We start from the raw sequence: 70,968 nt of genomic DNA, 5'->3' as shown, positions 1-70,968 counted from the left end.
TGAGAACTTCCGCCCTGGGGAGGTTTGCATCAGGGAGACCAACATCTCCACTGTTCTTTCGCCAAGGGTCAGCATCGTGCAGGCCTCATCCAGAGAGCGCGGGCACACGGGCTCCTCCTGCTGGTGGGCAGGGGGTGCAAGGTGGTCAGCAGGTTCCCCATGGAGCAGGTGCTGAGGGTTTGGAGCTCAGAACTGCGGGAAAACCAGCTCCTGGGGGTGGAAACAGGAGCTCCCACATGTGCGAGGAATCGGGCTGAGGACTGCCCTTCTGACCAGTGAAGTTTGCTGTTGTCAGTTGGGAGCATTCACAGGCCAGAGGACAAGCACGGCCCTGAGGATCTGAGCAGGTCCCTCCTCATTAGCAGAGAAGCTCCCGCAGCTATTCTCAGGACCTGCTTTCTCTTCAGTTTCTTCTGCCCCCATGAGGGGGCCGGGGATTCCCGTTGGGGGGCTTCAGAGCTGTGGCAGTTCCTCCCTAGTTCTCCCCCCATCCTCTGGGCCCTCCTGTGAGGTCCCCCTTTGCCCAGTTGCCAGTGTGTTCTAGTGTTTCCCCTAGTGGAGAGAGCTGGCATGTGCCACCGAATCTCCCCTCCAGGAGTCCCTGGGCCAGCCCACAGACTCTGTCCCTGGCCACTAGGAGGCGGGGCCTCTCCTGCCTTGGGCCTGTGCTGGGGAAGCCTCAGACCCAGACTGCAGCAAGCAGCCACAGGAGGGCCCTGCTCTGCTGCTGAGATGCTCAGGAGCTGATGCCAGCTGAGCTCTCCCTGCTGTGTGGGCTGAGTCCTGTCCCCACGTGTCCTGAGGGAGTGTAGGGACTCAGCCAACACAGCTCCTTTCTCTGGGCCTCCTTCCCCAGGGATGCATCCAAGGAATGGCAGTTTCAGGGAAACGGACACCGCAGTCCTCTGCTCATTCTCTCTCTAACCCCCAACCTGAACTGCTCCTGCCTGGAGAGTCAGCCAGACAGGGGAGCTGTCTGAGCCCCGTGTCCCTGGGGCAAGGTCACACAGCAGCAGTGCAGACACACAGTGTGACTGAGGGGAATGTGGGCGTGGCCCTCTGGGTCAGCTCCATGTTCTGAAGTGGGTGGGGATGGACTTTCAGTGACCCTGTGTCAGAGGAGCATTGGGGATTGGATCACTCTGAGATGGGCCGTGGACACCCCGAGGGGTCACCATGGAAGTGTCACAGGTGTCTTGGGTTGGGGCCTGGGCTCTGCACCCACCTCCCCATCTCAGACCCCGAGTGTGTAAACCCATGTCACCTGCTCACCTGTGCCAGGCACTGGCTATTACTGCAGACATGTGGTCCTGGGCTCGTGTCCTGGCAGGTAGAACAGCTGCTTCCCACCAGGGGCTCCACTGGGATGTCCCGAGCTGAGCTCTGCAACACAGAGTCCGTCACGCCCAGGAGGGACCTGACACGGGGGCCCCCTTGAAGAATCTGTTTGGTCCAACAGTTAAATATCATCTCACCACAGAGACTGCACACAGCGAAAGGAAGAAGAATGACCAGTGCTGGCACAGATGCAGGGAGAAAGGGGCTGTCATTCATTGTGGTGGGAAGACCGACTGGCAAAGCCCTTTTGGAAAACAATATGGCCATTCCGCCCTGCCCCCCACCTCGAATTAGTTTCCTTAGGACCCAGTAATGCCACTTCTGGGAATATACCCCAGACTAAATTAGCACAGAGCTGAAAAATCGTCTGCACTTCTATGTTCACTGCAGCACTATTCACAGTAGCCTGAATCTGGTAACAGCCTGAGTGTCGAGAACAGAGAACTGAATAAGGAAATTATGGTACATCTACACTATGGAATACTACACAGCCACCAGAATAAACATCATGAAATTCAATTAGTATGACACTAGTTCCCAAGGATATTGGAAACAGGGCCAGGAGGGCTGGTCCACAAACTTTTGGGAGAGACAGGGAAGGCAGTTAGGATAGAGAAGGGCCACTATGATAAAGGTAGTTAATCGTGAATGAAAACTGTGTGCTGAAAGTAGGTAACAGAACAAACATGATAACCTCTCAGTACCTGTATTGCAGTCCAGAATGCTCAAAAGGAGAGAGAGAGAAGAGAGAGGAGAGAGAAAAATAGAGAAAGAAATAGAGAGAGAAAGAGAAGAAAATTTCGTGCCATAGAGGTAGGTGTGGAGTGAGGGTGGTGGGAAGGAAACTGGAAATGTTGGTGGTGGGAAATATACACTGGTGAAGGAAAGGATGTTTGAACATATATGACTGAAAGCCAATCAAGAACAACTTTGAAACTGAGTATCTCATGGAGATTCCATTTTTTAAAAACTGTTTTGTCAAGAGTGTCCATGACACACACCAGCCTTCCCTCACGAGGCAGCAGCTCCTTCCGTAGGAACACGACTCACTCCCGTCAGACACCCTTGGACCATGACCCACAACTCAAACAATCAAATTTAATTCACACACAGACACACACACACACGCACACACACAGGAACAGGGGTGTGAGTCCACTGAAGTACATCACAACTCTGAACTATTGACCCAGTTGACCCCGATTACCCTTGAGTTCCTCCTCACCTGGGACAGGTGTTGTGGGTAGGGTGGAGCCCTCCTCCACAGTCTGCAGGGACAGCGATCACCCTCACTCTGGCCTCGCCTCAGCCCAGAGCCTCTGATCTTGGGCATACAACATGAAAACATGTCTATTGCTTCTCAGTGCAAGTGAACTAGACGGTCACTTTCTTGAGAATGAGCTCACAGGGGAACCAGGGTTCTATGGCAGTTGGGGATGGTCACCAGGGAAGTGAGGTCATTTTCCAGAGTTCTATGAGCTGATGAATTCCTTCCATCTGACCAAATGCCCTCCCCTGCTATGGCACCCACTGACTGAACCAGGGAGTTGAGAGTTTTCCCCGACTATCTGGAAATAGAATGTGGGTCCTAACTCTGAGGATTTAGTTCAACTGGATTTTCCATGTCTCCCCCGTCCAGGCTGACCAGACCCCTGGGCCCTGGACTCCAAAGTTGCGTCCTCCATCCCACAGGCCTGGGAATCCTCTCCCCTCTCTGGCTCCCTCCCCTCTGCAGAAGCAAATGTCACTGAGGGTTGGGACAGGATGTCAGGCTCAGGGAGGTAGGGCCTGTGCATGAGACAAGAGCTACTGGTGTCCCCCATAAGCACCAAAACTTGCCCCCCAGTCAGGTCATGACTTCCTCCCTCTCTACAGCTAGAGTGGAGGCAACTGTGTGTCAGAGTGTTCAGGATCCCGGTGTCCTACTCGTTTCTCCTCATTCTGCTCTAAAAGCATCGAACTAATTTCCTCAGCAAACTGCCATCCCTGTAAGTGCCCTTCCCCCCAAAAGAAGGCCATGAAGCTCAAGGAACTTGGCCCACTCAGTGGCCATGCACAGGGCCTCTGTCTGGGAAACACCTGCAGGGGCTGCATTCCCGGATGAGCTACAGGCACAAGAGTCTCCAGATGCCCACTCAGAGGGTGGGAGCAGAGGTCTGGCTGTCCCCTGTTGGGATATGACTCAGCCATTCCTCCTTCAGGGACACCAACCTCTCCTGCCCTCAAACACCCTCTGTCCCTGCATCTTGCTTGATCAGGAGCTTCTTCTTATGCTGAGACTCACCGAGCCAACAGAGATGGCCCTACAAGGGCGCCTGCTCGGAAGTTGCTGTGCAGTCTTGGGTGAGGGGCAGGTTTCCAGTGGAAGGCAGCGACTCTCCCTTGTTAACTGCATCCAAAATGGGAGCCATGTTCATTGCCATTGTAAGGGTGTCTGTGACAAGACCCATGATCTAGAGGCAAACATTGGCTGGTGCCCAAGTCAATGTGAAGCTGTGGTACATACACAGTCATACCTGTCAGCTCCTAAAGAAAGGTGACTATCTACCTATCTCTAACTCTACCCCTACCCACACTCCTACCCCACCCTTAACCCTATTAATAACCGTCTCCAAACCCTATCTGAAACCTAAACCTAGCCTAAACTTAACCAAACCCTATTCCTCAGCTTAACCCTAATGCCCTAACCCTAACCTAACTCCATCCTCAATTTCAACTCATCCTTAACTCTAACCACAACCACAAACCCTACCCTCGTCCTAACCCTTAACACTAAACACATTTCCAACCCTAACCTAACCAAACTGTAACCCTAACCAAATGCTAACCCACTCTACTCTAACCCAACCTTAACCTTAAACTGAAACCTAACCCTAGCCCTAACCCTATACCTAACTGTAACCCTAACCCTCTTCTTGCCCCTTACCTCTAACCTTATACTAAGCCCTACCCCTACCCTGACCTTGACTATGTCCCTACTAATACTCCTGTGACAACCCTAATCTACCCCAAACTAACCGGGACCCCAACCAATCCTAACCCTACCCCTATTTCTACCCCTTCTTCTCACCTTAACACCCTAAACTATACCAAATCTATCCCTAATCAACCCTAACCCAACCACAACCACAACCCCACTCTAATTCTAACCCTAAACAAACCCTAGCCCTAGCTCTAACCCTAACCCTAAACACTAACCCTAACCCTAACCAACTCTAACTTTAACCCTGATCCTGACCCTGACACTGACCCCTACCCCATCCTCCGACCCTACCTCCTGACCCTGACCTTCACCCTGACTCTAATCCTAACCCTAAACCTAAACCCAACCCAGCCCAACTCTAACCCTAACCCTACCCTAATACTAACTCTACCCCTACTCCTACCCCTAGCCCCAACCCTAACTTGAACCTTCTACAACTAACCCTTAGTCTCTTACCCTAACCTCACCCTCACCCTCACTCTTACCCCCACCTTCAGGACCCTAATGGAACAATACCAATCCTAACCCCAACCCCTAATCCTAACCCTAGTTCTAACCTAAATCCCTAACCCGAACTCTAAACCTAACCACCCATTCACCTCCCCGAAACTTACTGTTCAGAAACTGTGCACCAAGTGGTCACCTGTCATCAACCCATATCTATCGGATGCCATTGAGGCAGACTTACCTGGCAGCGCATGATATGCCAAATGCACATGGAACTGTATGCGGTAGGCATCAATACTGACAAGCAACTGCACGGCTTGAGGAAACACTGGCATGCTCTCTTTAGAAGGACGGCACTATAGAAGAAGATTATGAGCAATGTGACAAGCAAAACGATTGCAGTGTGGGGAAGAACCCTCACACTGAAGAAAATATGTCCCATAGTCCAGGGTAGGAATCATCCTCCATGCTGCGTAGGAAGGATGCTGGTTAATGTGATGATATCCATGCTTTGTCAGCCTCTGTGACACTAAGTGGCATGTTTTTGTTGTTGTTGAGGAAAGACATAAGCATGAATCAGTAGTTCAGAGATTTCAAGGGAAGCAAGTGATCTTAAAGAAAAAGAGGATGACACTGTGATATTCGAAATCAACCTACCAAGTCATAAACAACTTGTTATGGCATGAGAACGAGGCAGGAGAGAATGTCTGTAGAGGGAAATGCTTCCGTTAGCCATGAAAAAAGAGCCAAGTGGGCCTCTCTGGCTCCTGATCAAGCTGCTGCTTAACAGCCATGATCCCAGAGACTCAGAAACAGATCTCGGAACCCAGTGGCTTTTGGCAGAAAAGTGTCCAGACTCCGCATTAGGTTACCGGCCCCTGGTATTTCAGAATTTCAGAATTCCAACATCGCACAGCTACGCGACATCATAAGCTATTCCTATTCAGCAATAGAAAACCAATTGTCAGTGTTGCCTTTTCAGCAGACCTGAGTGCCGGGGTAAAATCCCAAATAATAATGGTGGGCCTGCTGTCAAAATATTGAATGTGATCAAAGTAGAGAGAGAGAGTAATGAGAAAATCATCTGCCACACAGTAAGGGGAGGGTGTGGGATGTGGGGCATACTGGAGTTTTTGGTGGTGGAAAATGTCCACTAGTGAAGGGATGGGTGTTTCATCATTGTATGACCAAACCTTAAAACCAAAAGCTTTGTAACTACTCTCACAGTGATTCAATAATCACTGTACCACTGTCATCCCATTGTTCATCAATTTACTCAAGCAGGCACCAGTAATGTCTGCATTCTGAGACTTATTGTTACTGATTTTGGCATATAGAATACACCACGGCTAGCTTGCCAGGCTCTGCCGTGAGGTTGGGACACTCTCGGTAGCTTGCCAGACTCTCTGAGCCCCATGCAAGGCAAATGCCCTACCTGCTGTGCTATCACTCCAGCCCAATTCAATTAACAAATTTATAAAAAATAAATATATCGATTAAGAAAAAAGAGCCAAGTAGTATTTCATGACAACAAAACATAAAATAAGACTCATTCAGTGCTTCAGACAAATGCAGCAAATGAGCAGAGAAGTAAATTTCAGATACTGCTTCAATAGAAATGAAAAGGTACGCAGAACCGTGATCACATGAATTTGAGGTACTCTGAATAACCTCTCATGAGCAGGCAACCAAAAGACTGTCTTTTCTTGAATGTTCCTGGGGTCATAGACGGGAATACTCAAGCAGGGTTTATTCCTAACTCTATGTTGTGACAAATCCTGGCAGTGTCGAAGATAAATCCTTCCATATAGAAGGCCACGTGTTAAATTCCAGCTGGCCAAGTGGGAGGAAGTGCTCTACATGCTGCATTAGCACTCCCGGTCCCAAAGGAGGGAATATAAATCAAAAGTTGTAGAATACTGTTAATAGCAATGTGCACCATCATGAGTATGAATGGGGACAAGTAGTATTAGTGCCACAGTGTTACAGGATAATTTTGCATGTGTGTGAGAGAATGACAGAGAGGGACAGTAGGTCAGGAAGCAAGAAGAAACTATGTGTGTGATGTCCAATCAAGCCATCAAAAGGACACAGCAAACAAACGTGCCAAGGGCTCAGAGCAAACAACCTAATGCATACTGGAAAAAGCAGAGATGTGAGAACGAGTATTGACCTGTTCTTGTGTTCAGCCTGCGAGAGAGTGATTTCAAAAGTGCATCTTACATTGTGAGGAATGAACTTTTGAAAGCATCTGTGTTCACCTGAATCCATGTACTCAGTCCATGAGGATGTTAGCCCCATAGCCCCATGATTTTTCTCTTATTTCTGTCTCTTTCCTTAATCCTGAGGTAATGACTGCTTCCTTCAAAGCCTGTTCGCCGTGCAGGTGCCTAGCAACTGCACTGTTACAGGGACCGGAACAGTAAGAACTGGCTGATATCAACTCCAAACAAAAAAACCTCAATAAACTAGGAGTACCCAGAACTGAGGCAGTGGATCCCTGCTGAAGCAGAGTAAGCAAAACCCCAAGGGTGAGTGTGTTCTTGAGATTTGGCAATCAGGGTAAGAATGGGGCAAAAAGAGCTTCTAAACATGGGGAGAATATTCAACTCCTACAAGCACTGATGCATATAATGCATATACCAGGATTAAAAATGAAAAGGAAGACTTTCTGAAATTATTTCAGGCTTTGGGTAGCATGATCCCTGGCCACCCTCCAAGGAACTTTACATTCCAAACAATGGAAGAAGATGATCTGAGAACTTGTTTGATCTTAGAACTGAGAGAGGCTCAAAGAAAAGGGGCATCCTACCTGATTCTGAGTGGTCCCTTTATTACTTGGTCCTATCAGCTTTAGAATCTTAAAATTAGAAGGGCACACTTTCCTCTCAGTTCAGGCACGAGACAAGGATGCCCACTCTCACCACTCCTCTTCAATATAGTACTGGAAGTACTTGAGATAGCTATTAGACAAGAAAAAGAGATTAAGGGCATCCAGATAGGAAAGGAAGAAATCAAACTCTCACTATTTGCAGACGATATGATACTATATCTAGAGAAGCCTAAAGCCTCTACTAAGAAACTCTTAGAAACAATAGATTTATACAGTAAAGTTGCAGGCTACAAAATCAATACCCAAAAATCCATGGCCTTCATATATGCAAACAATGAGGCAGAAGAAAGGGTCATGAAAAAAGCAATCCCATTCAAAATCGTGCCCCAGAAAATCAAGTACCTCAGAATCAGCTTAACCAAGGAAGTAAAAGACCTCTACAAAGAAAACTACAAAACGCTACTCCATGAAATCAAAGAAGACATGAGGAAATGGAAACATATACCCTGCTCATGGATAGGGAGAACCAATGTTGTCAAAATGGCAATACTCCCCAAAGCATTATATAGATTCAACGCGATCCCTATAAGGATACCCATGACATTCTTCAAAGAAATGGATCAAGCAATCTTAAAATTCATATGGAACAACAAACGTCCAAGGATAGCTAAAACAATTCTTGGGAAAAAGATGATGGGAGGCATCACCCTCCCCAACCTCAAACTTTACTACAAAGCAGTAACAATTAAAACAGCATGGCACTGGAACAGAGGCAGAGCCGTAGACCAATGGAACAGGGTGGAATATCCCTACACACAACCCCAAATGTATGATCATCTAATCTTCGATAAGGGAGCAAGAGATGTGAAGTGGAGCAAGGAAAGTCTCTTTAACAAATCGTGCTGGCACAACTGGACAACCACATGCAAAAAAATGGACTTAGACCTTGACCTGACACCATGCACAAAAGTCAGATCAAAATGGATTAAAGACCTCAACATTAGACCACAAACCATAAGGTACATTGAAGACAAGGTCGGCAAAACCCTCCATGATATTGAAGATAAAGTTATCTTCAAAGGTGACACGGAACTAAGCAATCTAGTAAAAACAGAGATCAACAAATGGGACTACATTAAACTAAAAAGCTTCTGCACCGCAAAAGATACAGTGACCAGAATACAAAGACTATCCACAGAATGGGAAAGGATATTTACACGATACCCATCAGATAAGGGGTTAATATCAATGGTATATAAAGCACTGGTTGAACTCTACAAGAAGAAAACATCCAACCCCATCAAAAAATGGGGCGAAGAAATGAACAGAAACTTTACCAAGGAAGAGATACGAATGGCCAAAAGGCACATGAAAAAGTGCTCTACAAGACTAATCATCAGAGAGATGCAGATCAAAACAACCGTGAGATGCCACCTCACACCACAGAGACTAGCACACATCCAAAAGAACAAAAGCAACCGCTGTTGGACAGGATGTGGGGAGAAAGGGACCCTTCTACACTGCTGGTGGGAATGCCGACTGGTTCGGCCCTTCTGGAAAACAATATGGACGATTCTCAAAAAATTAGATATGGAGCTCCCATTTGACCCAGAAAGACCACTTCTGGGAATATATCCCAGAGAATCAAAAAAGTATAACCAAAACGACATCTGCACATGTATGTTCATCGCAGCACTGTTTACAATAGCCAGAATCTGGAAAAAACCCGAATGCCCTAGAACGGATGACTGGTTGAAGAAACTCTGGTACATCTATACAATGGAATTCTATGCAGCTGTTAGAAAAAATGAGGTCATGACGTTTGCATATAAGTGGATCAACATGGAAAGTATCATGCTAAGTGAAATGAGTCAGAAAGAGAGAGACAGACATAGAAAGATTGCACTCATCTGCGGAATATAGAATAATAGACTATAAGACTAACGCCCAAGAATAGTAGAATTAAGTACCAGGAGATTGTTTCCATGGCTTGGAGGCTGGCCTCTCATTCTGGGTAACTCAGGGAAGGGACCACCAAGTAAAATGTGATCGGAGGTCATGTGGGGGAAGGGTGATGCAGGCTGAATACAGACTAGAGACTGAACACAATGGCCACTCAACACCTTTATTGCAAACCACAACACCTAATCAGAGAGAGAGAACAAAAGGGAATACCCTGCCATAGTGGCAGGGTGGGGGGGGGGAGACGGGACTGGGGAGGGGGGAGGGATGTTGGGTTTACTGGTGGTGGAGAATGGGCACTGGTGAAGGGATGGGTTATCGAACTTTGTATGGGGGAAACATGAGCACAAAGATGTATGGATCTGTAACTGTACCCTCACGATGACTCTGTAATTAAAAATAAGCTAATTTAAAAAAAACAGGCTTGTATGCAGTAAGAAGCTGACTCTCTTTATATTACAGGACTTCGTGGCTTAGCTGCAACAGAATGCGATGATTCCTCAGATTTGGAACAATTGCCTTGTACCTGGCTCTCCCATGCCAAAGTTTGGCAGTGGGGATATGAGCCTTGTATAGCCCCGTGGCAATTATAAATGCAAAAGCTAATCCCAAGATCAATATCTCTATGGATCAATTGACAAGAACTGACATTTGGGTAGATAGAGAACTACAATCTGCTTACGGCAGTAAGGTTAGTTCCCAAGTTAGTAGCTGTCCTCTAAAAGCTTGGGGGAAAAATCCACTCCAAGATTCACAGTTCAGGGGCTGGAATGATAGCACAGAGGTAGGGCGTTTGACTTGGGCGTTCGATTCCGAGCATCCCATATGGTCCACAGAGCACCGCCAGGTGTGATTTCTGAGTGCAGAGCCAGGAGTCAGCCCTGAGTATCGCCAGGTGTGACCCAAAAAGGCAAAAAAAATATAGATTCACAGTTCATCCCTTTGTTAATGGTAAACAAGGGCCTGAGTAACCTATGTGGATGTCAACGATCATTTGACTAAGATTGTTCCCATTTCATGGAGCTCAATATATACTGCTGCATATGTTGTCCTTTGACAAGGCTAAAATAGATTGCTATCGGGCTTTAGGACTGGTAAAACAAAAGGAAAATTCAATGATTATATTAAAGCTTGCAGTAACGTAGAGCTGATATGATGCTGTGCCTAGCAGAAATGCATGCAGCTAAAGCACAGGGCTATTATTTATTGAGCATGGTAATATAATCTTAAATGTGAGTAGTAAAATGAAGTTTACCATCAAAGTATCTGCAGTAGCTTTTTTATTTTGTTTTGTTCTGTTGTTTATTTATTTATTTATTGAATCACCATGAGATACCGTCACAAAGCTTTTGTGTTTGAATTATGGTCATACAATGATGAAATACCCATCCCTCCACCATTACACATTTTCCACCACCAAATCCCCAGTTTTCTCCCCTTGCCCCAGCCCAATGCTTTCCCTACCTGTGTGGTGACAATTTCTCTCTCTACTTTGATTACATTGAATATTTAGACACCAGTCTCCCATTATTATTTGGAATTTTCCCAACACCACTCAAACCTGACAAAAAAGCAATGCTAGACAATTTGTTTTGTATTGCTTATTATGAATAGCATATAGTGTCATGCAGCTTCTCTCCTGGAATTCTATACTTTTAATATGTAGGTTTTAGAGAGATCTCTGCAGTGAGCTGCTCAGTTCTGAGGTTTGTTTGTGTCTCTGGATCATGGTCCTTTAGGATCTTAATAAGTAGCCGGGGGCATTTCATGGGTGTCACCTCAGAGTCCCATTGGCGGCGGGAAGGAGAGGGACCAGCTCCTCCCCTGTCCCGTGAGGCCTTGTGTTTGCCGCTACTGCTCTCACATACCTGGGCTTTTCATTGAGTTCTGGAAGATGGCAGCCGCTGGATTTCCTAGGGGGCAGGCGGAGGGACAGAACTTGCTCCCATCTGGAGTACCCCGGTAAAAGTGGCCTACTGCAAATTCTGGAAGCATCTCTGCAGCTAGCTGATCAGTTCCAAGATTCCATTGTGCGTCTCTAGTATCTGCATAGTTAGAAAATTATAGGACTAGTATGTAACAGCAGACTGCCCATTCAGATAGATAGTTTTCTAAGTAAACATAGAATTCAGAGAGGCAATGAATGCTACAAAAGGATTGCAAGACTCAACCATAATCTCAGAAGAGCAACTTGACCATCAGACAATTTCAAAGTAAGTCAATGAATGACAAATATTGGTAACAGTGACTGTTTCGTTTCATTTCTTTGTGACACACCAGGCAGCACTCAGGGATTACTCCTGGCTCAGGGCTCAGGAACCACTATAGCATGGCTTAGGGGACCCTATGGAGTGCCAGGGATCAAGCTTATTATGGGCTTCTGAAAGGAAAGTGTCTTAGCTGCTATAACCTTGATCCAGGCCCTGATGGAAGCATACTTCAAGAATATGAAATGATGCACAGTTCTTCAAAAACTAGAAATTGAGTTTCCATATGCCCCTGCAATACCACTTCTGGGAATATATCCTGAGGATGCAAAAAAGCACAATAGAAATGACCTCTGTACCTATATATTCATTGCAGCACTGATTACCATAGCCAAAATCTGGAAACAAACTAAAACAGATGATTGGTTAATGAAACTTTGGTACATCTACACAATGGAATACCATGCAGCTGTTAGGAGAGATGAAGTCATGAAATTTGCTTGTAAATGGATAGACATGGACAGTATCATGCTAAGTGAAATGAGTGAGAAAGAGAGGGATAGACATAGAAGGACTAACTCATGTGCAGTATAGAATAACATCACATGAGACTGACACCCAAGGACAGTAGATACAAGGGCCAGGAGGATTGCCCCATAGCTGGAAGCCTGCTTCATAAATGGAGGGGAAAATACAGATGAAATAAGGAGGGGATCACTAAGAAAATAATGGCTGAAGGACTCAGTCGGGATGGGAGATGTGTGCCGAAAGTAGATAATGGACCAAACATGATGACCTCTCAGTGTCTGTGTTGCAAGCCATAATGCCCAAAAGTAGAGAGAGAGTATGGGGAATATTGTCTGCCATGGACACAGGCGGAGGGTGGGAAAGGGGGGGGTATACATGGGATATCGGTGGTGGGGAATTTGCACTGGTGGAGGGATGGGAGTTCGATCATTTTGAGATTGTAACCCAACCATGAAAGCTTTGAACTATCTCACAGTGATTTAATAACATTTTAAAAACAAAGAATATGAAATAAAATTAATATTTCCCTGTGCTCTGTAGAAACACTTGGCAGGCAAAGAGAACAGAAGGATGTGGCCGAGATGTGATCCTGGGGGCCGCACGTGTGTGGCCTCTCCGCAGCGGCACAAGCTTGACTCCAGAGGCCAGCTAAACTACTTTTGGTATGGGCAGCTCCTTGCAGATTGTCTCCAGACTGAGAACTGAGCCTCGACTCCTTGCCTGCCCAGGAGGGGAAAGGTATTTCTCTATCTCGCCTTTTACCTTCCCGGGAGTGACTGGCGTGGCGACCACCATATTATGAGGACCAAAGATGAGAGTTACAAGCTTGCAATGTTCCCATATCTGGATGAAATTTCCCTGGACTTAGTTGCTAAAATACAGAAGTCCAAAACCGCATGGCCGCTATTGTGGCTGCACGACCTCATATCTCTTCACAACAGGTGTGACTCTAGTGGGGAACTCCTAACAATAATAGTGAGGTTTTTGTTGAAATATTGAATGTAACCAAAGTAAAGAGAAAGTAAAGTGAAATTTATTAGTTCGGGGGGGGGGGATGGAAGGTGTACTGAGTTTTTGGTGGTTTTTTTTTTGAGGTGGAATATGCGCACTGGTGAAGGGATGGTTGTTTCAGCATTGTATAACTGAGACTCAAACCTGATAGCATTGTAATTTTCCACATGGTGATTCAATAAAATAAAAAATAAATAAAAAAGAGACCAGAAGGATGCATAAAGCAACAGATGTGCAAAGGAATGAAAACGGCCAAGAGTAACATCAGGTCATGCTCATTCAAGTGAGGCGTGTGACACTAAGTGAGAATAAAAACACATTCTAAAAACACAAGAATGGTTCCGTGGCTTATCATTCCAAGCAAGTGAAGTGAGTGTAGCACCTGACCAGTTAGTAGATCCAAAGAAATCTGCAGGGAATGATTAAAGATGCGCATACCTTTCTAGAGCAGGAACCCCAAAGACCCATTGCTGAATACCAATGTACATTCACACTTCCTACTAACCACAAACAGCACTTACTCCCCTCCCCACTCCACCCCCTAAACGGCCATCCTGAACCACAACTAAGGGGTCCTTGAACAATACATACGCTCTGAATCTAGTAGATTACATATGTTCCACCATATAAAAACTGAGAGTTCATTCATGAGTTACCCATTGTAAAAACTGAAAAGTCAGAACACAGTTGAAAGCAACAAACCTTTTCCACAAATTGTGAATAAATGTGCATAGGACATGATACACTTCTGAATACCAATGTACATACACACTTCCTCCTAAGTACAAACAGCACATACTCCCCTCCCCAGACCCCTGTGTGTGAGTAACTCACCTCTGCACAGCACCTCCCTCTCAGGCACCACCATCTCAGCGGGAAGCGAACAGTGTTGTCGCAGGAGTAGGAGCAGTCTCGGGGTTCTCTGTTGGATCACAGTGACACCAAGCCAGGCATGCTTGTCAGGGTTCTGGAGGTTGACAGGAAAACCTAGATAAGAGGCATGTAATGCTTGCCAAAACCCCACGCACATGGTCAGAGACATGACACAAGTTAAAGTGCTCAAGGGTTGACTGTAAGTGGTCACTGGCACGATGTCCAGCACAGTCCATTTCAATGGATTTCCCCTTTAGATCTTTCTGTGGGTGGTGTTCACCCAGTGCTCTCAGATCTGTATGCTCCTACTACTTCATCAATCGCTGTGCAGAGGCAAAGAGCTGTGTGAGGACACCATACCCTCCATCTGACGATGAGCACTAGTCATTACTTAATATAGTGGGAAGCAATATGTAAATCTACAATTCCCTAGGCTGTCACACAGGGCCTCAGACATGTTAAGTTTATAGCCTTTCCACTGCACGTGAACAACTGTGAATTCTTAGCTCACTCACACTACAAAATGAATGCAGTATTAGAAGTAGTGTTCCACTGAACACTTCATGATCTTTTAGAACTGCTCCCTTCAGACAGTCCCTAAGACAGGGCAGTCATGATCTTCTTATAGTAACACTCTATTATAGTAACTACCCTAAGTGTGTAGTGCACCCTGGGTGTATAGCTACCCTAAGTGTATAGGGTATAGTAACTACCCTAAGTGTAGCAGTAGCAAGGCAGGGGTCCTACCTCTAATTAGAGCTCAGATGTTCTGATCTGGTGCTCATCAGGTGCCCATCCATCACTCCAAAGAGAACCTAATGACAGAAAGAGTCAGGATGGCACATTTCTGGTGAACATAAGGGTGCCCGGCACTGAAAGCATCTGAACACTGCTAGGCATCACTGGCCTGCACACAAACGGGAACAGATGTTTCACACATATCGAAATCTATATTCAGTCCTTGCAGCTCAGTGCCCTACCCACACAAACGGATGAATCCTGCTGTCTCCAAGCATCACAGGACCTGAGGAGCATTTGAGCCACTGTCCCAACTGAGCACCACCACACCGTTCAACCATTCAGACAAACATCACGTGCAGCAGCCACCATGTCCCCAAAGATCACTGAAAAAAAACCAGAAAACCAAAGACATTAAAAAAAACTCTGACAGTGATAACAATTGGGACTATTAGACAAATCTCACCTGCATGCTTTGCGTATCACCACCAAATACGAAGAAGGAAAAACGGAAGTTGTGAATATTAAGACCTGGACAAGAAGCAAACCAACCACAGCATGACATCTGCCTGGTGCAGGCATCAGAATCTGATTCACTCACAGGACGAATCAAACCTCACCTCATTGAACAGGTGGGTATGCCCCATACCAGCTGGCCTAAAGAGCATGACATGAAGCACCAAGCCCAGTCACTGAGCTCCTCAGGCACTTGAATAATTAGAAATGACCAGCAAGTCCTGTGATCACCAGGTGGGAGACCACCCATCAAAAAGAACTTTCAAAGCGTCATTTGGGTGCCACCCCCAGCAATGCTCAGGAATCCAACAAACACCATATGGTTCCGGGATGAGAAGCACAAGGATCATTCTGGGAAATGATTTCTCAGAGCCCAAAACCAAAGGCAGAAACCGAGCACACAATGGGGTTCCCGAGAGCATTTTCAAGAGAAGCAGGGTGTCTCTCGCTCCCTCCCTCCCGCCCACATCTCCAAATCGCTCTCAGAAAATCCACTTTGCCTCAGAGAGGGGAAAAGCACAGCGTCTGTCGGGCCCCAACGGGTCCATCTGTGGGCCCAGCTGAGCACTGTGCGGGGAGGGCCAGCGCTCCTGGGGGCGTCACTGCAGGCTAAGCGGTCAGGAGAGGTGGTGAACAGGACTCAAAGCCCAGGGCCTGTGAGCATGCAGAGGCGTTAGGCGCCCTGGGCGGGACCTCGGCCTGTGGTGGCTGAGGGGATGCACTGCTAGATCTGGAGCCCTCCAGAGAAAATAGGGACCAAACCACACTAGGAGGTCGGCCTAGGACAGCAGCCCCTCAGTCACAGCCACCGCACCCCCACCCCCAGACACAGCTCTGTGAGGGGGTTCCTGCAGGAAGGAGCCCCCTCCCCTGAAAAGCATGAAAGTGCCCCAGAAGCTGGCCACAGCCTGAGGCCCTGCTGGAAAGGAGGCCACACCCCCAGGCGTTACACAGGCGGGGCCACACCCCCAGCGTTACAGAGGGGTGGCCACACCCCCAGGCTACAGGGAAGAAAAGCCAAATCCCCCTGAGACAGAGAAGTGTGGCCACACCTCTAGTCTTTACACAGGCGAGGCCACACCCTCAGGTATCACACAAGTTAGGACACCCTCCCAGTTGTCACACAGTCCAGCCTATCCCCTCAGCAGTCACACAGGGGAGGCCACACCCCCAGGCAACTGGAATGGGAGGCTACAGCCCTCAGTCCTCAGGTAAGTGGAAGAGAGCAGCTTCTCCATACAAATTGTCTGAATGAAGAAAAGAGAAAAAGAAGAGGCCATAGAGACAGTACAGAGGGTAGGGCGATTGCCTCATTCAGGGACGATCCAGGTTCAAACTCCAGTACACCAAGCACCACCAGGATGGATCCCTGAGTACTGAGTCAGGCATCAGCCCTGAGCATAGTCGGGTATGAAAAAAAAGTTTGCTATTTCTCCATTTCCCTGACACTGCATACTGTCCCCCACCAGGGTGAAAAAAGAGCAAGACCTAGTGATCTGCTGGAAACAGGAAAGATTGACAAAGCATGCCTTCCTTGTGTATAAGGAAGTGTGCGTCCATGTGAGCCTCATAGGCAGCTTGACCAGGACCTTGACAAAGAATCTTGGCCACGGGGGTATGATGCCAGAAACAGGTCAACCTGTAGCTGCAGGGTGAGAGCATCAGCAGCCTGATGGTGACTTCAGGCTTCCTGACACCTCAAAATTGCTGCTGTGCCTTTGGGCAGACCCCAGCACATTGGAACCAAGTTTCCTAAGAAATTAAACAGCCAAAAGCTAGGTGTGTGAATGCCATGCCCAAAAACCACATCTGGCTCCGCTAGACAAGCTCATTTATTGACCATATTTCAGAGACCCATAGATAAATCTCAAAAGAGATCAAAAGCCAGAGACACAGAGTGAGTCCCGGAAGACACCACAGAACTGGAGATCACTCCAGGCCCCAGACTGAGCCACTTTCACTGGTGCACGCCAGATGGAGCAGGTGCCGTCTCTCACCTACTCCAATGGAATCCTGGCGACTAAGAGCTTCCACAAGCAAGGCCCAGTGTTTGGTTTCCAGGACAAAATCTCCATGCCACAAGACAGCAGAGGTGCAGTTGTTAGAAAAGATGAAATCATGAAATTTGCAGCATCAACATGGAGAGTATCCTGCTAAGTGAAATGAGTCAAAAAGAGAGGAACAGACATAGAAGGACTGCACACATTTGTGGAATATAAAGTCACAGAATGGGAGATAACGCCCAGGATAGTAGAGATTAGGGCCAGGAGGATCACTCCACAGCTTGGAAGCCTATCTTATGTGCTGGGGGAAAAGGCAGGTGGGATGGAGAAGAGACCACTAAGAAAATGATGGTTGGAAAAATCGCTCAGGCTGGTAGATGCATGCTGAAAGTAGACTATGGACCAAACATAATAGCCGCTTAGTGCCTATACTGGAAACCATGACACCCAAAAGGAGAGAGATAGAGGGAATGTGTCTGCCACAGAGGCAAGGGTAGGAAAGGGTGAGGGTGGTGGAGGGACACTGAAAACATTAGAGGTGGAGAATGGGCACTGGTGGAGGGATGGGTACTCCAACATTGATTGAAGCGTAATCACAAATGCTTGTAAGTTTGTAACTGTACAGTTACAAAAGAAAAGGAACCGAAGAGATAGTACAGTGAGTGGGCACATTCCTTGCATGCAGCCAAGCCGAGTTCAACCCCCAGTACCCCACAGGGTTCCTGAGCCCACCAGGGGCGACCCGTGCATGAAGTGCAGTAAGCCCTGGGCTCCTGAATATGTGCCCCACCCCAAATTAATGAAAATAAATCTGCCCAACCTATTCAAGCCCGAACAGCGAGGAATCCTCACAGCACATCGGGGATCAGATTTTTGTGGGACAGAAGACAGCACCATCAAAGGTACATGACCACAGAACAGGGAGATAGCTCCACAAGCCAAAAACTGCATGTTCCCAGAGCAAAGCCTGGGGTGACCACTCACCCACCCCCCCACCTCCCTAACACCCCCCACACACTCCACACACCCACACCCACACAAACCACACCCCATACAGAGCCAGTTGTGAGTAATCCCTGAGAAGTGCTGTGTGTGACCCCCAACCAAAATAAATAAATCCAACAAAGTGAAACAAAACTGAAAGACTGCAGTGACTGACATTAGGGACTTCGTGTTAGTAATGGCTCTACATTGAAAGGCATAGTGAACAGGATATCCGGGTCTATCTTTAATCTAGCTGAGACCATCACTGACATAAGTCCTAGGAAGGCATGCAAAAGCAGAAGAATAAGCAACAGTCCAAGCCCATAAAAGGCAAAACACCCAACAGCAGAGGGCGAGGGGAAAGGAAGTCAGGTAGAGTTACCTGAGTTTTAGGGCCAGGGTATCAAGGAAGGAATAAGCCAATCAGGCAAAAACACCACCCTGAGTACTGGGAGGGAGCCAGTCCAAGGAAGGCAGGTGCAAACCCGAGAGAGGGCATAAAAGGGGATGCTTACAGCAAGGCAGTGTTGCCCTCTATGCAGGGGACCCTGGTCGACCTGTCACATATGCTTGGCTCACAATTTTTATTCTGTCTTGTTCCTAACAAAACAGAATAGGGTTCTGTCACGAACCCTAACAAAACAGAATAGGGTTCTGTCACGGACCCTAACAAAAACCAACAAAGAAAGCTCCATGAGACAGGTGGAGGGTAGTGGATGGTTCACAATGTTTTGCAGGCAGGGAAATCAGCTCCGGATTCTGGAACATCTAACAAAGCAGGTTCCTGGCTGACAGGGCAGACTTGGAATACCAAGTCAGAGCAGAGATATAAGTATAGAAACAATTCTTTAGATGTTCTGCTAAATTCTGAACCCGGAAGACAGAAGGGATTAGTTAAAGGATGGAGGTACTAAGCTGTGATGTTGTGGCAAGGATGTGTATGAGGCTGGGGAGAATCAAACCCAAAGGAAGAAGAGTCCAAATTCAGAGGAATGAGGAAAGGAGGGGAGGGAGAAGGAGAGAAAGGGGAGGGAGGGAGAGAGAGAACGGGAGAGACAGGAGGCAGGTGGGTTATGGAGGAGGATGAAGGGGAATGAAGGGAATGGAGGGAATGGAAGGAGAGGGAGAGGGAGGGGATGGAGGAGACTGTGACAGGAGGGGGCGGGTGGTACGAAGCCCTAAACACTGGTCTTTTTCTTATTAAATAAGTTATTTATCTTATTGAATCACCATATGGAAAGTTACAAAGCTTTCAGGCTTATGTCTCAGTTATACAATGCTGAGGTGGGAACAATGCACCCAGTATCTCCACCTATTGCCACTGCTCGAAGCCCAGCCAGGCGTGCAGCAGGACCAGTGCTCCCTGGGCAGCACGAGTCATGGGCTGAGTGACAAGAAATTAATCGTTTCTGTTTGCAGCTCCCACAGCCCCTCTCTGAGTCTCTAAGTCCCTTCTTCAGCTCCTCAGCTCCATTCAGCCAAGTGTCTCAGCACCACACCCATGTGCATGGCAGCTCTGCCGGCCCCTGTGAGGCCAAGACACACCCTGGATATAGGGCACAGGGGAGGAAGGGATCTGGAAGGCTGCTTGGAGGAGGGTAATGCTGTGAGTCCTGAAGACAAGTAGGTGGTCACAAGGTCTGTGTCCTCCAGGAAGACTGAGCATCTGGGACCACAGTTTACTTTAAAATTAGAAGGAGGAGTGGTCAGAGTGGTCATTCGAAGGCCAAGGTGATCGTCTTGTTCACAGCCGACCCATTCAATCCCTGTTACCCCAGATGATCCCCGGAACCAGGAGTGATCCTGTAGTGCAAAGCCTGGGGGAAGCCCTGATCACAGCCAGGTGTGTCCTAAAAAACAGAATGAATGAGATCAGAAGGCAAAAAGGATGGTAACTATTATTGAATCATAGATCAGATTGGCCTACACTCGTCATTATACCAGTATGGTGAAAACCGAATGTGAGGGCTAGAGAGATAGGACAGCAAGTCGGATGCTTGCCTTGCACGCGATTGAGCCCTGGCTCCACCGGTGATCCCTTATGTCCTGCCATGAGCACAGAGCACCGAATAGCCAGATGCTCGGTGTGTGCCATCCGGAGCAGGGCCTCTCTGTGGGCCAGCCCCGCATCCACAGCACAGACAAGATGACTCAAGGATGCCAGCAGCAGAAGGCAGAGGGGCAGAAGGAGTCCGCACAGTCGCCAGGCACCTTGGAGCAAACCGCACACCGCGCAGTATAACCTCTCACCCTCATGCACACAGGCCTGCAAAAGGACAGCGGTGGGTGGCCCCTGCCTCCCCGCGGAGGCGACCCAGTGCCAGACTTGAGCCAGCCCCACGTGGGGTTCGGGACTGGACCCAAATAGAGGCTCCCCTAATAGCAGTCCCGCACGCACATCCCACCGGGCTCGCTCACAGCAGCCCCTTCCAGCCACTCCTGCACTTGCCCCTTCGGACTGGGGCAGTGGTTGCTGCCCCCTCCCACACCCCTTTGGAGCCAGAGCCTGGGCCCTTTAAAGGCGCCAAATGACAGCAGTGGTGGGGGCTGGTGCGTGGGGCCCGGGCCCAGGCCAGGGCCAGGGATGGGCACAGGGCTTGAGACATCCTGGCCGCCCGATGGGGGGCCGAGCCCAGCTGGTGGGGCTCAGAACCCCAGGGCTGCGGCTCTAGGCTGGCAGGTAGGGGGTCAGTAACCGCGCGGCCACCGCGCCCCACCCTCCAAACCCAAGGGCAGCCCTGGCGGGACTGGATGCACGAGGCGACAGCTGGGCTGTAGGGCCGCTGGCCGCCCTGCCTGCGCTCTCCAGGAGCCGTCCTGCGGCCACGCGCTGGCCCCAGCTCTGGCCACCTTGCACCGAACCTGGCCGCACTGCCCTGCCCTGCCGCTCAGGAGCGCGCCTGAGGCCACGCACACTGCCCCCTGCCCGGGACCCGCCCGCCCTCGGGCGCTTCCGGACACTGGTCAGCCTTGGGCTTGGCGGGGCGGGCAGCCTGGACAACCACCATGCCAGAGGCCCATACGCGGTGCCTTCCAGCCCGTGGGTGGCCGCTGCCCCCGGGGGAGCCCCAAGGACACCCTCTCGGCGCGAGTCTGGAGAGCACCCAGGCCTGGGTCTGGGGGAAGTTTCTGGGACTGGAAAGGGCAGGCGGGAGACAGGTGCCCGGCCTGGGCGCCAGGGAGAGGAGGGGTTCGGGAGGGGACTTTGAGCCTATTTGAACACAGCTTGGGGGTCAGTGCTCAGCTTGGGCTACCCCAGAGAGAGGAGGCGCGGTGGGAGGGCGCTCCCGGTATCCGTGAAAGCGGGTGCTTGGCTGCGTGGGGCTGCGGATGGGGAAGTTGGAGGCTGTGGGTGCTCATGCAGCTGCCAGGACAGGTACCACCAGCCTTGCAGCGGCGGCTCCCTGAAGCGCGCCCGTCTGCACTGGTCTTGCGTGTGGCCCTGGGCCCTTCCCTGGTTCTGCTCCGTCTCCTCGCAGGGAAAAGTCTGAAGACGTTTATGCCCAGGGAGATTCTGCAGTGCACCCTCCCATCTGCGACTGAGCGGGCTGTCCAATATCTGTCCAGGTGGTGAGATGGGGGAGAAAAGTGGGAACTTTGGGCTTCTTTCTCCTCTGCAGAGCCTCTGCCTGTGTTTGCTCAACCCTGTTTGTGTGCAAGGGTTCCCCAAAGGGGAATCAAGGGAGATGCTTTGGGTGGGAACATCCGGTGCCTGGAGGGCCCTCTGCTATGGAAGCAGGGTCACTCTTGCCCATGTGGTCTTGGCAGCTGCAGTTACATAAACCGGGCACAGCCAGGTTTGTGTGTGTGGGGCGGGGTGGAGGGGGTGGAAGGTGGGGGACGCTGTCCATGAACAATGCCTCTCCCAGGGCACTGACCCACCCTGGAGGTGCCTGGACTGGGTGATACTTGCCCTGGGCTGTGACTGTGCTGGCTGACCTGGCTGAGAATGTGGGGTGCTGAAGCCTGGAAGGCTGCCTGTGGGCGAACACAGACCAGGTGGGGCAGGACCTGTGTCCTGTGACCTTTTGGTAGCAAAAGAACTAAGTTGGAAGCTGTATAGGGTGGCCACCCACCCTTGCGTCACTAGCCAAGTGGGACAGAAACAATTGTTGTGGGGGGGAGTGGGCTGTGCCTTCCTCAGAAGCGCTATCTTGCCTCCTGATATCTTCAGCAGCAAGGCTGAAGGATTGATTTTTTAAAAATTGATTTGTTTGAGAAGGACAGAGCCCAGGAAGACCCAGCTTCTAGAGCCAAAAGTGTGGCGTGAGAGGAAATAGGGCAGCCACCGTCCAAGGTGGGGACAGTACCCTGTGCTCCTGGCGAGGTAGCCAGCTGGGACTCCATGGACACAACTGTGGGGACAAATGTGAGGTCAGGGGAGGGTTCTGCAGCTTCATCTTACCTTTGTGCATGCCACACACAGCTGATAGTTACACACACACACACACTCACACACACAACACGCACACACACTCGCACACACACCACCTGCCACTCAACCAAACTTCACCAAAACGCCCAGCTCCTGCTCCAGCAGCTGGAGCCTCAAAGGGAGCTTCTGGGACCCAGCTAGGCCTGGGGCTTCTGTCAGGAGGCAGGAGCCTTGCCTCTCCCACGCTGCTGTTGAGGGGACACTTCCATCGAGAGGCTGCCCCAGGCCAGCACCGAGCCCTAGGTAAGACCAGGCTCAGAGGGAGAGGAGCGGGCCAAGCCCAGAGCTGCCTCGTGTGTGGCTCCCAGGTCCATGCTGTGCATGAGGGGAAGCTCAGACCTGGGCTTAGTTCCACCAGGCCAGCTCCTGAACTGTCCTGAACAGTCCCCTCTCTGGGGCCCTGCAATGAACCCCCATAGCCTGCAGACTCACTTCCTCACAAAGACTGTCTCTACCCCTCTCAACCTGGTGCACAGGTATGTGCACACCTCACAGCCACACACACAAACACAGACCAGCTGTGTGCTCATCTCAACCGCCAAACACACAGACTTGCCAGGTATGTGTACACCGCACAGTCACACACACACAGATATAAGTACACCTCACAACAAGCAGACACATACCAGGTATGTGCATGCCTAACAGCAATACACACCACGTATGTGCACACCTGAAAACTGAAAACCACACACACACACACACACACACACACACACAAACGCACACACACACACAACTCCTCAATCTTTTCACCAGGAATTGCCTCACCAGTCAAGTCTTGGTTTGCCTGTCAATTCCCAAGACATTCTTTTGGGCCACACCTTGGGAGACCCACGGTGGTGGCGGGAACTGAGGCGGGGCTTGCAAGGCAGCTGGCCCACCTGCTGTGCTGCTGCTCCAGCCCCTCCCCATACCCTCTTCCTGGCCTGCTAGGTCCAAATGCACCTGGGTTCTTGAAACGCTTCTCCCGGCCTGTTGGCGTAATGCCAGCGGTGGCCACTAGAGGGCAGTGGAGAAGCCGTGCGGGAGAAGGAGGCGCCTTCCCAGGGGTCCTGGCCGCGGGGGGCTGCTGCGGGCCTGAGCTCTCTCCGCAGGGTCGCCGGGGACTGCTCCGCTGAGCCGTCTCGGGTCTGGGGCTTTCCCAGGAGCCCAGGGGGAGTCGGGTGGTGCTCAGGAGACTCGGCGGTGTCTCCTGGCGGTACCTGGTGAGCGCAGAGAGGCGCGTCCTGCGGGGTCTGCAGGACTCGGCAGCAGCGGCCCGGCCTGGGGGGCCCAGGGGTCCAGGGCCACACACTGCGGCGCTTCGGCCCGAGCCTTTCTGGGCATGGACACCGGGCCCGCTGTGCGCCACCTCCCGCCCCGAGCCTCGGCCCGCGACCCGCGGGTCACCAACAGTCGAAGTTCCGAAGGCGCGACCAGGGCTCGGTCACATCAGATCAGGGACCGGAAGGTGCCCGGGTTCCTGGCGACCCCCAGGAGCTGCGTCCGTCTCTCCTGGAAAGGGCAGAGCCGGGAGGAGGGCTCAGTGCTCGGGCACATCCCGGCAAGCCCACCCCACCCGCCCCCAGCCCGGAGGCTTGGCCCCCCAGGCCACAGCTGCATCCCCCCAGCAGGCGGCCACAGCTCGGCCTGGGGGTCTTCCTTGGGGCCCTCCAGCTGGGCCTTCTCTGTAGCCGTTTCTACCTGCTGTGTCTGTCCTATTCCTGGTCTTTTATGTGTGTGATTTGGTTATTCCTTTTTTCTGCTTCACATCTACTTTTTTAAAACTATTTTTAAAATACGGGTCATTCTTTTTTTGCTTTTTTGCGTCAGACCCGGTGTTGCTCAGGGGTTAGTCCTGGCTCATGCAGTCGGGAATTACTCCTGGCAGTGCTCGGAGGACCATATGGGACCCTGCGAGTCGAACCTGGTTGGCTGCATGCACAGCCTTACTCTTTGTGCTATGGCTCCAGCCCCAATAGGGGTCATTCTTAAGACACTCAGGAGGGGTATCTTTATTAAGATATCTGGGTCCCCCTTATGCCCCCTTTGGGTCAGGGTGCTCAGTGGCCAGGCCTGGCATTGGGAGCCACCAAGGCTACATCCTGTGCTGCTAAGGCCCAAGCACAGAACACAGGTGCTATGGATGCTATGCATTCGCTCTAAGATGAATGATCCTGGTTTTATTGAAGAATTTCATTTATATGTATCATTTATAAACATAGCACATGTGTTGAGTGTTTGCCTTGCATGCAGACGACCTTCTTTTTATTCCTTCATCCCTCTCAGAGAGCCCGGCAAACAACCAAGAGTATCTTGCACAAACGGCACAGCCTAGCAAGCTACCTTTGGCCTATATGATTTGCCAGAAACACTAACAAGAAGTCTCACAGTGGAGACGTTACTGGTGCCCACTCGAGCAAATTGATGAGCAACGGGATGACCGTGACAGTGATATATTTACATAAACACACACACTGACGTTAGAGAGTGAAACTATCCGTTGATAACTACACACAAAAACAGGATTCTAAATTCTTAATATCAAGCAAAGTGTTTTTATTCCATGGGTCAAAGAGAGAAATTTTATTTTAAAAGTTATATATTCTGAGGCTGGGGCCATGCACAGTGGTTAGGGCACTTGCCTTCCACGCAGCCGATCCAGGTTTCATTCCCAGCATCCCATATGGTCCCCTGAGCAGTGCAAGGAGTAATTCCTGAGTGCAAAGCCAGGAATAAACTCTGTGCATTGCGGGTGTGACCCCAAAAGCAAACACAAACAAAGGGTCTCGAGCGATAGCACAGAGGGTAGGGCGTTTGCCTTGCACGCGGCCAACCCGGGTTCGAATCCCAGCATCCCATATGGTCCCCTGAGCACCGCCAGGGGTGATTCCTGAGTGCATGAGCCAGGAGTGACCCATGTGCATTGCCGGGTGTGACCCAAAAAGCAAAAAAAAAAAAAAAATCAAAAATTTTTTTTACTGAAATAATATCTATTTTATTTATTTTTGTTTGGGGACTACCTGTGGGACTCAGGGATCTCTTGGGGGTGGTCAGGGGACCCTAGAAGGTCTATGGATTCAACCCTGATTAGCCACTTTCAAGGCAAGCATCCTTCCCACTGCACTAACACTCTGGCACCCAGAAAGAAGATGAACTTTAAAAGAATAAGTATAACTTTTAGAACTGAGAAATATGTTATCTCAAATTTAAAATTAAGGGCCATGTGCAATAGTCCAGCAGGTAGGGCATTTGCCTTTCACGCAGCCAACCCAGATTTGGTCCCTGGCATCCCATATCATCCCCCCAGCACTGCCTGGAGTGATTCCTGAGTGCAGAGCCAGGAGTAACCCCTGAGCATTTCTGGATGTGACCCCCATAAAAAATAAATTATTATAATTTAAAATTGACTAAGTAGCATAAAGAATTAGCATAAGAACCATCAAACTTAAAAACAATGTGTCTGAGGCTGGAATGATAGCAGAGCAGGTAGGGTATTTGCCTTGCACACGGCAACCAGGCTTCAATTCCCAGCATCCCATGTGGTTCCCTGAGCATTGCCAGGAATAATTCCTGAGTGCAGAGCAAGGAGTGACCCCTGTACACCTCTGGGTGTGACCCAAAAAGCAAAAAACAAACCACCTAAACCAAAACAATGAGTCCTCATTATCAATCAACTTATCTCCTACTTTTTCTTTTCTTTTTTTCAAGGTTTTTCACTACTTCCAAATTAGGCTTCTTGGTTTTTTCATTAAATTGTCTTTAATATTACTTGGGTGGTCAGTTTACTGGTGATAAATTTTTAATTTGTTTTACACTACTTTACCTTTGAGTTCACTGATTTGGGTTATTTTTTCATTTTGCTGTTGAAGCTTTCTATTCTAAGTTTTAAATTGCAGCTGTTACATTCTTTAACTCTATTCTCTCTGCTTGGACTTTTCTCAAGCTTATATCAGAGTTCTGATTTTATTGTCATTACCTTCCATAGAAGTCCTCATTTCAGTGAGTATCAGTAAGACAGTTGTTTTGAAGTCTTCCTCAGGTAGCTTTCTGTTGGATAACAATGGAGTGTCCTTGCTGCTCCCCCAGGGAGCTTAGTTTATTGAGTTACTCCCACAAGAGTGCCCCTGAGACATACCCAATTCCATCAAGCACTAATAATCCTATATTGCTTTCTCTTTCCCTTATGTCATTTGCATACATTATGCAAATGTTCTTTTTGTATAGACTCAGGAAGACAATTCATGTTATGCTTTGTCACATGGGAGTTAATTGACTCCAAGATAATATTTACTCCTGGGCATCATATTGACCGGACTTAAATCTCACTTGCCCTTTCTTCCTAATACCCCAAAAGCAGGGTTCCAACAAATGGACCGGATGGACTCTGGGCAAACAATAAGCTACCCTGGCATCGAAAGGGGACAAGCTAAGCAGCAGAAGTATAATAAGTTAAGAGCAAGGTCATGGGACAAACTCTATTATGACCCAAAAAGTACTAACTGCATACAGACCCTGAAGGCATTAGGAATGACTCACCTGGCCTGAGGACTGTGGTCTGGAATATATAGCTAGATGTCCCCAGGAAGAGCCAACCTATAAGCTTAATATATCTCTTACTGTGTTCATACAAAATGACTAGAAGTATGATAAGAAGTACATTTACTCTCATTGTTTCAATGGATTACCAGCTGAGGAAAGGAGAAAGCAATTCACCCTGGATGGAATCCTGCCTTTGAGCAGATCTCCTAGTAATCTAGAGTGCTGAACCCTCCGATGAGATTTTGTCCTAGAGTTAATCTCCTAGAACTTCCCCTGAAGGGGTGGCTTTACCTCTGTTTGTTGTTATGACAATGTTCAATCCCACCTATGTGTACCCCACCCTTCATGATTTCTCTAGAACTATGCTGTAAGGAGTAAGAGGGGACTAGAAAGTCCGGGACTAGGAGGAGGACCAGATGAGGACGATGACTGGAAGGAGAGGACTATGAGACTAAGACGAGACTAGGAAGGAGATAAGAAAGGAGAGGACTTTGAGGTCTACGAGAAGACTAGAATAATGGAACTATGATGACTGGGACTATGGCCAAAACTATGACTATGATTGTGCCATAAGGGGAGAAATTGGACTACACAGGGAGGGAGAGAGAAATCAACTGTCTACCCATCAGCCTGGAGCCCGGACCCAGTTTCTCCGTCCACCGATCCTTCTTCTGTCAGTCTCCATTGTCTGTCCTGGGAAGGCCGCTCTCGGCCACCGATGGCTCTCGTCCCTGTTTGGGCATTCGTTTCTATTTTTGAAACTCGCATCTTTCATAGCTGGGTAACAGCAGGAGTACTTTCCAGTTGCTGTCTTTACCATCAATGTGTGCAAGTCTACCCATCTCCCCTTATTCTCGAATTCCACAAAGGCCTAAGCAGGGGCTGGTGATTCTGCTCCAGAGGCCTAGGGGGACGAACCAGCTCTCCCGCACGGATGCTCACCTGCCAGCCTTACTCACCGCTTGCCCTGGGTCCGTCTCGTCCCTCGTCGGGACCCTGCTTTTGGGGGTGCTAGGAAGTAAGGGCAGCTGAGGCTTAGGTCCTTAGAGGAAAATATCATGTAGAGTCAAATGACTCCCAGGTTACAAAAGCATAGCATTTGCTAAGTCTTCCTGTGTCCATACAAAAGGACATGGCCCTGAATAAACTATGCAAAGGACTCAAGGAGAAGAGAAAAACAATATTCACAAGTCAACAGAACACAAAGAAAGAAGTTACAAATTAACACAGAGGAATGGGAGTACTGTGATGGGAGTAACCCAATAAACCTAAACTGTCAGAGGCTATGTTATCCTACACTAGAACACCCAGTAAAAAAATTCTGAGTTCCCTGCATGATGTCTCCACCTCTACAATGCTGACAATCTTGCAATAGTACACCAGATTGGATGGGATGAAACATAGAATCAACCAATTTCAAAGAACAAAAATGGTATCACGGAAGGCTAAACGTGTAATAACATCTTAGTAATCCTTCAGACAAGGACTTAATGTCCCCATGGTGAGAATCAACAATATTCACTAATTTTCTTCTAAGGAAATCATTTTTTTAATTTTATTTTTTATTGAATCACTGAGATACAGTTACAAAGTTTTCATATTTGATCCACCACCAAACCCCCGCATACTCCCCTCCCACTCCCCCTCTACCTGTGTGGCAGACATTTTTCACTTTACTCTTTCCTTATTTTGATTACATTCAATTTTCAACAGGGATCTCACTATCATTATTTGGAGGTTTTCCTCCAGCAGACAGACATGTTGGATGGCAATAAAAGATTGTATGTTTTCAGTTTTCAGTTTTTAGAAAAGATTGCAGTTTGTGCCATGCTGTATTCCCGGGACAGCCGAGACATTTGTTTGGGGGCTGTGCACAGCCAGGTTAGCAGCTGACCCAGCCTCTGGCCATGAGAGTAGCCAATAGCCTTTGTCCGGGGCCCCTGGTGTGCACCAAACACAGACCCTGGCAGGTGTGCTATGTGGGGGTGACACCAGGGACCCCCGGCTAGAAGCCCCGGCTGTGTGAGGTTCCATGCGAGAAGAGGTGGGGATGGGGTGGGGAGGGAGATGGACGCTCAGAGCTGCTGAGCTCCTGACCCTTTCCAGAAGCCTAGGGAGAGGCACGTTCTGAGTCCCCCCACCTCTCCCATTTCTCAGCCCTGTCACCCAGGACAGCCCAGACATCACCCCTCAGAGCCTGCTGTGGTATAAGGAAGTCCACCTTGGGGTTCCTCCTCCGACCCAGGAGAGGACTATTCTGAGCCGTGGTCTGCCGCAGTGCTCGTCCAGGGCACTGGCGGCCTGAGAGCAGAAGCAGTTCACACGGGAGCGCAGTGGGCCAGGACGAGGGAGCGTTCTGGCGTCCTCCTTTCCACAGGGACACACGACACTCAGTGCACCTCCGAAATCTCCCGTGAAGGGTGCAGCAATTGTGCACGGAGCCACTTATTTTATAGCATAATTTGTCACCACATACTCATCTCACCCCAGAAACTATAAAACCAAGCTCCCGGAAGAGAGGGCACAGTCTCTTGCCACTGCACCTGGCTGTCTTCACCGGGCCCCCTCAGTGGGGATAGGTTTTGTTTTCCTCCCCCACCGCCCTGCAGAGTCTCAACTCGACAGTTGAAGACCTCTGGAACCCAGCCACGGCCATGCTCAGGGCAAATATCCACACGTTCAGGCGAGCTTCGAGCAAGGGGGAGCTATTGGAGGAACCCAGGTGTGCGGGACCATGGGCCGAGATCTCCAAGGCTGCTCGGATCAGGACTGGGCCTCTCCCACCCAGATCCCCCATTTTCCAGTAGCTAGGCAGTCACACCCAAAGACTGCCCCCAGAGCCATGTAATCCCATCAACGGCCAACATCCAGAGACTATAAAACCAAGCTCTGAGAAGCATGCAGCCGCAATGCAGCTGTACAACATCTAATAGCTTAGTTCTCCCTCTTGGAGAACCTGACAAGCTAACGAGAGTTTATTGCCTACTTGGAAGAGCCTGGCAAGCCCCCGTTGGCATATTCATATCCAAATTACAGTAACAGATATATACATACCTCTCGAAGAGCCTGGCAAGCTCCAGAGAGTATCCCGCTTGCACAGCAGAGCCTGGCAAGCTACCGATGGCATATTCGATATGCCAAAAACAGTAACAGTAGGTATCATTCCCCGGACCCTGAAAGAACCTCCAATCATCGGGAAGAACGAGTAAGGAGAGGCTGCTAAGTGTAATAGAGACGTTACTGTGCCCGCTTGAGTAAATCGACGGAGAACGGGATAACAGTGATGTGGAGAGCCTCCATGGAACCGTGCTTCGTGAACACCTGTTTCTTGTTGGTTGCACCGAGCTTCGTGAACAACAGCTGATGGGGAATCAGGATGTCTTGTCACGCTCACAAGTTATGGCTGGTTTATCAGCTGCAGACACTTGAGGGCAAACAGGCAGGGAGAAGTATATAAGGGGGGAAGTCACCTAGCTAGTCGGTTCTCCCTCATGCGTCCCCTTTTCCTCCTTACTCCACGTCCCCGTTCCTGATTTCTTCTCTAACGCATGAGAAAGTTCCTGAATAAATCGCAGCCAAAAGGATCTCCGAGTTGCGTGTTTCTTCGCTGGACGAAGCGGCGCGCGACAGCTGGTGGCCCGTATGGGGAACCCGACCTCCAGTACCCCCCCCCGGTGGATTCAGAACTTGCTGCGATTTATTCAGGACTAAGGTTCACGAGAAATGGTGACGATGAGGTTCCTGTGGTAAGTCAGGACTAAGGTTCACGAGAAGTCGTGACGATCAAGTTCCTGTGGTGAGTCAGGACAATAATATCCATGGATGTGTATGTTTTGTTTGTTGGTTGGATGTTTGTTTGTCTTTCCCTTTGTTTTTTCATTTTTGCTTTCTATGCTTACTCTAAGGATCAGAAGTGCGATAAGGCCATACAACCAGGACAAGTAGTGTTAGAAGAGACAAAGAAGGACAGAGGCAGCCGTCATGGCATTATAGCCTCTGAGCCAGAGGAGGGTTCGGACGTGGAAAGCGAGGCCTCTAGGGGAACCCCGCTGATGGAGGGACGCGCCCCAAAAAAGAAAGGAAGGCCCCAAGAACCATCCATGACCCGTCCGTCTCTTTATCCCTCGCTACGTCAATTTCAGCAGGGACGGGCTAACGGGGATTCTGACCCCCCTATTGAAGAGGAAGCTGCGATGTATGATAGTGACCGATACTTACCGCTAAAGAGGTCTGAGGATGATCCGCCCCTTTATAACAAAGCGGGAGGTGGACTTTCTTTTGCAAAACCCGGGCTCTGGGCAGAAATTAGGCGAGAGCTACAGTTAACTTATCCTGTTTTTGAAGATAATAATCAACAGCGATATCACGAGTCCCTAGATTTTAAAATAATCAAGTCCTTGGCAGAATCAGTAAAGATGTATGGAGCCAACGCAGCCTTTACTGTAACCCAAGTAGAAGGCTTATTCAGATATTGTATGACCCCAAATGATTGGCAACAGGTGGCTAGAGCGGTGTTGATGCCTGGACAATACTTGGACTGGCGCACCTTCTTAATGGGAATTGCAAGCTCTTACTGCTGCTGGGAATACACGCGTGCAGCCTGAGTTTCCTATTTTACTTTGTGTGCTTTCAACATATGGGCAACCTACTGCAGTCCTATGGCAGGAGGGACCCCTTCTGTGGATTCATCCTAGGGTCTCTCCGGCAAAAGCCGTGGAATTATACCCTGCAGCTGTAGCCCGTTTGGCTATGATTGGTATTCAGGACTGCTTGCAATACTTTGGAAAACTTCCAGATACTCTTATTACCCCCTATAATTCCACTCAAATAGTTTCTTTGTGTAACTTACATGATGATTGGGCGATTCTCCGATTTTCTTTTCCCAATGTTATTGATAATCATTATCCCAAACATCCACTAATGACCTTCTTTAAAACCCATCCGGTAATTTTCCCCAAAGTCACCTCTTATGTACCCCTTCGGGATGTTCCAAACATTTATACTGATGGTTCAAGTACAGGCTGGGGGGCTTATATGATAGAGGGTCAAGATCCTATTCGTATGCAATTTCCAACTACGTCTCCTCAAGTTGTGGAACTCCGCATTGTCTTGACAGTGTTTGAGCATTGCTCCTTTGCTTTCAATTTGATTTCTGATTCACGATATGTTGTAAATGCTCTTTGCTCACTTGAGGTGGCAGGACCCATAAAGGCCTCCAGCTCGATAGCCTCCTTGTTATCTGCTTTACAGCAAATTCTTTGGACCCGTGAAAAACCATTTTTTGTCACACATATCCGCTCTCATACAGGCCTTCCGGGTCCCTTAGCAGAAGGCAATGCTTGTGTTGATGCACTCTCTAGACCATCTTGTTTTGTTATTCAGTCTCCTTTACAATTAGCAAAAAATTTTCATGACCATTTCCATGTTTCTTCTCGGACCCTTCAACATAGATTTCAAATCCCTCGAGCCGAAGCTCGGGCAATTGTTTTACATTGTCCACACTGTGTCCCTTTTCTTCCTGCCCCCTCCATGGGCATAAACCCTCGTGGTCTTGTGCCTTTACGCATTTGGCAAATAGATGTTACACATTTCTCGGAATTTGGCAGGCTCAAATATCTCCATGTATCCGTGGACACGTGCTCCGGTATCATTCATGCCACTCCCCTTTCTGGAGAGCGGTCCACAAATGTTATCTCTCATTGCCTTGAAGCATGGGCAGCCTGGGGCATCCCAGCCCAACTGAAAACAGATAACGGTCCGGCATACACCTCTGCTAAATTCACCGCATTTTGTGCCCAGATGGGAGTCTCTTTATCTCATGGCCTCCCGTATAACCCACAAGGACAGGGCATCGTTGAGCGTGCCCATTCCACCCTTAAAGCATGCCTAATAAAACAAAAAGGGGGAGTTGGCCTGGGACGGCCCCCTCGAGAAAGAACCTCTATTGCACTTTTTACTCTAAATTTTTTGATCATTGATGATAAGGGCACCTCCTCTGCAGACAGGCATTCTTCAAAGATCCCTGTGTGCCAAGGATATGTTAAATGGAAAGATATCCTTTCTGGTGAATGGCACGGCCCGGACCCCGTGTTAACCTGGGCCAGGGGTTCTGTTTGTGCTTTTCCACAGGACAGGGCAGAACCAGTGTGGATTCCTGAGCGCCTGACACGGAAGACCGCGCCTCAAGTAGACCAAGAGGTGGAAACTGGTGCTTCTGTTCAGCCTGGTTTCTGTGATGATACGAGCTGAAGAAGCAGCTTTTTGGGCCATTGCTACAACTTGGCCTGCTTTAATCCCTTCGGTACCCACCTTAATAAGACCAGAGTAGAAGTCCCCTCTATTTTATCAAAGAGTGGGTGGAGGTGGGAGTACTACTATCCTTATTGCTTCTCGCTGCTTTGGTTTTTTGCCTGGTGTCTATACAAAATGTAGCAAGAACAACTATTTACAAAGGCGTGATATTTACAGGCATTCGTGGCCCTGGAGGCGCAGCAATCCCTGCAGCTTTGGCTTGCAATTTTGAAACAATAATCTCGCTTGGAACAATCAGGTCTAGCTGGATGTAGCAAAGGTATTGTGCAGCTGAGAGCCCTTAACTGCAGGGGACCTCCTGTAGTTGAGTTTGAAAGGGTGCACTATACCCCACCTGACCCTTGGACCAACCTAAGACAGGGACCTACAAGCGAGAGGGCTCCCAATGACGGGTAAGGCCAAGGGGGCCGAGGTCGCTACACAGACTTGTTGTTCTAAAACAAAAAGGGGGAACTGTGGAGAGCCTCCATGGAACCGTGCTTCGTGAACACCTGTTTCTTGTTGGTTGCACCATGCTTCGTGAACAACAGCTGATGGGGAATCAGGATGTCTTGTCACGCTCACAAGTTATGGCTGGTTTATCAGCTGCAGACACTTAGGGCAAACAGGCAGGGAGAAGTATATAAGGGGGGAAGTCACCTAGCTAGTCGGTTCTCCCTCATGCGTCCCCTTTTCCTCCTTACTCCACGTCCCCGTTCCTGATTTCTTCTCTAACGCATGAGAAAGTTCCTGAATAAATCGCAGCCAAAAGGATCTCCGAGTTGCGTGTTTCTTCGCTGGACGAAGCAGCGAGCGACACAGTGATACAGTGATACTCATCTCACTATTGAAAGTCAGAAGGGCATGATTTTTCAAAAGAATGAATCAACACTTACATAATGGTTCCATCCCACACAGTTGCAGAACCACCTTAAACATTAGTATCTAATCTGTGGTTGTGCCGTGAGTCCTGACCCTTCCAGGACTAGCAACCCACTGTGGGGAAAAATGGGTTATGGGAGGAAGTGATCGAGGAGGACCAAGAGGGCCGGGCTGAGTCCCAGAAAATAAGACAAAGGACTTGGGAAGGGGAGGAGGAGGAGCACACGTCACATCCCCATCCCCAAGCAAGAGAAGGACGCGAGCCTGAGCCAGGGACAAGGGACAGGGCTCAGAGCACCGAGACATCCCAGGGCTGCCTCTGGCCAGCTCAGCAGGACTCTCCCAACAGCTGGGCTGGGGGAGGGACTCCTGGCAGGAGGCTGGGCCGTGCACCCGTGCTCCTCACCTGGCTGTTGCTCCCTCCACAGAAGCTCCTGCTCCCGCTCTCCATCTCAGTGGCTGCATTTCTGTGCATGGGCACCGCCCTCCTCCTCACCCTGGGCTGCAGGAAAGCCTGGGGCAGCACCAGCCACGGGGAGCCTGTGCCCGGCTCAGAACAGACTCCCAGGAATCAGCACCAACAGGCTTACCCCAATTGAAGGCTCAAGGATTATCACCCCCACTCTACCAACAAGAGCACAGAGGTCCTGAGGTGAACTGACCAGGATTCCCCAAGCTCCTGACGTGATGTGGTTGATAAGAAGTATCTCTCAGGGCCAGAGAGATTAGGCAGCGGGTCAGGCGCTTGCCTTGAGCAACTGAACCAGATTCCATCTCTGGCATCACATAGGATCCCCTGAGCCCACTAGAAGGGATTGATCCCTTAGTGGGGAGCCAGGAGGAAGCCATGAGCATTTCTGGCCGTGGGCCACAAAGAAAAACTCAAAAATAATTTTTTGTTGTTTTTTTGCTATTTGGGTCACAGTCAGCGATGCTCAGGGGTCACTCCTGACTCTGCACTCAGGGATCACCCTTGGTGGTGCTTTGGGGACCATACGGGATGCTGGGAATCGAATCGAACCCGGGTCGGCCACGTGCAAGGCAAACGCCCTACCTGCTGGGCTATCGCTCCAGCCCCTCAAAATCAAAATAAAACCAAACAAAGAAGGAAAGAGAAATGAATCCTAGGACCACTCAAATGATCTCAAAGCCAAAAACTATATTTCCCTTTTACTTGGCTTTCTTCCATGATTTCCGGCTCACAGATTTCAAGTGAGACTTTGAACCTTTGGGATTTCCATAAGGATCAGAGCAACAGAAACCTCTGCTGTTCTCTTTTCTTGTTCTCTGATTTTCTCGGCTCTTTGAAACAGTCACACAGCCATCCGAGTGCAGTGACTGCCAGGGTTTCCCTAAGGGCCCTGAGGCCACAACCCTGGGCAGAGGCATCTTGAAATAGAGAGTTACAGCTTCTGCTTCCAGCCCTACCAGGGCATGGCAGAAGCCCAGGAAGTTGAGTCTCTCTTAAATGTGGGTGAGTTCATAGGTCACGCCTTGTGGCCCCAAAAGAAAGTATTTTGAGGCTGTTTAGATTTGGGAGCCAGAATACTTCCAATTTTGGGGGGTGATGGGGTGGCTCTGGGTGTGTGTATCATACCCAGCTGTTTCAGGGCTTCATCCTGGCTCTATGCTCAGGGCTCACTCCTGGCAGAGCTCTGGGGACCATGTGGGGATCAGATCTGGGTCAGCGGCATGCAAAGCAAGTGCCCTTTCTGCTGTACTAAGGTTCTGCCCTGAACCCTTCCACTTCTTTCTCTGCTGAGCCCCAAACTCTGTGAAGACCAGTGCTACTATAACCGCAATCTCACCATCTCTCTCTCTTCATCTGGCTGTCGCTCCCTATGCTTTAGCAGCCTTGGTAGCCATCTGATTGGCTTCCTGAATCCCGGGAGCAAATTGAGTCAATTATCGTGTCCATCAAGGCAGCGGTCAGGGGACCCCCATGTTAGGGACCTGCAGGTCCAAAGCAACAATCAAAGTCCCAAAGGGATGATGGTTTGGGGGTCCTGGACCTTTTTCTGGGGAGCCTGAGGCTGGTTCTGAGGAGATGGTCTCAGCGTTGACTCCCTGGAGGCTGTGCCAGTGCCTGAGGACTGTGTGTTGTGAGGAGAAGCCTCCACACCTACCCGAGGCTCTGGCTCCAGGAACCTCCTTAGCACACATGCCTCTCCCCTGAGTTTGCCAGACTAGCAGGCTTAGGGGTTCGTACAACCCTCAACAATTAGTTCTCTTTAGAGCCTGAGGTCAGGTGCCTTGAAACAATTCAACTGTGCTGCTTAAAATTGGGCTTTCTGGGACCCAAGAGCCAGTACCAGAGTCAAGGGTCTTGTTTTGCATATGACTGACCACTGTTTCACCCCTGCACTTTCCATACATGTGAATGACCACTAATTGACTCTGCCACCTTTCATGCCCCATGCTCTGCCAGGAGTGACTCCTGAGAACAGTCAGATAAGCCCTGAACACTGTTCAATGTGGCAACAGAATAATTTTTATTTATTTACTTTATTGTTTTGCTTTTTGAGTCACACCATACACCAAAAACACCAAAATCCACTGCTCAGGGGTTACTCCTGGCTCTTCATTCAGGAATTACTCCTGGCGTGCTCAGGGAACAATATGGGATGCTGGGAATCGAACTCTGGTTGGCCCTGTGAAAGGCAAACACCCTACCCGCTGAGCTACTCCAGCCCCCAAAAGAATTTTTTAATTTGATAAAAATAAATAAGTAAAATTTGGCATTCTACATACATCTGGAATCTTATGCTTTACCATCTTTTTAGTCAAGACACCTTGTCATGATGGCTTCCACGTAGGGTTCAGGGTACCACAGACTCCGCCCAGAGATTCAGAGCTGCACCCATGATGGTTGGATGCTCTGACAGTATCAGGGGTAATACTGGGGTGCAGACATGGGCCAGGCACATAGGAGCCTGAACCCTGCACTATCTCTCCAGGCCCTCTTTAAGAATAAGTGTATCTTAAAGATACACTTGTATCTTTAAGTGCATCTTTACAAGATACACTTGGGCAAGTGTCTCTAAAAGACTTTTCTCCTTAGTGGTATTTTTTCTTAAAGACTGCTTTGTCTTTCCAATGGTTTTCTAAGACACTCAGAATTTACATATTAGAAATATTGAAGTCTTGAGCAATGGTCCTAGGCAGGTATGCTGCAGAGGATTCACGAGGTGACGCCTCCTGATGGCCTCTAGCCGTGTTCTGCTGTGGGGCTGTCCCGCAGGCCCAGGACACGCTTCATTAGCCATGTCACCTTGTCATCTGTCTGCTGACGAGAGGATGGGAGAGCGGGATCAGTTCAGAGCCCTACTGAGCCTCAATCAGGTTGATTTGTGAAATAAAAACTCCCAAAAGTAGAAACGCATTCTAAAATTCATCTCTATGTTTTAGACAACGCATCGAGGCCGAGCATTTGCCTTGCCTAGTGAATTCCTGGGTTCACTTCTAAACACAAACACACCCTCCCACAATTTAGACACACTTTGCTTTCCAAGTGAAGTGAAATATTTGTCTTATTTCACAGTTGACTTTCTTGGAATGCCAGAAACAACCTATCCATACACTTTATGCACTGTAAGGATAAACATTATTTATCTTATTAATATTATAATTATTATAAATATTCTTTCTTATCTTTATTAGGAGCATGTGTATATGTATGTGACTATGTACATGGGTATATCTATTGGGTATAAAATGATTTCTCATTGTGTCCTTCCAAATTGTCTCATCAGGCAGATGTGATACATTGGAATATGGAACGGAATTGTCAGCAACCTGAATTTTGTTTTTGTGGGTGTGATGTCAGTGTGCCCCATGCCAGCTGTTGGATGGCCTCTTTATACTACGTTCCGTTCCTGGACATTCTGGCTGCCGGATGCTCCCTTGGGAGGGTCCCAGGATGGTGCTTCCCAACCAGCCCTGCTCTCTTCTCCTTCGGGTCCCTGTGTCAAAAGGAAATGCAGCCCCTCTCCCGATTTCTGGGACAGGGGAAACTTGGGGAAGGTTCCTCTTTCAACTAGACCATTCTCTTTGCAGGCAAGACTGAATCCCACATTTCTAGTGACCTCTGTGCCCTGGAGGTAAGGCCCCCTGTGCTGAGGAAGAAGCACCCCCCAGCCATGAGGGAGCCTCAGCTCTCCTGGGTGCCTTTGCTCTTGAGCCCTTTATTCTGCTGACCAGGACTGGTTTGTTTGTTTCTTTGCTTATTGGGTCACACCCTGCAGTGCTCAGGAGTTACTTCTGGCTTTGTACTCGGGGATTGCTCCTGGCAGGACTTGAAGGACCATAGAAGATGCCGGGGATTGACACTGTTCTGCCACATGCAAGGCAAGCACCCTGCCTTCTGTACTATCAGTCTGGTTCCTCCTTCTGACCTTGAGGGCCTGCGGTTACTCTTGTTTTCCGGATCTCCTGGGATCTTTTCTGCCCTGCTGCCCACCTGAACATCCCCACCTAACCCTCACTCTGGTCAACCCCTGCTTTGACCTTGGCCCTGGAAGGAAGGGAAGTGTGGGGGGTCATGAGCCATGTGTGGGCCCTCATCTGTGACGCCAGACTCTGGATCACCCAGGAAGGGTGGCAGTGAGCTTGCTGGGATGGGGACTAAACACGACTCGGCGCTTTTTCTAGACAACAGTACCCTCTTTACTTAGTGCCTAGCAGGAGGACAGAAACAGGGAGGAGCAGCTCAGTTTCACCTGAAGGGGCTGGGAGCCACAGAAACCAGTTCTTTCCTGCTTAAAACCTTCACCAGAGGACGATGCTGCAGAGACTGCATCTGCCCCGCTTGAGGACATACCAGAAGATATCCCGCAGATACCCCGAACAAGTGCAAGAGATTCCCCAGCAATGAGAACAGCCCCGGTTGCAGGGGAATGCACACAGGAAGAAGCAGAGCCTTCCTGACAGTGGTGTCCACCTAAGGTTCCTGTGCAGAAAGGAGGTTACAGAAACCAAGGAGATGAAGGAAGTTTCTGCATAAGTATCTGCACATCCCCCACCCCTGTGATAATGACATGGCTGCTGCTGGTGTGGGTGCCGAGTGTGTGGGGACGGCCAGGGAGGGACATTGTATCACTAGGAAATTGCACTATGACACATTCTTTCGGTCAATTGTTTTAATACTAAACTAACTCAATGTTATTAACAAATACAATATAGTTGAGATTGTTTAAACACAAGCACAACTGAAGGATATGTTAAAGTAAGGGTGGACAGTGGCTTCCAGTGAAGCTCCTTCCTGGCGGAGGTGGTAGAAGAATGCCTCAAACGGGGGCTCCCGCTGGAAGGACAGGACGAAGCTGGGGACAGAGAGGCAGCGCTTGGCGACAGAAGCCACAGTAGCATGGTCCCTCCCAGGATCAGGGGATCAGAAGGGCCCAGGCTGCAAATCAATCTGGACTGTGGTGCAGGGACACGACACAGATGTCCCAGGGACCGGAACCCGGGCCCTCCCCGATCCAGGCCTGTCCCTCCCACCTTTCCTCCATGGAGATCAGCTCCAGGTCCTGGAACCAGGTGAGAAACTGGTCGTGGGGCTGCAGGCGGTAGTTCTCTGCGGCCTCCTGGAGCAGAACAATCTCCTGGAGGATTTTAGTTTCCTGGGACATTGTGAAGGAAGGAAGGAAGGAAGGAAAAGGCCTGAGTGGGCTGTGGCGCCGTCCAGCCAGGGCTGCCCAAAGGCAGGCTAGAAGGAGAATTTCCACAGGAATCCCCCCTTCACTCTGCCCGTCAGCATCTCCACTTGTCTGAGATCAGAAAACACCCTCCACCAGGAAGTTCCCCTTGATGGATCTCTGCCCTCCCACACGCATATATAAGTTTCCATTGTTTCATTCTCCTACTGTGAGTGTCAGACCAGAGGGACAGAGACAAGGAGGATCCGAGAGGGGGCCAGGGGACAGGGAAGTCGGGTCCCCTCCTCTGTTCCCCTGCAGAGTCCCACTGCTCACCTTTGTTAATTTCTCCTTGTTGATCACCTCCCCCTGGAAGCAAACAGCCAAGTGCATGAGAAAGGGCCTCTGGGGGACCCTGTGACAGGCTCTGAGCTCAAAGGACACGGCTGGTGTCAGGTATGCCGACCCTCCCGCCCTGTGACACACTGGGGTGTCCAGCGAGGACAAAGACCTTGTCCCTGAGGTGGATGCTGAGGTCCCTCTGCCCCACGCCTCTTGCTGAGGGAGAGGTTGGGGATGCCCCCGACCTCAGGTGGTTCTGCACCAGGGGCTCTGCTGATCCCTGGGAACTGGGTGACGAGACCTGGGTGCCCCGTGCAGCTCCTGCCTCGGGTATCAGCCCAGCGCCAGGGGAGTTTCCCTCAGGGCTCTGCCCAGGGCTGAGGTGCAGGGGAGTGTCAGCTCCAGCCCGCCCAGCCCCCAGCTCACTCACCCCAAAATCCTCCATTTCTCTGTCCAGACTCTCCAGCTCCTGGAGGAAGGGCCCCAGGAAGGGGACCACACCCTGTGCCGAAGGGGCCGTTAGAAAGGGGCCCTGCTCTGGGGGTCCCCAGGACACCCCCAAGCCTCAGCCTCCCACCACGAGGCTCCAGGTGAGCAGGAGCCCCTCCAGGACCTTCTAATGTCCTCCTCCTTGCAAAGCTGAGAGCCCTCCCGTGGGTCCCAGGGTCCCAGCCCTCTCCCTGGCTCCCCCACCCACCCTCCACACACCAGCTCTGCAGCCACCCACTCCACCCTGGGTCGGGACGGGGTCAGCCGGAAGCAGGGCTGGGCCGGGCCTCCTTTCTGAGGGAAGACCCCTGTGGGGGCCACCCCTCTGTCCCTGGGTCCCGCACATGCCCCTCACCTGGCGTCTCCCGAGGTTCCTCAAGCAGGACACAAAGCTGCAGCGCTGTTCCACCTGGGGATGAGCACCCGACCCTGAGCCTCTGTTACCCGCACGCCCAGCCCCCACTCTCCTCCCTCAGGCGCAGACTGAAGAGAACAGCGACAGCACTGAGCCTGCAGCCCCCACCCAGAGCAGCAGCCCCATGCAATGCCCCCAGGGCTGCCTGCCCTCGCAACCCCCAACAGGCCTCCACCCAACCCACACACCTGCTGTGCCCATACAGAGAAGACAGGAATGTCACAGAAACCTGAAGAGAACCCGCCCCTCCCTCCCTGCCTCCTCCATGCAGGCCTCCAACCCGCAGACTACCTGTGGGGGCTTGCAGCGTCTATGTTTCCGGGCCTGTCTGCACAGGGCCTTCAGCTTCCTCCGGCTCCACCTAGGGAGGGAGCACATTTGTCCCGAGGGAGCTGTCCCTGCATCCCTGGGGCCCCACTCAGCTGCGGGAAGCCAGGGTCCCACTCCCTGCCCAGCACCTGGCCCCCAGGCTGCTGTCCCCAGGGGTCTCAGCTCCCTGAGGGGCTCTGCAGACAGAGCCCTGAGGCCGCAAAGCTGGGGGCACCCACCAGGACACGTGGCCCCAGGTCTGGCTGAGTCGGCGGATGGCGGGGCTCTGCAGGGCACAGATGATGGCATAGGTGGACGCCCAGTTGCGGAGGCGCTGGCACTCCTGGAGGCAAGAGCAGGGGACAGGGCAGCTGGAGTCTGAGCTCCCTGCAGGCCTCGGTGCAAATCCCCATATGGGGGACACTGAGAATCTGGGGTCAATGGGGGACACAGAGATCCCCAAGGAACCTTGGGAAAATGTGTGCATGACTCGAGAAAGGAGCAGGCAGGACGATGGGCCCCACTGGGACGGCCCCAGGACACAGTCCCTGCAGGAAACGCCCGCGGTCCTTGGAGCAGGAGACCATCTTCTCTCCCAAACTTCACAGGAGTACAGGCAGCTGCACAGGGACCCCCACCCACTGCATACCCAGGCCTCTAGGGCCCAGTGCCCACAACTCCACAGGGATCCCCGTCCCAAACATACCGGGCCACCAGGACCCAGTGCCCCCAACTCCACAAGGACCCAGCCACCACATACCTGGACCCCCAAGATCCAGGGACCCCAATTCCACAGGGAGCCCCCCAATATACCTGGGCCACCAGGATCCAGTACTCCAGCATCCGTGCCCGCGCGGGCGGGCTCAGTTCCGAGAGGCAGGTGGTAAGGACACAGGCGGCCACAGTGTAGTACTGGCTCTCGATGGCCCGCACAGTGGGGCACACATGCTCGTAGCCCGGCTTGTTCCTGATAGATGAGAGGTCCCCCCGACAGTGGTTTGGCACCAGCTCCAGGAACAGCTCCTAGGGAGAGGGACAGGTTCAGCCACAGACACCCCAGGAGACAGAACAGAGGACAGGGCCAGTCCCACTCGGCCCTTGGGCTGTGCTGGGCACTGAGGGGCTCAGGACCCCGGAACCCAGACTGATGCGGGGTGCAGGAACAGGACCCCTCTGCCTGCTCCTGGGCCCTACCAGACTCGGGGTTCTCCCCGGCTCCCTCTCTGCACCCCTCAGAGGCACATTCCTCTGTGACAGCTGCACTGGGGGCTGGTTCCTGCGTCCCCCTTGAGGGGACTGCCCTCAGGGGCCTCATGGAGTCCAGGATGCTCAGACCATAGCAGACACACAAACCCGAGACACTAGTCTCTGTGCCACAGGCACCCCAGCCCCCCTCCCCCCCCCCCGCACACACACACACTCAGACACTGCTCTCTGTTAAGCTCACGGACATGAACCCCTCCCCATGCCTCCCCTGCCACGGGCCATCTTGGCCATCCCGGGACAGGGCAGGCTCAGGGAGCTGGTAAAGAGGGCGAGTGTGGGCCAGCAGGCCCGATGCCTGCAGAGGTGCCCGGGGAGGCAGGTGTGAGCGACGCTGCCTCTCACCTTGTCCATGAGTGTCAGCTGCTCGGCCATCAGCCGGGCAGGGAACGTGCTGACGGAGACCTGCTCGTTCCCCGGCTCCTCCAAGGGCCTGCTGCCGGGGCAGGAAGGCTCAGGGCCGTCAGCTGCCTCGCTGGCCCGGCTGGCAGCTGCCCACGAGCTGGCATCATGCGTGTCTCCAGGCCCGGCGTCCTCCAGCTCTGCCCATTGTGCTGCGGCCGCAGCTGAGGCTTCGAGAGGCTCCGGCTCTGGGGCATCCCGCGGAGGCAGGCCCAGCTCCTCAGGTGGTTCTGGGACAACTGCTGGGGCTGGAGCAACTTCTGAAGAGAAGGGCCCCGCCTCAGGGTCCCGCCAAGCCACAACCAGAAACAGCAGAGCCCTGTCCCCAGACCACGGCGTGCAGGAGCCCGGCCACCCCAGAGGGCAGGGCCTTTACCCTGAGCCCTGATCAGTGCGGTCAGGAGAAGTTCCTTCCTCAGATGAACTTGGAGGCCAGAGCCAGAAAAATGCACCAGAATGCAGCCCAGCATCAGTTGCACGGGGACACAGCACAGCCACTCAGTACAGCCCTCAGGCCAGGACCCTGACATGGGACTCAGGGCGCTGGGGGGAGTGCAGGGAGCAGAGTCAGGACCCTGGAACGTGCCTCCCCTGCTCCCACAGAAGGTCCCCTCACCTGGAGCCCAGCTGAGCCATCATGCCACTGAGAAGATCTAACAGAGAACCTGTGACTGGGTCCCCTTGCCCTCGACTCCAATGTCGTGAGAATGACCTTCCCCACCTGGGCCTGTCCTGAGCTGCTGGGAATTCTAGAGCACCTGCCGGGCCCGTCTGCTGCTGAGGCCCAGGGATGCTGAGCAGGAGGAGGTGAGAGGAGGCCAGACGAGGGCAGTGGGGCAGGAAGTGTGGGCCACTCAGGGAGACCCCAGCCCAATCTGCTGTTTCCTGAGCCCTGGGACCCCTCTTCAGCCCTCTGTGATGCAGGGACCCTGTCAGGGAGGTTCCCTGTTGGGGAAATGATGCCTGAGCTCTGGCTTCTGCCCACACACGGCACCAACACAGACCCGGCTGACCCTTGTGGATACTGGGGACCCTGGACCACTCACTGCTTCAGTGTTTTTTCGCAGTTGAGAACCTGCTCCAAGTACGGGAGGAGGCATCCAGACCTATGGGAAGCAGGACAGTGTCCATGGAGTGTTCCGGACACACGGCAGGATCCTGAGGCTCAGACCAGGACTCAGTCCCAGGGAGTAGCTCTGTTTTTGCGTGACAATGTGTGGAGAAATGCTGTATGACCAGGTGCTGCTTTGACGTATGGAAAGACCAAACTACCAAACCCTTCTCCTGTCCCGTAGTGCTGGGACACCTGTGTGCCCCAGAGATGTCTAATCGCCCAGAGCAACACCAACAGGAAGACCAGGGCATGGGTGGACAGAAATGCTTTGGAGTTCAGAGTGGGTTTCCTGTGCATGTACTCTGGGAGTCCCAAGCCACAGGCTCTGAGAGTTGCGGCTGCTGTTCCATGGGCAGGAACAAGAATGAACAGGAAGCTCATGGCCAGGAGACCAGGCAGCAGCCCAGCACTGTCACGGCCCATCCCATGTCCTCCTCCAGGACCTTGCGTGACTCTCCCCACACTGTGTTCAGAAGAACCAGCAGAAGCCCAGAGAGGCCCTGGCCCGTTCTGAGCACCCCAGGCGGGGAGGCAGGCAAGGCCCAGCGTCTGGCGGGGCGGCTCTCACCAGCGCAGCATCTGCTGCAGGATCCGCGCGGGAATGGGGAAGGCCAGGCCGGTAGGAAGGATGGTGGTAACAGAGGAGAACTTCCGCCCAGGGGAGGTTTGCATCAGGGAGACCAACATCTCCACAGTTCTTTCGCCGAGGGTCAGCATCGTGCAGGCCTCATCCAGAGAGCTCGGGCACATGGGCTCCTCCTGCTGGTGGGCAGGGGGTGCAAGATGGTCAGTAGGTTCCCCAGGGTGCAGGTGCCGAGGGTCTGGAGCTCAGAACTGGGGGAAAACCAGCTCTTGGGGCAGAAACAGGAGCGCCCACATGTGCGAGGAATCGGGCTGAGGACTGCCCTTCTGACCAGTGAAGTTTGCTGTTGTCAGTTGGGAGCATTCACAGGCCAGAGGACAGGCATGGCCCCGAGGGTCTCAAGGAACCCACCCCCTGCAGAGGACAGCAGGGGGCAGCTGGGCAGGTCCCTCCTCATCAGCAGAGAAGCTCCTGCAGCTGCTCTCAGGACCTGCCTCCTCTTCAGTTTGTTCTGCCCCCCGGTGAGGGGCTGGGGAGCCCCGCTGAGGGGCTTCAGAGGTGTGGCAGATCCCTCCCCAGGTCTCCCCCTACCCTCTGGGCCCCTCCTTTGAGGCCCCCCTTTGCCCAGTGGCCACTGTGCTCCAGTGCTGCCCCTAGTGGAGAGAGCTGGCATGTGCCACCGAATCTCCCCTCCAGGAGTCCCTGGGCCAGCCCACAGACTCTGTCCCTGGCCACTAGGAGGCGGGGCCTCTCCTGCCTTGGGCCTGTGCTGGGGAAGCCTCAGACCCAGACTGCAGCAAGCAGCCACAGGAGGGCCCTGCTCTGTTGCTGAGATGCTCAGGGGCTGATGCCAGCTGAGCTGTCCCTGCTCTGTGGGCTGAGTCCTGTCCCCACGTGTCCTGACAGACTGTAGGGACTCAGCCAACACAGCTCCTTTCTCTGGGCCTCCTTCCCTGGAGGTGCATCCCAGGGATGGCAGTTTCAGGGAAATGAACACCGCAGTCCTCTGCTCCTTCTCTCTAACCCCCAACCTGAGCTGCTTCCTGCTTGGAAAGTCAGCCAGACAGGGGAGCTGTCTGAGCCCCGTGTCCCTGGGCCATGAGGACAAGGTCAGACAGCAGTGCAGACACACAGTGTGACTGAGGGGAACGTGGGCGTGGCCCTCTGGGTCAGCTCCTTGTTCTGAAGTGGGTGGGGATGGACTTTCAGCTGACCCTGTGTCAGAGGAGCATTGGGGACTGGATCACTCTGAGATGGGCCGTGGACACCCCGAAGGGTCACCATGGAAGAGTCTCAGGTGTCTTGGGCTGGGAACTGGGCTCTGCACCCACCTCCCCATCTCAGACCCTGAGTGTCACCTGCTCACCTGTGCCGGGCACTGGGTGTCACTGCATCTGTGCGGTCCCGGGCTCGTGTCCTGGCAGGTAGAACAGCTGCTTCCCACCAGGGGCTCCACCGGGATGTCCCGAGCTGAACTCTGTAACACAGCCTCTGTCACCCCTGGGAGGGACCTGACACGGGGGCCCCCTTGAAGAGTCTTTTTGGTCCAACAGTGAAATAACATCTCTCACCACAGAGACTGCACACAGCGAATGGAATAAGAACGACCAGTGCTGGCACAGATGCAGGGAGAGAGGGGGTCTCATTCATTGTTGGTGACAATGCCGACTGGCCAAGCCTTTTTGGAAAACAATATGGCCATTTCCCCCCTCCCCAAAATTAGAAATTGAATTCCATAGGATCTAGCAATGCCACTTCTGGGGATATACCCCAGACTAAATAGGCACAGAGCTGAAACATCATCTGCACTTCTATGTTCACTGCAGCACTATTCACAGTAGCCTGAATCTGGAAACAGCCCGAGTGTCGAGAACAGAGGAGTAAATAAGGAGATTATGGTACATCTACATGATGGAATAGTACATAGCCACCAGGAAAAACGTCATAATATTCACTTAGGATGACACTCGTTCCCAAGGACATTGGAAACAGGGCCAGGAGGACTGGTCCACAAGTTTTGGGAGAGACAGGGAAGGCAGTTAGGGTAGAGAAGGACCACTATGACAAAGGTAGTTAACTATGAATAAGAACTGTGAGCTTAAAGTAGGTAACGGAACAAACATGATAACCTCTCAGTACTTGTATTGCAGTCTATAATGGTCCAAAGTAGAGAGAGCGAGAGAGGAGAGAAAACAGAGAGAATCAGAGACAAAGAGAGAAAGAGAGAGAGAGAGAGAATTTCGTGCCATAGAGTTAGGTGTGGGGTGAGCGTGGTGGGAGAGAAACTGCGAACGTTGCTGGTGGGAAATATACACTCGAGAAGGTTCCGTTTTTTAGAAACTCTGTTTTGTCAAGAAGAGTCCATGACACACACCAGCCTTCCCTCATGAGGCAGTTGCTCCTTCCCGTAAGAACAGGACTCATTCCCCTCAGACACCTTTGGACCATGACCCACAACTCACACAATCAAATTTCATTCACATACACAGACACACGCAGTAACAGGGATGTGAATCTACCGAGGTGCATCACAACTGTGAACTATTGACCCTGTGGGCCCGGATTACCCTTGAGTTCCTCCTCACCTGGGACAGGTGTTGCGGGTGGGGACGAGCCCTCCTCCACAGTCTGCAGGGACAGCGATCACCTTCACTCTGGGCTCGCCTCAGCCCAGAGCCTCTGATCTTGGGCATACAACATGAAAACATGTCTATTGCTTCTCAGTGCAAGTGAACTAGACGGTCACTTTCTCGAGAATGAGCTCACAGGGGAACCAGGGTTCTATGGCAGTTGGGGATGGTCACTAGGGAAGTGAGGTCATTTTCCAGGGTTCCATGAGCTGATGAATTCCTTCCACCTGACCAAATGCCCTCCCCTGCTATGGCACCACAGACTGAAACAGGGAGTTGAGAGGTTTCCCCAACTACCTGCAAATAGAACGTGGGTCCTAACTCTGAGGATTCAGTGGAACTGGATTTTTCATGTCTCCCGTGTCCAGACCCCTGGGCCCTGGACTCCAGAGTTGTGTCCCACAGGCTTGGGAATCCTCTCCCCTCTCTGGCTCCCTCCCCTCTGCAGAAGCAAATGTCACTGAAGTTTGGGACAGCCTGCAGGCTCAGGGAGGTAGGACTTGTGTATGAGACAAGGGCTGCTGGTGTCCCCCATAAGCACCAAACCTCAGCCCCCTGTCAGCTCACGACTTCCTCCCTCTCTTCAGCTACAGTGGAGGCAACTGTGCGTCAGAGTGTCCAGGACCCTGGTGTCCTACTCGTCTCTCCTCATTCTACTCTAGATGTTTCCACCCAAATTCCATAGCACACGGGGACTGCCTTTCCCCCAAAATAAGGCCATAATGCTTGAGGAACTTGGCCCAATTTGTGTCTATGCACATAGTTCCCGTGTCTGGGAACTTCTTAGGGGGCTGCCTTCCTGGATGGTCTACAGGAACAAGAGTCTCCAGATGCCCACTCAGAGGGTGGGAGCAGAGGTTTGGCTGTCCCCTGTTGGGATATGACTCAGCCATCCCTCCTTCAGGGACACCAACCTCTCCTGCCCTCAAACACCCTCCGTCCCTGCATCTTGCTTGATCAGGAGCTTTTTCTGAGGCTGAGACTCCCTGAGCCAACAGAGATGGCCCTGCAAGGGCGCCTGCTGGGAAGCTGCTGTGGAGTCATGGGTGAGAGGTGGGGTTCCAGTGGGAGGCAGTGACTCTTGCTTGCTAACTGCATCCAAAATATGAGCCATGTTCGTTGCCATTGTAAGGGTGTCTGTGACAAAAGTCATGTTCAGGAGGCAACCACTGGCTAGTGCCCAAGTTAATGTGAATCTGTGGTACATACACAGTCGTATCTGTCAGCTCCTAATAAAAGAGGGCACCTCACCCTTAAAAAGAACCCAGAGAGAATTGGAGGGTCTCCAAAAGAAACAGAAATACTCAATGCTTCCACTGCTCTCAGGAAGAGAAAGAAGTGCAGTGGAAAGCCAGTGAGCCTAATCCTAAATCTGAGGACAGAGAGACTGACAACCGTGGACATGGTAAAGGGTTCCACTGGACGGTGGCAGAGTGCTTGTCATTCACAGTGGTCTGGGCATGGATCTGTTTTTCCTGAAGTACCTACAGTGATGTAAAACAATGCCATCTTTACTCAGTCTATCACATTAAACTCTGGTGACACAATAGCTGTAAGGAGTCTGAGACAGGTGACTAAAAGCACTGAGAAGGCCACGGTGGGAACCTGGGACGGAACAGAGAAAATAGGGCAAACCAAGTAACCTCTAAGGAAGGACTGCTTCACATTTATCACACGTTTCTATCAATATCAGACATTACTAGGAGGAGCCACTGTGGGTGGGGTACTGGAACTCTCGTGAAATCCAAAGCTGTTTTAAAAGACTCATCCAAAAGGTAAGAGTGACCACACAAAAATATATGTGTATGACCTTTTGTGTGTGTCCCTGGGAATAGGGGTTGTTTGGGGCACCACCCCTCAGTGTTCAAGGTTCTATCCTGGTGCTGTGCTCAGGGAGGATTCTGGCAGTGCTTGGGGGCGAAATCCAGGGTTGGGATCCAACATGGCTGCAAGGTGTCTTACTCACTGTGTGATCTCCCCAGCCCGAGAAATGTGAACTTGATCTCACTGGACATGAGGAATAGTGACCACAGTCATTTAAGTGACTCGCTGATACGAAGTCAACTGGCTGCTCTACACTCACATCGTGCTAATAGTCCTTGGGGACCAGCAAGCAAAGCTGGAGCTCAGCGGAGCATGCACTGAGCCCTTGAGCCCTCTCCTACTGCAGAAGCATGGTTGGTTATGAGAAAACATGGAGTGAATTAAGTGGGATCAAATATAATATACATAACGTACGTATTATGTGGGCTGCTCCAGCAAAATTTATAATAAGAAGCAAAATCTTTATTAGCCAAAAATCATGTAGAAGCTGGAGCGATAGTACAGTAGTAAGACATTTGCCTTGCACGTGGCTGACCCGGGTTCGATTCCTCCGCCCCTCTCGGAGGGCCCAGCAAGCTACCAAGAGTATCTCATCCACACGACTGAGCCTGGCAAGCTCCCCATGGCATATTCGATATGCCAAAAACAGTAACAACAAATCTCACAATGGAGACGTTACTGGTGCTCACACCAGCAAATCGATGAGCAACGGGATGACAGTGATACAGTGATACAGTGATGTAGAAGCTAAACAATCCTGCTGACAAGCAGTCCTGCTTGGACGGGAATATAATATTTCACTCCTTTCTGTCCCACACAGTAGCCAGCTCTCACCTCTGGGAGTTGAGACACTGGCATGGTGCAGATGGGACTGAGGGCCCAAATCTTTCTTCTTCCTTCAATGTGGTTCATTGACACGCAAAAATCACCTGAGCCAGCAGCCAGGGCATCAGAGCAGAGCTCCAGACAGCAGATATGAACTGCTTTTGGATGACCCTGTCCCCTCCTCTAGTGGCTGCTGCATGGTGACTGCCCAGGGCTCACAGGCCTGGCTCTGGGGCTCACACAATTCTAGCCGTGCTAGCTGGGTCTCACGTCAGGTTGTAGTGCTCCCCAGAGGTCACCACAGTGATCACACATGGACACACCTCGGGTCACACTTCCCAGCTGTGGAGCACATGTATGGGCACTGAATAGAGACCGTGGGCCCAAAGGCTGGCACAGCAGGCATTCTAAAGCCAGGGCGGGCAGAAACAAGATGCGTATCTGAGGCAGGAACCTGAAGAACCCTCAAGGGACATTATTGTTGCTGATTTCTATGGACGAGATGATAGGAATTTGGAAACTTCCTTGAATGAACAACCCAATGCCCACTTGGGCAGGACAACACCAAGAAGAACCAGATTGAACTGACCAGACCAGGGGAAGCCCAGAGAGACTCACATTGACCTGTGAGTGTCAGTTCGCAGGGTCTGCACAGACTGGGGCAGAGATGGTTTCAGCCCAGGTTACAGAAATAATATTTCCTGTGAGGACATTGTAGACAACCTCAATGTTGGGGAGCAGGTCTGGACACCCCGGCTCCCTTACAGCCCTCCCAGAACCACACGAGGGAGGAGAGAACCTCAGCAGATCTGAGGTGGGAGGCAAATGTCACTTGATTCCTTAGGAACAGAGGGTGGGAGGCACCTGCCCACCTCTCTCACTCCCCTTTCAATCTCCCCAGGGACAGTTCAAATATCTCCTTATTTGAGTGCTGGAGGAGGCTTTCTCCGTGCCCCAAGCACCCCAGAAGAGAGTTGCATCAAAAGGAAAGAGAGAGAGAGTTGCAAACTTGTAGGCCAGTGAGGGTCCTGGAGGGGTCCCTCAGTACCGTGGCTAACACAAGGCTTTGCTGATCCTCCAGCCCCTTCCTGGGCAAGGACAGCCCCTTGGCTAAGCTTTCTTTCCCTGACTCAGGATCTAATCAATGTCTCATTCAGTGCACCTGGCCTTTGGCATTACAAATCAGTGAAAGTGGGACACATATTTGCCTCTTCAGGTCCAATGAAAAATAATGGACATCTAAAGCAGAATTTTCTAATGATTTATAAGAAAGAAACATATATTAACACGGATACGTCAATCTTGATGTCACTGCCACCTAATGCAGGTGTATCTAAGTTAATGTTAAGCTTCAGGAATCATTCCAAGCCTGTGGAAACTTCTGGGGACCAGCATAGTCCTCTGACCAGCGTTGTTGACCACTGGTCTACTCTAAAGGACTTCCATTGAGTCTCTAATAGCCAACTCAGACCTTGGTCCTTATCTCACTTGTCTGGTGTGAGCTTGACAAGTCAGAGCTGACAGGCTGAGAGAAGATTTTACAATGCCTAGAAATGACTGTGGCTTAATCTCTAAAAATGAAGGTGGGTTATTAAAAATCAGAAATCAGAAGAAGGAAATCTAATAGGGAAAGTAACAGAAGTAGAAGATGCAATGCAATAAGCCTCCAAACACCGAATAAGTCCATAAATAGATTCTGACCACATCATTATTAGAGAAATCCTGATTTTAGGTCACAGAGGTAGCCCTGGTACTCATCAGATGGTAGGAAATGAAAACTGGACATGGTCTCGGTATTGGATGGAATGGGATAAAGTGTGAATCCTCTAGTCCTGCTGGGAGTTTCAGGAATGGGGAACAATCTGGATCTTAGGTGTGAAATCAGCATGTTGTTCTTACAATGGCAGGAAATCAAGGGTTTCCTGCATATGTTTTGATTTTGCCTTGCTGACCAGTGCAGGAAATAAACATACACCAAGGTCCTATTTTCTCTCTCTCTTTTCAAGTCTCTACTCTTGATCTCTACTCTTGATTCCTGTCATGTTCAGTCTATGAATATGATATTATGGTCACTGATACACTGGGAATACATTTTATCAATAGTGTGTGTCACTGTCACTGTCACTGTCATCACGTTGCTCATTGATTTGCTCAAGAGGGCACCAGTAATGTCTCCATTGTGAGACTTGCTTGTTACTGTTTTTGGCATGTTGAATATGCCATGGGTAGCTTGCCAGGTTCTGTCATGCGGGCAAGATACTCTCAGTAGCTTGCTGGACTCTCTGAGAGGGGCGGAGGAATCGAATCCAGGTCGGCCATGTGCAAGGCGAATGCCTTACCACTGTGCTATCGCTCTAGCCCAACAGTGTGTGAAAAGGATAAAATTCTATTTTCCCCTGAAGATATCTAATTAATCACTCTCCTCAAATGGAAAGAGCTTCCCTTCCTCTAATTCTCAGAAACATCCTTGGGGTGCCTCAGATGGAAAGTTTCCCTTCCTCTAATTCTCAGAAACATCCTTGGGGTGATGGGAAAATTGCTCAGACTTGGGTGCTTCAAAATGTCTCATTTTTCCCCTAGGCTTTTTGTCATCCTTCTGTCTCTGGGACTATGCTCTATAAAGTTCTAATTTGTCTACTCTGAAAACACCAATGGAGATCTTGGTTCTAGCCTGCTTTTCGTCATCCATTGTCTGATTGGTTTTTGCTTAGAAGTCACATAGTAAAGCAATTTTGGTGTCTATTTCTAGGAGAAATTCAAATCCTGCACTCACATCACTTTGTAGACAAACACCTACAAAGCAGTACAAATGTTGAACACTTAGATTTCTAGTTTAGTAACAAGGGGTATCTCAAATGCACAATGCTGACTGAAAACGATTTTGTTCTTGTTTTGTTTCTTATGGATAAACACTGATCATCAACAAACGTTCACTACCCATTTTTCATATTGGTAGCCAACTACCTAAGAACCACCGAGGAGTAGAACATCACCAGACTACAGATCAGGACATCATCGTCATCTCATCATCATCATCATCATCATCATCATCATCATCATCATCATCATCATCATTATCATCACCACCATCAACATCATCCTCATCATCACCATCATCATTATCATCATAATTGGCATCATCATCACCATTGTCATCATCATCATCACCGTCATCATCATCATCATCATCATTATCATCATCATCATGTAATAATTATATACAGTATTCTTATTCATGCTTATTCCAGAATGGTGGTGTCCTAAACTCTACCTTTTATCACTGCCTTTTATCCTCACAGTCACCCTGTCTTGCAGCTATATTAACGTCCCAGTTGTACAGACAGGAAACCTAGGACAGAGACAGTAAGTATTTTTTGTGAGAATCCCATTCTTCCATGGAGACCACAAAGTCTCAAGGGCATCTCTGCTTGCCTAGTGCTTTCCCTCTCTCTCCCTCTCTCTGTTTCTTCTCTCTCCCTCTCTCTCACCTCCCTGTCTCTTTCTCTCTTCCTATACCTCCCTCCCTCTCCTCTATGTCTCTTACTTTTTGTTTTGAGACACATCTGGAGGAAGAGCTTCCAGGACCATTTGTACTGAATGTCTGGAACCCAAGAGTTCACCCATCAAGGAAATGGGTGAAAGGGGTATAACTCATGTAACAGAATAAAATCCCCAGCCCTTTACTAACATCTGTGCCACCAAAGATGACCTAGCTGGATGTGAGTGATGTCTTTAGGCAGCTGAACATTGGCCCTGCCTGGTCCACTAGGTCCAGCATCTGTCTAGTATAGAGTTGTGAAGTTGAACTTAGTCCAGTTCTGCCCTGCCAGAGACATGGGGGCAGGGGCCAGGGTCCCGGGAAGCAGGGGCAGGGGTGCTGGGGTTGGGCAGGACAGCAGGAAATAGATCAGGGTGTCCTCTGGTCCAGTATTTCATCTACACACTGTCTTCAAAGGAAGGTATGTCCAGAGTGATCTGGGGGTGGAGGAGCGAAGTTCCCACCATACCAAAACCTTGGCAGCCACACTCACACCTCAACAGATGCCACCATGTCTCTACCAGACTCCACAGCCTTATGACTAACCCCACAGAGATGCTAACCTACCAAAAATTTCAGGTACACTGGGTGATTTGGGGGCTGAAACTCCAGACCTCCTTGGAGTCAGGGTGGGTGACCTCCCTCCATTTCCCTGTACTTCCGGAAACTCTGGCAGCCACACCTTATCCGACTTCTGCTGCCATGCAAGCTCATCTACTGGCCCTGCTCCAGAGACTCATGATTAAATCCCGAAAGAGATCAACTTCCCACAAACATCTCTCATGTACCCAATCCCGGCTGGGACCTCGAAGGTGATCTCAGGGGCGGACGGCATCAGTGTCTGCCCTACCAAAGCCCCGGCAGACGAGATCACAGTCTTGGGCCAGACTGCCCACTTACATATCCTGAATTTTCTGAAGCTTGAAATCACCAAACTCTAGAATACTAACATCCCAGAAGGAACACATCAGATTGGATAGGAACGTAAGTAGACATTAACTAATTTCGACTAACAAAAATACTCATACAAAAGACTTAACTAGCAAAAGAGCTTAGTAAACTCTCAGACAAGGACTTAATATCCCCATGGTGAGATACAACAATTTTCACAAATTTTCTTTTACTTAAGTATTTTTCTTATCATCCCATTAGCCAGTTAGTGTAACAAGCAATATAAAATAAATTATTGTGGGCCTGCTACAGGGACAGGCTTGAAAGGTGGCTGGGAAAATGGAGACATGGTAGAGGGAAGGTGACAGTGATGGTGAGATTGGGGTTAGAATATTACATGCCTATAACAAATAATCACAACCAACTTTGCAAACCACAATATTTCAATATAGTGTTGTGGAAGGAGAGAAGGTTTGTTTATGGAGAAGCAAGAGGCAAAAATGTTGGGCTCTATGGGGAAGGAGCAATAATTCGGTAGATACAGTATTTGCTTTGCACACATCCAATCTGGGTTTGATCCCCAGCATCCCATATGGTACCCCAAGTCTTCTGGGAATGATTCCTGAGAACAGAGCCAAAGTCAACCCTGAATACCGTCAAGTGTGGCTCCCAAACAAATCAAAATTGAACTCTTCCTGCTCTCTAGTCCCATGTGGGTAGACAGGTATGCAAATAGAGAAGGAGGACATGTGACAGTCCCCTCAAAGATGAGCAAGCAGCGAGGAACCACTTCATTGGCTTTGTAACCAAAATCCCTCTTTTGCTCACTCAGGCCCTTGAAAGGAGACAGACTTTGGTCGGCCACACGCGGCCCACCACCAGGGTGGACCAAAGACAATGAAGCAAACGGGCTTGCAGAGCTCCAGCTGCATCTCCCTGGGGCAGAGACACAGAGACACCTTCTTGTCTGGGGCTTCATGTATGCAAGGACCAGGGCAAATGTCACTGTGAAGGGGAACCAGTGAGTGCTCGACACATTAGCCTTGTCACTACTGTCACCCAGCAGCGTCTCAGTCACAGAGCAAAGGAGTTTTGGAAGAACCGAGTACACTGTCCTTGTCTTATTCTGGGGTTCCCTCCGGGAGTGTACAGGGGCCAAGAGGGTCACACCCAGCCATGATTGGAAACCACAATACAGGGGAGAGATGGTCCAGGGGTAAAACTTGGGGTCACACACAGGTAAGGCATTTGTACCTGAGCTTTGAGCTACTTCTCATGCCCCAACTTTCTTGGTTGAACTGTTGAACTGACCAAAATCCAGAAAGGAAATCTGAAGTTCTCAGCAAGGGTTAGAACTTCCCCGGGACACTGATGAAGGCTTGGAGCCACCCCCCACTCCCCACCCCAGGGCTTCTCTCTCCCGCAGCAGCCCTCACTGTGGCTAGAGCAGCACTGGCTGGGGCCCAGCCTCCTCTCAAACCTTCCCCTGTTGGGGAACTTGCAAACACTCCCCTGTGCACTCTGTCAGTCTCGGCAGAGGGTAAGGACTATGGGCTCCCGGGCTGAGAGGTGGACCACGCACAGTACAGCCCAGGGCCTGCCTCTGCAACATCTCTGTCACCCTGATGAGGCTTCAGTGGGGAAATCCTCCAGCAGGTACCTGCACTCCTGAGCCCAGTTGAAATCTGCATTTCTGATGTTTGTGCTCACCAGCGTCTCGGGGGTCCCTGTCTCCCCATCCACTGCCAGGTCTTGTGGCTGGAGGGGAACATCATGATGTTGTCAGTAGTCTGTGGTCTCGTTCTCCCCTTAAACCAGGCACCTTTGTTCCTCCTCTTCCTCTTGGCCTACAGTTTGGCATCCTAGAAGAGGAGAAATGGGCTTGGGCAAGGGTTTCTTCCTCCAGCACTGGATGCACCATCACAGACCAAGAGGCCGAGGCCTGGGGTGCTCAGCAGTAGACGCCCACCTGACCGGCTGAGGACCCCTCCTGTTGACTCTCCAGCACTGCCCTTGTGCAGGACCCAGAATCATAGTAGCACCACGAGGGGAAATAAATATTAGTGGAGGGGCCTCTCAAGTGATGTTTAGGGAGCTCAGGGGCCCTCCCTGGAACTCTCCGTCAACCGAGTGTTTCATCTGAAGGTTAGGCCCAAGGATGTGGTGCTACCAGAGGTTGGGGGCCAGTCATGCTAGTGAGGCCACACTATGCTCGGGTCAAGCCAGGGTCAGGCACTTCAAGGCATGAGCCTTAACCCCTGTGCTGTCTCTCTGGTCACTATAAAATGGTTTTAAATTGATTTATAAAAATAAAAAGAAAGAAAGCAAAATAGTGTAATGAGTTTTACCACCCAGATTTGTTCCTACTGGGTTTCCACAGATTTTCCTCCTGCTTTCTGGCACATAGTAGTTAATTCAGCTCCCCGTGGCCCTCATTGATACGCTTCCTGCTCCTCTCCCTGCATATCATCTCCATCTTATCCCGAGAATCATCTACCTGGAAAGTTTCAGTTATTTCTCACCTTTTCTCTCCACATCCTCCTCATGGCTCACCTGCATGGCTCCCAGCATAGCATCATCATCACACATCTGTCATCAAGTATTAGGCACACGTGGGACCCTAATCACAGGACTGAGGATGTCACACCTATCTCAGGACATCCCTGTATGCGTATGACATTTATAAATGATGAGAAGGACTCAGGGTTATGAATGGATTTTCTTGCTCTTAATTAATGTTTTAAATATATGTATTTAATTCATTATTGTAATTTATTTTTATTAAGATACCATGATTTACAAAGTTGTTCATAATAGAGTTGTTTCAGGCATACAATACCTAAGATCAACCCCACCACCATTGTGACTTTCCCTCCACCAGTGTCCCCAGGTTCCCTTCTACCCATCAGCCTGCACCCCAGTCAGGCACAGAGCAAATTTATTTCACATTGTTTCCTCCCACAAAACGTGAAAGAAAGCTAAATGGGACTATCAGAAAATAAGTCGATTTGTGGTGGTCGAGTGCTATATGTTTTTAACCTATGTAGAGAAATTAAAATCATTTAACACAATATAAAGCCTATTCTCATTTACATAAATAAGTTTCCAACTCTGGAATCTAAAATATATTGCATTAGATTTTAATATGTACTTGGACCTCATTTGTATTTATTTTATATTCCCCACCATTAATAAAACATTTTAAATTATGTTATAATATATTTTAGAGTTTAAAATGAACTCAAAAGTTTGAAATAGGTAAAACCTCAAACACAAATTTAGTAAAAGTGAAAAGAATTAAGAAAATATAAAGGAAAAATTCTGAATAGGCCTATAAATGTACTAAAGTGTTTTATCCTAAGAAAGAGAAGATTGATTTTATACTAGAAAATATAATGTTTTTTTTTTGGTTTTTGGGTCACACCTGGCGATGCACAGGGGTTACTCCTGGGTCTGCACTAAGGAATTACTTCTGGCGGTGCTCAGGGAACCATATGGGATGCTGGGATTTGAACCCGGGTCGGCAGCGTGCAAGGGAAACGCCCTACCCACTATGTTATCACTCCAGCCCCCTAGAAAATATTATGTTACAGATTTTAAGTGTCTGTATTCATAAGTAAAAGATTGTAATGAAAAATCACATTGGATGCAAAAAAATCTGATCAAACATAGAACTTTCAGTGTATGTGAGATGTTAATTCATCACTAAAACTCTTTAAAACACCCCTTAGGAAGCTAGGAATAAACGTACCTTTCTTAATCTAGTAGAGGGCAACCATCAGCATTTTGAATGAGAGCCACACTCAGAGTTGCAAAACACAAGGGAAATTTTTCCTGTCCTTTACAGAAGCTCTTCTAATGCTTCTTGAATAACTGGTTTCAAGACTCTGAATTCCCTCCATCTGCGGGAAATCAAATGGGTCGCTTGACTTTCCCCACCACCCTCCCCCACCACACACACACCCCATTCTTGCCTTCATTCTGGTGCAACTGTGAGCTGTCCACCCTGGGGCCCCTTTGAATTGCCAAAGGGTGTTGAACCATCTCTGGTCTGCCTGTCCTGGAACAATCTGCTGTCAAATGACTTGGCAATGAAGTAGGCTGAGGGGGGCTGTGATGAGCAGAAGCAGCTGCCCGAGGAAAGTGCAGCGCAGGGACCTGCCCCTGGGACAGCATCCTTCCTGTTCTCAGAGTGTCACAGGGGGCTCGAGCAGCACTCAGGCCTTTCCGGTGCCCACGCTAGCATGTCTGTGCCCACCTAACGTCCCACCGCTCTGCTCACCCTCTCAGGCACTCGAGACATTCTCCTCACTGACCACAGCCCAGGCCATCTGCAGCACCGCTCACTCTCCCTGCTCAGAAGGCTCCTGTGCATCCTCGTTTGACGCACCTTTATGGCCCCTTCCAACCTCTGGCATGAGCCACCCATCTTCCTGAGTCTGTCTCCACGTCCGGCTTCTCCAGTGGGAACAAGTGGCGAAACGCTTTGGAAACTTGGCAAACAGGACAGGCCTGCACTCCAGTCCCTGACTTAGTGAGTCTGGGGAGATCCAGGAACCTCAATTAGACACAAAGTCAAGACAATTCTGAAGCCAGGTCCAAAGAGAGTTGCCTATAAAAGTTCTGTATGGGGGACCAGGGAGACTGTATAGGGGTTAAGACATATGCCTTGTATTTTCTGACCCCAGCTCAATTCCAATGGCACTCCCATGGCACCCCCACACCAAGTATTGCTAAGTGAAGCTCTGGAGGCCCCCCAAACACCACTGGATGTGACCTTAGAGGCATCTGAAAATCATCAGAGTCGCGCTGATATTCCATGGCACCTCAGGTAGTAAGCAGCACTGCATCCTCATTCAACCAGAAGCCAGGTGAGTCAAGTTAGTACAGAGTCTGGTGTTTCATTCCAAAGCTGTGTGAGTGACCACCTATGTCTATCAGTCCTAGGACTGCAGAAATGGGGGCTCAATGAGACTGAGCGATCCAACTGTGTTCTTGAGCATGGTAATACAATCTTAAATATGAGTAATAAAGTGAACTTTACCGTCAAAGTATCTGCAATAGGTTTTTTGTTTTGTTTTGTTCTGTTGTTTATTTATTTCATTTATTGAATCACCATAAGATACCGTTACAAAGCTTATGTGTTTGAGTTTCGATCATACAATGATGAAATACCCATCCCTCCACCATTACACATTTTCCACAACCAAAATCCCCAGTATTCTGCCCTTGCCCCAGCCCAACACTTTCCCTGCCTGTGTGACAGACAATCTCTTTCTCTACTTTGATTACATTTAATATTTAGATATTAGTCCCACATTATTTTTTTTTATTTTATTAAATCACCGTGTGGAAGATTACAATGCTTTCGGGCTTAGGTCTCAGTTATACAATGCTGAAACAACCATCCCTTCACCAGTGCCCATATACCACCACCAAAAAAAAAAAAAACCCACACAGTACACCTCCCATCCCGCCCCCCCACCCCCTACCTTGTAACTGATAAGTTTCATTTTACATTCTGTTTACTTTGGTTACATTCAATATTTCAACACAAACCTCACTATTGTTGTTAGGAGTACCCCACTAGATTCAGACCTACTGTGAAGACAAATACGGGCTACCGCGGCCGCGCGGTTTTGAATTTCTGTACTTTAACAAGAAGTCCAGGAAGATTTCTTCCAGATATTAGATAATTGCAGGCTTGAAAACCCAATCTGTGGTCGTCTTAATATGGCAGCCACCGCGCCCTTCATCCCCGGAGAGAAAGAGGCGAGAGAGAGAAATACCTTTCCCCTCCTGGGCGGGCACGGGGCCGAGGCTTAGTTCTCAGGCTGGAGACATTCTGCGAGGAGTTGCCCACGCCGAAAGGTTTTGCTGGGTCTGGATTCACGCTTGTGCAGCTGCGGAGAGGCCCCACATGCGTGCGGCCCCCGGGATCACATCTCGGCCACATTATTATTGGGAATTTTCCCAACACCACTCAAACCTGCCGAAAAAGCAATGCTAGACAATTTGTTTTATATTGCTTATTATGAATAAGCAATATAATATCAAGCAGCTTCTCTCCTGGAATTCTAAACTTTTAATATGTAGGTTCTGGAGAGATCTCTGCAGCGAGCTGCTCAGTTCTGGGGTTCATTTGTATGTCTCTGGATCATGGTCATTTAGGTGCTTAATAAGTAGCCGGGGGCATTTTGTGGGTGTCATCTCAGAGTCCCATCATGGCAGTGGGAAGGAGAGGGACCAGCTCCTCCCCTGTCCTGTGAGGCGTGGCGTTTGCTGCTACTGCTCTCACATACCTGGGCTTTTTGTTGAGTTCTGGAAGATGGCGGCTGCTGGATTTCCTAGGGGGCAGGCGGAGGGATAGCACTTGCTCCCATCTGGAGTAGCCCGGTGAAAGTGGCCTATTACAAAATCTGGAAGCATCTCTGCAGCTAGCTGCTCAGTTGCAAGATTCGTTTGAGTGTGTCTAGTATCTGCAGTAGTTAGAAAATTATAGGACTAGTATGTAACAGCAGACTGCCCATTTAGATAGATGGTTTTCTAAGTAAATATAGAATTCAGAGAGCCAATGAATACGACGAAAGGATTGCAAGTATCAACCATAGTCTCAGAAGAGCAACTTGACCGTCATACAACTTCAAAGTAAGTCAATGAATGACAAATATTGGTAACGGTGACTGTTTTGTGTCATTTCTTTGTGACACACCAGGCAGCACTGGGGGACTACTCCTGGCTCAGGGCTCAGGAACCACATTGCATATGGAGAGCCAGGGATCAAACTTATTATGGGCTTGTGAAAGCAAAGTGTCTTAGCTGCTATAACTTTGCTTCAGGCCCTGATTGAAGCACACTTAAAGAATATGAAATGAAAATAATATTGCACTGGACTCTGTAGAGAAACTTGGCAGGCCAAGAGAACAAAACTGCTACACATGGTGAAGAATGAAAGGGTGCAGGGTTTAGTATTCTCTGAAGCAACTGCTGTGTCAAAAACAAATGGGAAATTTGTCAGGTTAGGATCAAACATAATGTGAGACTCAGGGAAAGGAAACAGTGTGCCCAAAGCACTTGGCATGGGCCGAGTCACCTGTGAGGATGATCCTGAGCTGGGCCTCCACCCCCAGCGCCCAGGGCACCTGCTGTGCCACAGGTTCTACCTGAAGGGTCGACTTGCAACGCTGTCTCCAGGGGGCGCTGCTCCCCCTTGAAACACCAGCAGGGCTCCAATAAGCCAATGCTATAGGAAATCATTCCATAGAAAAGCTCCACCACAGGGAGGGAATGGGGAAGGGCGGGGCGGGGTTTGAGCCCACTAGAAGGTTCTACACAAGAGACTAACTTCTGAGCAGAGAATTAAGTCTTAATATTCTGGCACATCCTAGACCCCAGGATTCCGACAGAGAGGCCTGTGCTGCAGATGCCTGTCCCTACCCCACCTCCCCACTCTTGGTGGATACTTAGTGTTCCCCTAATAGGGCTGGGACTTTGTTGCCACAGAGAAAGTGTAGCAGTTTCAACTCAGATGAAACCAACCAGTTCCCAGGTCCCAGCAATTTTCTAATATCAGGAAAAAAAATAACAGAAACCTGGTCTTAGTGCTGATTGCACAGTCATTTCCCAAGAAGCTGCAAGGCTCAGATCCCTCTCTACATCCCTTGTGTTGGAGAAAATAGAGCTTCCAGGACCAGTACTCAGTGGCCAGAGGTCTATGGGTAATTCTTGAGACTATTGATCCCTGTCACTTCCCCATTACAGACACATTGCCACCTCTGGAAACCACTGATCTCTGGAGAAAACAATATAGGAGATAAACAAACCAGCTACTATTCCACACCCAGCATGGTGTTGGAACAAAAGCAGATCCATAGACCAGTGCAATAGGTTTCAATATTCTTACACATCCTCTCAAATATGTGATCACCTAATCTTTGATAAGGGAGCAAGAAATGTAAAGTGGAGCAAGGAAAGGTTTTTTTTTAACAAATGGTGCTGGCAAACCTGGACAGCTACATTTAAAAAAAATGGCCTCAGACCTCTACCTAACACCATGCACAAAAGTCAGATCAAAGAGGACTAAAGACCTTAACATTAGTCCAGAATCCATCAGGAACATTGAAAAAAAATCAGAAAACTCTCTAGGATATTGAAGCTTAAAGGTATCTTTCGAGACAAAATGCCATTGACCAAGTAAGTGGAAAAAGAGATAAACAAATGGGACTACCTTAAACTAAGAAGTTTCTGCACCTCCAAAAAACCAAAAAAACAGTGACAGTCTGTTTACAAAGAATGCAATGACAGTCTACAGGATGGGAAATGATATTCACCCAATAACTCTCCAATAAGGGGCTAATAACTAGAATATAAAAGGCACCGGTTGAACTCTACAAGAAGAAAACATCCAATCCCAGTAGAAAATGGGGCAATGAAATGAACAGAAACTTTCTCAAAGAAGAAATCCAAATATTCAAAAGACACATGAAAAAATGCTCTTCATCACTAATTATCAGAGAGATGCAGATCAAAACAACAGCCAGATATCATCTCACACCATAGACTGGGACATATCCATAAGAACATAAGTGTTGGCATGGACGTGGGAAGAAAGGGACTCTCCTTAACTGCTGGTGGGAATGCAGACTGGTCCAGCCTTTTGGGAAAACAATATGGATATTTCTCAAAAAACTAGAAATTGACCTCCTATTTGACCCAGCAATAACTTTTGGGAATATATTCTGGAGATGCAAAAAGTACAGTAGAAATGACATCTGCATTTGTATGTTTATTGCAGCACTATTTACAATAGCCAGAATCTTGGAAAAACCCGAATGCCCAAGAACAGACGACTCGTTAAAGAAACTTTGATATATCTACACAATGGAATACTATGCAGCTGTTAGAAAAAATGAAACCATGAAATTTGCATGTAAGTGGATCAACATGGAGGGTATCATGCTAAGTGAAATGAAACAGAAAGAGAGTGACAGACATAGAAGGACTGCACTCATTTGTGGAATATAAAGTCACAGAATGGAAGACTAACACCCAAGGATAGCAGAGATAAGGGCCAGGAGGTTCACTCCAGAGCTTGGAAGCCTATCTCATGTACTGGGGGTAAAGGCAGGTGGGATGGAGATGAGACCACTAAGTAAATGATGGTTGAAGGGATAGCTCAGGTTGGTAGATGAGTGCTGACAGTAGACTATGGATCAAGCATAATAGCTGCTTAGTACCTATACTGAAAACCATAACACCCGATAGGAGAGAGAAAGAGGGAATGTGTCTGCCACAGAGGCAGGGGGTGGGAAGGGGTGAGGGTGGTGGAGGGACACTGGGAACATTAGTGGTGGAGAATGGGCACTGGTGGAGGGATGGGTACTCCAACATTGATTGAAGCGTAATCACGAATGCTTGTAAATTTGTAACTGTATCTCATTGTGATTCTTTAAAATTTAAAAATAAATCGGTAAAAACAAAAGAGAAAAGAAAAGGAACCGAAGACATAGTACAGTGGGTGGGCACTTTATTTTATTCAGCCAAGCTGAATTGAATCCCCAGTACACCATAGAGTCTCCTGAACCCACCAGAGGCCACCCCTGAATGAAGTGCAGTAAGCCCTGGGCTCCTGAGGATGTGCCCCACCCCAAATTAATGAAAATAAATCTGCCCAACCTATTCACGCCTGAACAGTGAGGCTTCCTCACAGCACTTCGGGGATCTGGGTTTTTGTGCAACAGAAGACAGCACCATCAAAGCTACATGACCACAGACAGGCAGATAGCTCCGCGATCCGAACACTGCATGTTCCCAGAGCAATGCCTGGGGTGACCACTCACCCCTACCCCCAGATCCCAAACCGACCCCACACCACCCATATACCCACACCCACAAGAACCACACCCCACATAGAGCCAGCTGTGAGTACTCCTTGAGCACTGCTGTGTGTGGCCCCCAAACCAAAATAAATAAATCAAACAAAGCTAAACAAAGCTGAAAGGCTGCAGTGACTTACATTAGGGACTTCGTGTTAGTAATGGCTCTAATTTGAACAGGCATAGTGAACAGAATATCCGGGTTTATCTTTAATCTAGTTGAGACCATCACTGGCATAAGTCCTGGGAAGGCATGCAAAAGCAGAAGAATAAGCAACAGTCCAAGACCATAAAAGGTAAAACACCCAACAGCAGACAGGGCAGGGGAAAGGAAGTCAGGTAGAGTTACCTGAGATTTAGGGCCAGGGTTGCAAGGAAGGAATAAGCCAATCAGACAAAAACACCACCCGAGGGTCCTGGGGGGAGTCAGTCCAAGGAAAGCAGGTGCAAACCAAGAGGGCATAAAAGGGGCTGCTTACAGCAAGGCAGGGTTCCACTCTATGCAGGGGAATTTGGTTGACCAGTCACGTATGCTTGGCGTGAATAAAGGAAATCTGCTCACAATTTTTACTATGTCTCGTTCCTCGAATCACGGACCCTAACAAAAACCAACAACAAAGAAAACTCCATGAGACAGGTGGAGGGTAGTGGATGGTTCACAATGTTTTGCAAGCAGGGAGGGTAGCTCAGGGTTCTGGAACATCTAACGAAGCAGTTTCCTGGCTGACTTTCCAAGGGCAGACTTGGAATGCTGAGTCAGAGACTAGAGATATGAGTATAGAAACAATCCTTTAGATGTTCTGTTAGATCTGTGTCAGAAGGGATTAGTTAAAGGATGGAGGTACTATGCTGTGATGTGGTGGCAAAGATGTGTATGAGGTTGGGAAAATCAAACGAAGAAGATTCCAAATGCAGAGAAAGGAGGAAAGGGGGGGAGAGAGAAAGAGAGGAAGGGGAGGGAGGGAGGGAAGGGAGGGGCAGAGAGAAGGGGAGAGACAGGAGGCAGGTGGGATATGTAGGAGGATGAAGAGGAATGAAAGGAATGGAGGGAATGGAAGGAGAGGGAGAGGGAGGGGATGGAGGAGACTGTGGCAGGAGGGGGCGGGTGGTACGAAGCCCTAAGCTCTAGTCTAATAGTGACTGTGGCTGAGTCTGGGTGTTCCCAGGAGCGGGAAGGGGAGGCTGTGCTTGCTGGCCTTGGTGTGTTGTTAATGGTTCATATAAACAGTGTCCAGAGCACTTTGTTGTCCCAGTTCTGTTGGGAGGAAGGAGGGCGAATGGTCTGAGTAGAACCTGGCAGGTGTGGGGAGCTGGGTCAGGGAATGGACAGTACTCAGTGCCCTGCAGAAGGCCCTGACCAACCCTCCCACCTCTCTACCCCACAGGACTGAGGCAGGAAGTGGGGGGGAATCCCCCACCGGGCTCAGCCTGCCTCTCTGGCCTGCGGAGGGAGCTGATTTGTGGGCTGGGGGCTGAGACTGGAGGGGTCCAGCAGCCTGCAGTCCCTCACAGTGTGGCAGCCAGGCGGGTGCTCAGCAAGGCTCCAAAGACAGTTCACTACATCCCCACCAGAGAGCTGGAATAGCTGGAAACTGGGCTGCAGGGCCAGAGGAGGAGGCGGTGTCTCAAAGTAGACCGGCCTCAGTGTCTGCGGGCAAGGAGGGCAGCATCCAAGAGCAACAGAACCCCAGATCCTCAGCCTGGAACTCTGGAACTTGAGGTGCCCAGAGCTCAGTCACCTCTGAAAGCCATAGGAGGACATCCAGTGGCCCCTCCGGGCCCTCCTACAGTCCTGCTTTCTTTTGCTTCAGCAGAAATACTGAAACATCTTAGCTGAGACGTTTGCTCATGATCAAAGAGACGAGCTCAGAGGGGCTGTGGGCTGCTGAAGTGAGCAGACCGTGGAACAGAGGGCCAGACCGCACACGCACACTTCCACCCGCCAGCTGGCACTTGTCAAAGCAGGCCAGAACACCCACCCCCCCACAACCACCACTCATGGATGGCTCTACGGGGCCAGGGGGTGGCACTGTGCTTTCAGGGTGAGGCTCTGGGTTCACATTGGCCTCAGGGTGCTGCGTGTGAAGTGCGTGTCACAGGACACATCTCTAGGTCTCCTGCTGACAGTCTGACCCTGGAGCAGGGAGGAGGCCCTGGGACTCACAGTTAAGGTGGGAATGTTGGTTTCCTGGGGGAGTTCGAGTTCTCCGGGGTCAGAGGATTGTGAATCAGGAGAATCCAGAGGGTCTAGAAGGAATCGCATCTGACATGGGCGGGGGCACGGGGGGGAGTGGACAGCTGCCAAGAATCAGTATAGACCAGCCCCTCCTGGGCTCGGTGCTGCAGGCGCCATGACAGAAGTGCCTGTCAGACCCAGGTAGACAACTGAGCTTCTTCCTCTGACTCCCACACAGAGAGGAGCACCGTGAACTCCCCTGTTCGCCCAGGTGAGCCCCACTGTGCCTGGCACCAACACTGGCTCACTACCGTAGGAGGCATCAGAGAGGGAAACCCCTGTGTCCCCACAGGCATATCACTAGCCATTCCAGGGAGTGGGGGCTCAACCTCCTTGAGGCCTCTAGTTGGGACGAGACATGGGCAGGTCACCTTGCTTCAGGAAGGGGGACTCCCAGACCTGACCCTGGCACCTCCTCTGAGGTGTCTGAGGTTCAGAGCATCCTAAATGCCCCCAGGCAGATAGGCCAGGAGACAGGTCAAAGGGTGAAACACATACCTCACACAGTCAAGGCCTTAAGTTTGATCCCCAGCACCAAATGCCTACACACACACACACACACACACACACACACACACACACATACACACACTCACACCAGCACCTCTAAGGGGGACATTAGTGAACCAACATCACCTTATTTAAAACCAAATAAATCTCCTCACTGGGCATAGAAGAAAGAAGAGAAAGGAAGCTGTCCTGACCAGGAAAGTCAGTCAGTTGCTACTGACCAGGAAGTGAGAGTGATGAGGAGCGAGGGGCCGTCTTAGGCTGAGAGTGTGAGCACCTGTGCGCTGCTTATGTGGGGAGTGGACAGTAATCAGGGACTGGTAGACCTTGCTCAGGAGGCATTTGTGGGGAGAGAACAGAAACAAGAGCCTGGGGCCAGAGATAGAGGTCCCTGCTGACACAGTCCTGTCCCCAGCCTGCGCCCCCTACGCATACGAGCTAACTAGAGTGATTTGAATGCAGAGCCATCGGTAAACCCTGAGCTAAGTCTGGGGTGGCCCAAACCCGGTCCTCACAAAACAGGCAGTGGGGAGAGATTGCTTTTCATCCTCCAAGGATTCAGCTTCCCATGCAGAAGAGGAAACCGAGCCTCAGGACACAAGGCGAAGACCCCATGGCACCTCCATCAGCCTCTGCACCAGCCCAGCCCGTGTCCAGGGTCCAGCCACTGCGGGCTCAGTTGGGAACAATGCACCCAGTATCTCCACCTATTGCCACTGCTGGAAGCCCAGGCAGACGTGCAGCAGGACCAGTGCTCCCTGGGCAGCACGAGTCCTATGGGCTGAGTGACAAGAAATTAATCGTTTCTGTTTGCAGCTCCCACAGCCCCTCTCTGAGTCTCTAAGTCCCTTCTTCAGCTCCTCAGCTCCATTCAGCCAAGTGTCTCAGCACCACACCCATGTGCATGGCAGCTCTGCCGGCCCCTGTGAGGCCAAGACACAGCCCGGATACAGGGCACAGACAGACTGTCAGGGGAGGAAGGGATCTGGAGGCCTGCTTGGAGGAGGGTAATGCTGTGAGTCCTGAAGACAAGTAGGTGGTCACAAGGTCTGTGTCCTCCAGGAAGACTGGGCATCTGGGGCCACAATTTTCTTTAAAATTAGAAGGAGTGGTCAGAGTGGTCATTCGAAGGCCAAGGCCATTGCCTTGCTCACAGCCGACCCACTCAATCCCTGTTACCCCAGATGATCCCCGGAACCAGGAGTGATCCTGTAGTGCAAAGCCTGGGGGAAGCCCTGATCACAGCCAGGTGTGTCCTAAAAAACAGAATGACTGAGATCAGAAGGCAAAAAGGATGGTAACTATTATTGAATCATAAATCAGATTGGCCTACATTCGTCATTATACCAGTATGGTGAAAACCTAATGTGAGGGCTGGAGAGATAGGACAGCAAGTCGGATGCTTGCCTTGCACGCGATTGAGCCCTGGCTCCACCTAGGATCCCTTATGTCCTGCCATGAATGGTCCCTGAGCACAGAGCACCGAATAGCCAGAGGCTCGGTGTGTGCCATCAGGAGCAGGGCCTCTCTGTGGGGCAGCCCGCATCCACAGGACAGACAAGATGACTCAGGGATGCCAGCAGCACAAGGCAGCGGGGCAGAAAGTGTCTGCACAGTCGCCAGGCACTTTGGCCCAAACCGCACACCGCGCAGTATAACCTCTCACCCTCATGCACACAGGCCTGCAAAGGGACAGCAGTGCATGGTCCCCGCCTCCCCAGGGAGCCGACCCAGCCCCGGACCTGTGCCTGCCCCAGGTGGGGTCCAGGACTCCCAAGTAGAGACTCCCCTAATAGCAGTCCCCTCAGGCATATCCCACCTGGCTGGCTCACAGCAGCTCCTTCCCGCCACTCGTCCTCTCGCCCCTTTGGACTGGGCAGTGGGCGCTGCCCTCCCCCGTGAGTCCTGCTGCCCCCCTTTGGAGCCCGCGCCTGGGCCTTTTTTTTTTCTTCTTTTTGGGTCACACCTGGCGATGCACAGGGGTTACTGTGCATGAGGGGAAGCTCAGACCTGGGCTTAGTTCCACAGGCCAGCTCCTGAACTGTCCTGAACAGTCCCCTCTCTGGGGCCCCTGCAATGAACCCTCATAGCTTGCAGACTCACTTCCTCACAAAGACTGTCTCTACCCCTCTCAACCTGGTGCACAGGTATGTGCACACCTCACAGCCACACACACAAACACAGACCAGCTGTGTGCTCATCTCAACCGCCAAACACACAGACTCGCCAGGTATGTGTACTCGCACAGTCACACACACAATTCCCAAGACATTCTTGGTTTATTTTTCCTTTTCTTTTTTTTTTATTATTTTTCGGTCACACCCAATGATGCTGACTCCTAGGGCTGACCCCTGGCTCTCCACTCAGAAATCACTTCTGGCATTGCTCAGGGAACCATATGGGATGCTGGGAATCGAACCCGGGTCAGCCGCGTGAAAGGCAAACGCCCTACCTGCTGTACTATTGCTCCAGCCACCCCCCTCCCCCCAAGACATTCTTTTGGGCCACACCTTGAGAGACCCAGGGTGGTGGCGGGAACTGAGGCGGGGCTTGCAAGGCAGCTGGCCCACCTGCTGTGCTGCTGCTCCAGCCCCTCCCCATACCCTCTTCCTGGCCTGCTAGGTCCAAATGCACCTGGGTTCTTGAAACGCTTCTCCCGGCCTGTTGGCGTAATGCCAGCGGTGGCCACTAGAGGGCAGTGGAGAAGCCGTGCGGGAGAAGGAGGCGCCTTCCCAGGGGTCCTGGCCGCGGGGGGCTGCTGCGGGCCTGAGCTCTCTCCGCAGGGTCGCCGGGGACTGCTCCGCTGAGCCGTCTCGGGTCTGGGGCTTTCCCAGGAGCCCAGGGGGAGTCGGGTGGTGCTCAGGAGACTCGGCGGTGTCTCCTGGCGGTACCTGGTGAGCGCAGAGAGGCGCGTCCTGCGGGGTCTGCAGGACTCGGCAGCAGCGGCCCGGCCTGGCGGGGCCCAGGGGTCCAGGGCCACACACTGCGGCGCTTCGGCCCGAGCCTTTCTGGGCATGGACACCGGGCCCGCTGTGCGCCACCTCCCGCCCCGCGCCTCGGCCCGCGACCCGCGGGTCACCAACAGTCGAAGTTCCGAAGGCGCGACCAGGGCTCGGTCACATCAGATCAGGGACGCGAAGGTGCCCGGGTTCCTGGCGACCCCCAGGAGCTGCGTCCGTCTCTCCTGGAAAGGGCAGAGCCGGGAGGAGGGCTCAGTGCTCGGGCACATCCCGGCAAGCCCACCCCACCCGCCCCCAGCCCGGAGGCTTGGCCCCCCAGGCCACAGCTGCATCCCCCCAGCAGGCGGCCACAGCTCGGCCTGGGGGTCTTCCTCGGGGCCCTCCAGCTGGGCCTTCTCTGTATCCGTTTCTACCTGCTGTGTCTGTCCTATTCCAGGTCCTTTATGTGTGTGATTTGTTCATTCCTCTTTTCTGTTTCGCATCTATTTTTCTTAGACTATTTTTTTAAACAGGTGTCATTCTTTTTTTTTTTTTTTTCCTTTTTGAGTCAGACCCGGCGTTGCGCAGGGGT

At 50.4% G+C, this 70,968-nt stretch overlaps 2 protein-coding genes and 2 long non-coding RNA genes across 4 annotated transcripts; all 4 read right to left on the bottom strand.

Moving 5' to 3' along the window:
• Positions 1–11,437: 11,437 nt before the first annotated feature.
• On the bottom strand, positions 11,438–15,061 carry LOC129406617 (uncharacterized). The gene is made up of 3 exons (XR_008631110.1): positions 14,930–15,061; positions 14,144–14,276; positions 11,438–11,608 (listed from the first exon to the last, which is right to left on the bottom strand). It is a non-coding gene; the product is annotated as an uncharacterized LOC129406617 (long non-coding RNA).
• A 24,586-nt stretch (positions 15,062–39,647) lies between these two features.
• On the bottom strand, positions 39,648–41,019 carry LOC129406614 (ral-GDS-related protein-like). The gene is made up of 4 exons (XM_055144970.1): positions 40,964–41,019; positions 40,528–40,560; positions 40,055–40,176; positions 39,648–39,876 (listed from the first exon to the last, which is right to left on the bottom strand). The coding sequence occupies exons 1-4, from the start codon at positions 40,976–40,978 to the stop codon at positions 39,747–39,749; spliced, it is 300 nt and encodes a 99-aa protein (XP_055000945.1). The 5' UTR covers positions 40,979–41,019; the 3' UTR covers positions 39,648–39,746.
• A 637-nt stretch (positions 41,020–41,656) lies between these two features.
• Positions 41,657–43,616, bottom strand: LOC129406569 (ral guanine nucleotide dissociation stimulator-like). The gene is made up of 4 exons (XM_055144739.1): positions 43,355–43,616; positions 42,560–42,769; positions 41,986–42,089; positions 41,657–41,798 (listed from the first exon to the last, which is right to left on the bottom strand). Exons 1-4 carry the CDS (start codon positions 43,382–43,384, stop codon positions 41,657–41,659), a joined length of 486 nt encoding a protein of 161 aa, XP_055000714.1. The 5' UTR covers positions 43,385–43,616.
• Positions 43,617–45,140: 1,524 nt separating this feature from the next.
• On the bottom strand, positions 45,141–56,669 carry LOC129406616 (uncharacterized). The gene is made up of 3 exons (XR_008631109.1): positions 56,527–56,669; positions 46,475–46,585; positions 45,141–45,287 (listed from the first exon to the last, which is right to left on the bottom strand). It is a non-coding gene; the product is annotated as an uncharacterized LOC129406616 (long non-coding RNA).
• Between the last annotated feature and the right edge of the window lie 14,299 nt (positions 56,670–70,968).

The sequence above is a fragment of the Sorex araneus genome, chromosome 7 (assembly GCF_027595985.1).
Source record: "Sorex araneus isolate mSorAra2 chromosome 7, mSorAra2.pri, whole genome shotgun sequence".
NCBI lineage: Eukaryota > Metazoa > Chordata > Mammalia > Eulipotyphla > Soricidae > Sorex > Sorex araneus.
Note: the sequence above shows the minus strand (reverse complement) of the source record. Positions and strands in the feature narration are given on the sequence as shown.

What these genes read in the sequence shown, in the direction of transcription:
- LOC129406569 (XM_055144739.1), bottom strand. Translation starts at nt 43,384, where the DNA reads ATGGCCGAGCAGCTGACACTCATGGACAAG. An exon ending in AGCTGACACTCATGGACAAG is followed by an intron (nt 42,770 to 43,354) that starts GTGAGAGGCAGC and finishes CCCTCTCCCTAG; the next exon opens with GAGCTGTTCCTGGAGCTGGT. An exon ending in ACCTGGGGCCACGTGTCCTG is followed by an intron (nt 41,799 to 41,985) that starts GTGGGTGCCCCC and finishes CTCCCTCCCTAG; the next exon opens with GTGGAGCCGGAGGAAGCTGA.
- LOC129406614 (XM_055144970.1), bottom strand. An exon ending in ACAAGGAGAAATTAACAAAG is followed by an intron (nt 40,177 to 40,527) that starts GTGAGCAGTGGG and finishes ACAATGTCCCAG; the next exon opens with GAAACTAAAATCCTCCAGGA. An exon ending in CTGATCTCCATGGAGGAAAG is followed by an intron (nt 39,877 to 40,054) that starts GTGGGAGGGACA and finishes CTCTGTCCCCAG; the next exon opens with CTTCGTCCTGTCCTTCCAGC.